The sequence below is a fragment of the Notechis scutatus genome, chromosome 10, assembly GCF_049901735.1.
Source record: "Notechis scutatus isolate UNSWTSFEM ecotype Mainland chromosome 10, rNotScu1.2, whole genome shotgun sequence".
Lineage (NCBI taxonomy): Eukaryota > Metazoa > Chordata > Lepidosauria > Squamata > Elapidae > Notechis > Notechis scutatus.
In genome coordinates, this window is record NC_142018.1 from 23,156,385 (window position 1) to 23,220,271 (window position 63,887).

General features: G+C 42.8%; 1 protein-coding gene across 1 annotated transcript; it reads left to right on the top strand.

The window, feature by feature from the left end:
- Positions 1-603: 603 nt before the first annotated feature.
- On the top strand, positions 604-46,208 carry LOC113423051 (gamma-aminobutyric acid receptor subunit beta-4). Its single transcript, XM_026684275.2, has 9 exons — positions 604-2,591; positions 5,629-5,717; positions 17,665-17,732; positions 26,129-26,349; positions 34,569-34,651; positions 36,592-36,729; positions 42,596-42,748; positions 44,447-44,703; positions 45,758-46,208. The coding sequence occupies exons 1-9, from the start codon at positions 2,494-2,496 to the stop codon at positions 46,133-46,135; spliced, it is 1,485 nt and encodes a 494-aa protein (XP_026540060.2). The 5' UTR covers positions 604-2,493; the 3' UTR covers positions 46,136-46,208.
- The last annotated feature ends 17,679 nt before the right edge of the window (positions 46,209-63,887 follow it).

The window sequence follows — 63,887 nt, forward strand, 5'->3', positions numbered from 1 at the left end:
TTTCATCTGAACAAAGAGGCTTTTCCTTGATAATTAAATAAGTTCAGGAACAGGGACTTCCAACATCACTGTGCCAGGCAGATAGGTTTCTTCTCTGTTTCCTGGCCTGTAGAAACATACAGTTGTACATACACATGTATGCCTATTTTGTGTGTGTGTGTGTGTGTGTGTACGTGCGCGTGCACACACACACACACACACACACACACAAAAGGATGACTGTTCAGAGGTAGTCTCCTTTCTGTATCTGGTCCACCATTTCCTGTGGATTCCTCCCCATTTATCTGAAGGGCACTTAGTATGGGAGGGTGCATGGAGAAGCCCAGCTGGTGGGCTTGCTGTAGAATGCCGTGCAGGACGGTAGCCTACATGAGCTTCAGTCCCTCCTCCTACTTATGGGTATAGGTTGAAAGGGAGTGTTGTGGCATCAGTTTGCCAGTCCTTGCCTCAGGGGGAGGAGGTCAGGACTGGTCTGTTTATTTTAGAATGGAAATAGGAAAAAATATTAGAAAACATGTTCAGACAAATTTCATTGTATTCGTGGAATGCAATGACAATAAAGGTATTCTATTCTATTCTAACTGAAATGAAAATGCATCCAATTTATACTTAATAGTGAAGACTGTTGGTTGGAGATGCCAAGTACCACTCAGATTGTCTGGTCCTCCTGGAATTCCTGTAGGGAGCAGGGCAATGCCCAACAAGACCTCAGGAAGGAGATCTGTTGAAGTAAAAATCTACCTCCCATGGAAGAAGGAACCCAGCCGCTGCTCTCCCTGGAAATGGGGACTCTTCTTGGCTCAGCATGCCCTGCCTTGCCCCTGGAGCCAAGCCAGTTGGGCCATCCGCAGGAAGTGAGTATCACAACCCTTCTCCTGTTCTCGTTGAAGGGCATGAGCCCCTTGCCCTCGCAGGTGGCTAGCTGGAGGGAGAGGAGTACTTACAAGGGCTTCTCCTCTTGACTGACCCTGACTCTAACTCAGCTCTTGATGCTATCAGAGTGGCATCTTGCAGGGTTGTTAGCAGGGTGTCCTCCTGGCTGACTAACCACATCTACTATCGTCACTGTGGTGATGGGGAAATACTGCCGAGGGTGTCTAATTGGCTTGTGAGTGGCCAATGGTCCGCATTTCTTGATTTGCTCGCTGAGATACAAGCACATCTTCCAGGAATCTACCAATGCCTGATTAGGATGGGTGGTTGCATGACCGCCTTTCCTCAAAAGTGGGGAGTAGGGATGGTGGGGAAGAAACAGAAACGAACCACACACTATGGCCCTAGGTCTATTTAAGCAGGAAATGCTAGTGCAGCCGCCGCCGCCGCCACTGGATAAGCCGACAGGGTTTAACCCGGGCTAGATCGAGGGAAAATAGGTAGCGGCCATTCGAGTGAGGAATGGTCCCTAAGACACGCAACCAAGTGCGGGCGGCATTCTCAAAGCTGCCAGCGGGACTAAGAAGGACCTCAGCCCGAGAAGAGCCGTGTCGGGCTCAGCGGTTGGAGAGCAAGCGAAGGAAGGAGTTGGGCTCCCTCTCTCTTTGTCCCTGGCTCCTTTTGCCCCTCCCCCCCTCCCCTCCTCGTGACGGAGTTGGTGCGGGTCGGGGAAAATCCGCGGAACCATCTTCTGTTCATCCGCATGCGGGGGCGGCGTTTCCTTCTCTCCCTAGAAACGCCCCCGCCTCCCCTTTTTGCTGGCTTCTTGCCGCCCCTCCCGTTACAGTTCATCCGTGCCAATCACCTTCCTCATCTCCTGCTCTGGGAGCGAGCCAGATGCGCAGGCAGCCCCTTTCTAAAAATAGGGAAGGAGGACCCTGGCAGGGGCGGGAGGGGGCTGCTGTGAGCCCAAACGGCGCGTGGCTCGCGGCTCGTCCCTCGCCGCTGCCCGGCTGCTCGCGTAGACCTCGCCTCCTCTTGGTCCGCCGCCCCGGTCCCGAAGGAGGCGAGCAGGCTGGAGCGAACCTCTGCACGGCCGGATGGCGGCGTAGCGGCAGGGCCGGGGGCAGCAGCGGCGCCCAGTAGGCAGCGCGGTCGCTCGTCTGAAGGCTCTTTTCCGCGGTCCCCCGCCCACTCTCCCTCCCTCCCTCCCGGTCGCCGCCGCCCGCGAGAACGGAGTCTACGTTTCACTGAGGCCGTTCGCGAGCGTTTCTCTCTGCTCGCTCCCGAGGGACCTCCGCCGCCGCCAAAGGAGAGCTCGCTCGCTCGCTCGCGCAACCGAGGATGCTGCTGTTGCCGCAATTGCCGCTGCTGGGGGCCAGAAGTGGAGTGTCGGGCCGGCGCTGAGGGACCCTCCCGTGCGCCCTTCCCCTCCCGGTTTCCCCTTTCCTTCCTCCCCAATGTTTAAATGCTTCATGTGATTAAAAAGCAGCCGCTACAGCACCCCGACATCGAGCACCCAGGATATCGGTCGCGGGCATCGGCCCTTCCTGCGCGCCGAGGAGGACGACGAGCGCGGCTCCCTTCCACCCCTTCCGCCCTCCCCCTTCCTTCCCTTCCATGGTCCTGGAGGTGGAAATGTGGAGATTTCAGGCACGCAGGCTGAGTGGATTCGTCTCTGCTTTGGCAGCTCTTTGTCTGGCCTGCTGCGCCCAAAGGTAAGAAGCGACGTCGGATCGGGGAGGCGAGGTTGGGCTGCAGAGGCCCCCTCCCGCATTGCTTTCTTGCGCCATCCTCGAGTCGCCTATAAGGGGACCCGCTCAGCCTCGCGGGGGGGAGAGCTGCTAACCGGCCGACGGAGCGGGCAAAAAAGGCTGACCTCGAAGGAGGCCTCTGGCGGGGAGGGGCCAGTGGGAAGAAATTGCTGCTGACCATTTTCCGCCGGAGCAAATCGCCGCTGAACCCCGAGGGAGCTGCTGGCGCCGTGGCGAGATGGGGATAGGGATCGGCGGTGAAGCGGCGGTAGCACACCGCTGTCCTACCAGGTTGGCTCTCGTCTGCACGCGATCAGACGCCGGACTCGAATCTCCGGTGTGTCGTTTGCCTCTACCTGCTAACCGGGAGAGCCAGAGAATCGACCTGGAGGCTGCATTTCTCTATCCAGGGTTCAAATTCCTTAAGAGACAGAGATCTCCAGCCGTCGGCCCTGCTGGTTCCCAGTGGGGAATTGGAATCCGACTATAAATTGTGTGTGTGTGTTGATTTAGATGGAGATCAATGCCCAAAGAAATGCCTCCTCCCATTTTGGAAGGGATATGAAGACTCTTCTGCAGAACTGGCCTGGAGCAGAAGCTACTGAAGCTTTGGCTGGTTAAGGGGAGTCCATCCCCTTCCCCCAAGCTTCTTCTGACCACAGACAATGTCTTAAGTTCAAGTTCTTCTGTTCTTCTGTTCTTCTCTCAAAGCTGGCTCTCTGGACAAAATACAAAACATCTAGACAGTCAAAAGCTGAAAATCTGAATTGGAAAATGGAGCTGTCCATGTGCCAAACCATAGGCAGTTGGGGAAGAACTGGTAGTCTAGTAAGTCTCCTATCTGAATAAGATCTCTGTGCAATTCAAAAGCTTGCATCTATCACAGCAGGCTCACTCTGGTGCATCTTCTGAGACATTCCTATGATACTCAGGTTAGGGTGAAGGGGGAAAAATCCTGGTAAAGAACAACCTTTAGCCCATCATCAGCCTCTTTCTGTGTCTTCAGAATGCTCAATGTTGCATGGAAGAGATGAAAGAAGCACCCCGTGTTAAGGGACAGATGATGTCAGAAAGAGCTGGAAGCTGATTCCATGTAGCATAACATCTTAGGAGAGCTTTGCAGGATTGGGCCTTTGGTTCCCATTGGAAGACCAAAGAGGACTTGAGCTGTGAAAACTGATCTGGAGAATTATCAAATCACATCACCCCTTTATTACTATCATGGTCTTCAGAATTAGGCAGTGCTTGTGCCTATTAAGGAAGTATTGTGCCATCAGGACTTGAGTATTCCACCTCCATGATTTCTCCAATCTCATTAAAAAAAACCTGGCCACCACTGCCTATGCCTTCCAGTAACAAATCCCATGAATGTTATGCTTGAAGATAAACATCCCTCTAGTCAAGTTCAAATCTTCTACCACATTCCTGTGTCATGAGATGATTTCTGTGAGGTCTGTTATTTTAGAGAAAACGCTTTCCTTCATTTGATTGACCCACATTAGATACAAGTTTAGATCCTTTACATACTGCACAGTATCAATCTCCTGATCATTGGGATCAGCCTTTTCTGTATTATTTCACTTCTTCAAGATACCTTTTAATATGGGAAGACCAGAAATTGTGCACAGCATTCTGAAAGTGACCATCCCATAAATATCTAGAAAGGATGCATCAGGGCACTGCCCAGCTCTATCAACATGCCTCCTGGCTGGGGAGCACAATTTGCCTCTGCTCAAGGGCCCGGGGCCTTTTTCTGAAGACAAATGCAAACCAATCTCCCCAAGTCTTCCTCTGGGCTGAGTCATTAAGAAGCCCAGGAGACTAGCAGCAGCCATGGTAGAAAAGAAAGGCTTCCTTGGCTTGGCTAAAGACACAGACACACACACACACACACACACACACACGTTCAGAGAGGCCACATGCTGCTTTTCTCTGCTGTTTGTGTCTGAATCACATATGCGGTGGTGGGCAGGAGGGCTGCTCTGAAGGCTACTCCTGCTTCCTACCCACCTTGGCTGGCTGAGAATCCTGTTGCAGTTTCTGTTTGCTTTCAATCTATGACAAAGGAAACGGTGCCTTTGCCTTGGGAAAGGGCGATAAGAATGGTGACTGCAGAGAGAACAAGGTCCATGGGGCTGGATATAGTGCAATGGTTACAGGAGTGAGGAGCAGCTGCTGGGTTGGGTTCTTGGCCTCAGGCCACAGGGTTTTGCTTCCTTTGTGTCTCAACCTGCTTCCTTCTCCCCACCCACCTTGCCCCTTTGGAGGGACAGAAAAGAGTATTGCCGGCCACGGTCTCTAAGAGGGAAATAAGAGATTTAGGAAAGGAGGCAGGCTCATCACGCCAAGACCACCAAGGCCAAGATGGAGTCTTGTCTGTCATTGGCTGCAGAAAAGCAGTTGCTCTTTAGAGCATTTTCAGGGACTCCGGAGTCTCCTGCCTGTCTGGCAGTGGATGGAGCAGGGAGAGTAGGAATGACAACCATATTCAGGAAGCCCCAGGAGAATTAAGGGGGAAGAGCAGCCTCGGTGTCTTCTTTGGGTAAAGGCCATAGCCTTGTGAACTGATTTCAAAAGTTGCACATCTCATAGAAGGTCAAGCCCAGGAAGGGTTCTGGGGCAGAAGCTGTGAGGCTGCTAAGGGCCTGCCAAAAGGAACCAGGATGCCATGAAGATGCAGATCCCCTCCTGGTATTCCCTGAAGACTTCAGGGGGTGGGGGAGAGGAAATGGCACATCAACTTCTGGGCAGAACCTTCTGGGCTCAGGAGAGGAGGCAGGCAGTGGGAGCAACCCGACATGAGAGGCTGGTGTGGGAGCCCACTTGCTGCAGTTGAGGTGGCTGATCTCCCCCCAGTCTTTCTCCAACCAGAGCAGCTGTTTCTCCTTTAGCTTTCCTTGGTCACTACAGTCCAGGATCTTGTGGGATGCTGGGTGTGGGTGTGGGTGTGGGTGTGCGGCACTGATAGTGACCAGATCACATTACCCTTTCTGTCTTCTAGCCCAGCCACTGGGAATATATCCGTGGTTAAAGATATTGTGGACAAATTGCTGAAAGGGTATGATGTCCGTCTCCGGCCTGACTTTGGAGGTATGTAGATCCTTCTGTTCCTTTGGCTTTGACTAGGGTCTTGGTTCAAAGCAGACAGAGGGCCCCCAAGGCAATTTGGGCTCCTTTTGTTGCTCTGTAGCTGTTGTGATGACCTTTGAAATTTCCTTCCCTTTCCTTCATCCTCACCTGTTTCTCAACTGGGCCAGGCAAACCGTGCCTGATCAGAGCCAGACTCCACCAGAATCTGTTCTCAGTATTGAGAAGAGGAATGAAGATTGGCCTTGGCTGGAGGTGTCCTTTCTGCAGGGGTTGCTGCTATAGACTTCCCAAAGCCTCCCGACTGCAAAGTCAGGATGTTGCTCCTTGTCCCAGGATCCTATAATGTCACAGTGGCAGATCAGTTACTCTGGCAAGGCCTCACCCATTTATGCCTTCCCGGGCTGAGGGATGCATACACACAAATATCTTGCTGTGAAATTCTTTGGGGTTCTTCCAATATGGAATGAAAAAAGCATGCCGAGGCAATCAGTTGTTTGCTTAGAAGTATGCAAATTGGTCATCCTAAAGAGGAGAGACCCAGTGGCATCCCAAATAATCTGCACTCAGGAAAACACTTCGGGGGCTGATCCTGCATTTTTGGTTGGCAGTATGTTAGGACTGGAACTTTTGTTACGTTGTTGTGTACTGGACTTTATCATGGTTCATGGTTGCTATTGACTTTTTTCTTTGGAAATGTTGGGTCACTTTTATATTCTTTTTGCGAATATCCTACAATATTAGTACTACTACAAATAGCAGCATTAAGAGTATTGAAAGTGTTTTATGCATATTTTATAGTTTAAACATTGCTTGAGTGACAATGAACTAAGTAGCTGGTAGAATGAGGGCAGCAGACTGTTGCTTGCAAAAAAACTCCATAGATCAAAAGATCCTGATTTACAGAGAATAACATGCTTGGAGTAAAACTAGGCTCTGGATGTGCTTGTGGTATCTTAGCATAAAATGTACCAAAACAGACGGTCACTCTCCTTAACATAATCAGAGAATGTTTTATGTAGTTAAGACTGGTAAGATCATCCATACATTCTCTTCTCTTCTAAAAAGGAACATAGAAAAATCTAGATTTTCAAAACCATAAAGAATAGTAGAAGTCAATATTTATGATTACAACTGGTGATGATCATATAGAAGATGATGACATAGAATGTATTGGAGGAATTACTGTAAAGAGCATGAATTAACAAATGAAAATTTTAAAATAGGATGAAGGGAATAAATGAAGGTGATCTGATTTTATGGAGTGGTATTGATAAATATAGGCAATTTTTCAGAGAGGTGTGAGATGGTGATAATGGGGATTTCATTTTCCATCTCCTGGGAATCTAATTCTACAAAGAATCAGATGCTCAATAAATTCTTGCTCTCCTGCTGATAAATTCATTTGCCAGAAGGTGAAAGAAAGAACAAAGGGTCTATTATCCTAGACCAAATCCTTACTAAAAGGGATGAGTTGGTTGAAGAAGTCATGGTGACTAGTACCTTGAAGGGAAATGATTGTGTTATCTGTGAATTCATGACATCCAGGGGAGAAGGAACTAAGAAGAATCAGATCTGCATGCTGGGCTTCAGAAGAACATATTTGTTGAACTCGGAGGAAAGGTAGGTTAGATCCTATGGCTTGAAATCTCGAAGGAGAAACATGTCTAGGGGCCATGGGAAATGAACATAGTTGCAAACAATTCCAATAAAAAGAAAAATGGAAGAAATCTGATGGCTGAGAAGGTATCTGCATCATGTCTGTTTTTAAAAAATTCTTGGCTAGGCAACTTCAAGATATAGCACGGTAATCTATAAGACTCTTGAGGAACAGGAAGAACTGCAACCAAGACAATGGTCAGATAAAATTGAGTCCAAGACAGAAATGTAATTTGAGAAAAACGTTCAGACTTGACCCTCCCTAGTTGTCTTGAAGATAAAGGGAGGGGGATTACATTCAGTCTTGTAGGATAAAAGCAGCATTTGTTTTCCTTATTTTAGACTAGTCTGGTTTACCTTGAAAGGCTGGGAGGTAGGACAATAACCCTTAACTTACAATACAGTGAGTATAAGAAAAGAAGAAGACATTGCTTGGAACCCAAATAAGAAAATTATGCTACAAAGTGCTCAAATTTGGGTGGGTGGAGTTTTGTTATTAGGAAGGATGAAAAAATATTTGATGGAATGGTAACATGAAAGAGGCCTTGGATAAGGAAAATGTATATAAGAAAACAATCAGTGGTGGGATTCAAAAATTTTCACTACTAGTTCTGTGGGCATGGCTGATGGGCGTGGCATGGCTTGGTGACATGGCAGGGGAAAGATACTGCAAAATCCCGCCCCACCCCACCAACCTGCTTTCCAGGTCTGTTCTCCTGTGCAGGGCAACCAAAGAAGACCCAACCGATCAGTTGGGACTCAATGGGAGGCAGAGAATAGATGGGGGTGAGGCCAGTCAGAGGTGGTATTGGCCGGTTCTCCAAACTACTCAAAATTTCTGCTACCTTTTCTCCAGAACTGGCCAGAACCTGCTGAATACCACCTCTGGAAACAGAATTTTATGGGTTCGGAATTGAAATGGATGCTTGCTATAAGTGATAGTATTTCTAGTGCTATAAATTAGAAGGAAGTCACATATCCTTGTCAAATATTGAAAAATGATAAGATGGTATAGGTGGTGTTGAAAACAAATGTGGCTTCCATATGGAATAGCTTGTGAATTGTTTAGCTTGTATGAGATGGCACCTGTGCCTTATGACTAGAGGAAGGCTGTGATTGCTTCCCTGTATAAAGGAGAAAGTATCAAGAAGGAATGAAATTTATTTGTGCCTAGGAAGATGGAAAAAGTACAAGAGAAACTATGAACAATGGTTGGGAAATGCCATGCAGGTTCATGGCAAGTAAGGGATATGATGACCCTCATTTTGCCCGTGAACAGGTCATTGAAAAAAATACAAATGCAAGCAACAAGTGTTATTGCATGTTTGGTTATTTAGAGAAAGTATATGATAAAAATAGGGCTGAACTGTTTTGGGTTCAATGGATTGAGAACTAGGGAAAAAAACCCAGGAACTTTGATGTTATATATGCTGACAGCAGCAATACTTTATGCACAAAAATGGAAGGATGCTTTGATTTCCACAATGGATGAATGGCTGCAAAAGTTGATGGAGTTAGCAGAGATGGCTGAACTGACTGCTCTGATTAAAGGAAGCAATACTTAGAAACTTTGTGCCTGAGGTGGAAAAAATGAAAATTGATTTTGGGTTTTCTGATGAGATAGGTTTGATTTTGGGTTTTGTTGGTTAGATAGGTTGCTACTACTACAATGACTAATGTATATTATGAAGTAAAAGCAAAAAGTTGAGATTGTATGTTATTACCTTATTCTAGTGTGCCAAAAAGAGTCGGAAGTCAATGCCTTTCTCTTCCTTTTTCCTTCTACCCTACACTTCCACTCCTCTAATTTCTGATTATTTATTTTTCTTTGTATTTCTATATTTTATATTTTGATAAAATAATAAGAAATGAAAAGCAAAAGCAAAAATAAGGGTGAATTATAGAACATTTTGCATGAATATGAAGTTAAAGTTAGGTTACTGAATGTGCTATAAACAATCCATGGTGGAAATAAGTGAGAATAAATATAAGGGCTGAAAAGTAATGCCTCCATCATTATAATTTACCACCAGATGCTAGTGACAGCTTCTTGGAAACTTGTGTGTGTGTGTGTGTTAGCATTTGTTCTTTCACTTCAGTTGGTGGGAAATTGCTGTGGGGAAAGATTGTGTTGCTGTTATTTGTGAAATGAAAGCCTGGAGTGAGTACTCATCAGTGTACCTGACATTTTTGGCTGTTGAAGGAGTCTCTTCAATTAAGATTCACAGCTGAATGCTGCTTGCTTATAGTGATGACGATGTGGATGTGGGCACTGTGTGTTGCTTGGCTAAAAGAATAAAAATTAAGAATTAAAGATAGTGGAGGAGCCAATTTTATGGTCAGAAATGAAGTGCTGTAGATGACCTACTGCAGCAACCTCTGAGTTCCACGTGAGAAAGTCAGGTGAATCAATTAGGAACAACCAACAGGTTATCAAAGGGAAATTGCTGTCAACATAATGTTTCACAGGAACGTGTAGGTCACATTATGGATCTTCTTCAATATCAGAAGGTTTGTTCCAGATTGGTTCCTTGAATGCTTTGGCAGGGATGAGAGCTTCAAGACTAAATTTGTCAGCAATTATTGTTGATACAGTAAGAATGAATGTTATGAACTGCTTCATAGCCTTGAGACAGCCAACAAAAGATAAGCTCATCATTATTACCGAGAAATGAAGCATCCAAAACACTTATGGAAAAAAGCATTCAAACCCCAGCTTTGATTACACTTTTTGAGGGCATACAGATGTGGTTATTTGCTTGGATTTCTTTGAATCTGGAGCTGTTATCAACTCAGAATGGTACAGTGCAACACTCAAAATGTTGCAGCAATGGTTAAGCAGAGTTTAATTTTATTGCTATATGTCCTCACATCTTATGAGCCATCCAAGAGGCAATTGTGAAGTTGGATCTATCTTTCCCATCTGACATAAAGGCCAGACGTTCCCATGAAAAGAAGGAATAGCTTCAAGGGCATCTATTTGGCTCAGAGGAAGAGATGGAAAGGACTCCCAGGGCCCGGTGGAGTGCTTTAGTGATGCCTTTAAGAAACTTGTCCATCCCCTGCACAGTGAATGGCTGTAATTGTGTGGACAAGTAAATAGAAGCAACAAAAGAGTTCATTTTAAGAATTATTTTCTGTTTCATTTATTATTATATACTTATTTAAATCAAAGTTATGGAGACGGAGGCATTACCTCTCCTTCAACCCTCGTAGAAAGCTTTGGGAATGATTCAATACTAGACTAAGTAAAGGGCATCAAGGACATTTGTTGTCCTGTAGATTGCTTAGCATGTTTGTGGATCAGTGTATAAAAAGTGCTTGTGGTCATTAGAAGTTCGTTGGAAATGTGGATTTATGAGCATTTTTCTATGCAGAAAATCTTGCTGGCTGACAACCCAAATAATTTGTAGGGAATATTACATATTGAGTGATGCAACAAGAAGTATTAATTGGAAATTTTTGCATAAAAGACCAGATAGTTATGTTTGATAGAGGAAAAAATAAGTGAATTATTACAAGTTATATATCAGCTGAGAGCTGAATCCAGTTGTGAATTGTTGCACCTTGGCATATTATTTATTACAGCTGAAAACACAGAGGGGGACTTTTAAGGTGTGCCAATGCTAGTAGGACTGCAGACTCTTGAGGGTATTTGGAAGGAGCATGGTAGAACAAGAGAAAAGGTCAAGAGAGAATCAGTTATGAATGAGCTGTGTCTTGAAGACAAAAATGAGCGACTAATGAAAAGAAGTACTGGAAGTTTAATCATATGGGGAGAATGAATGGGAATGGAGTGGCCAAACAAATACATGAAAAAAGGTGAATGGGAGGAAAGAAAGGGAAAAGGCCTTGAAAAGGTTAAAGAATATAAATCAGTGTTTGTAGCAGAAGATGGATGCATAAAGCAAGCAAGGATGTAAAGAAACACATTGTGAATGGTACTTGAACAAAATAGCTTGCTTTAATAAAGTTTGCTTTATTTATTTGATTTATTGCCACCACCATCCCAAATAAATACATAAATAACATCCATGGTAACAAATTTAAAATTCATAAGACCAAAATAGACCATTGTGTGATGTATATGCATGTGCATATTACAATTTTATATAGGAAGTCCTATTACAGAAGTTGGAGAGAGAGAGAGAGAGATTCCACAATATGGTGTAAATCAGGGACCCCTTCTGCTCAAGTGTTAGCCTTCCATGGTTAACTAGTATTATATTTCAAAAGCCAGCTGGAAATAAAACCTGCTAATTTGCTTCCCTCTGCACGTTTCCACTAGCCATATACCCTCTTGATACAGCTTCACCCTCTTGGCTTTCCATCTCTTCCAATCACCCCGCTCCACCATCTGTTCCTCACCCTCTCCTGCATGTTTCAGTGCTGTGTACGGCACAGCTCAGGGGTCCTCCTTGCTCATTTTCATCCAGGTCCTCCTCTAATATTCTGCATTCTATCATGGGTTTCTTCTCTTCTTACATCCAAGCTATACCAAGCAATCCTTGCCACCATCTTTTCTCATCCTGTTCATTTCTCCCCTCAGCAACCTTTTATGTTCTTTCTACTCTGCTATCACCTCACATGGAGCCATATGGAACGTTTGGGGGCAGGAGTGGGTGACAGCAATTGTTAGACCTGTGGATGGTAGGGATACTCTTCGAGCTGTCTGCTACAAACTTCATTTATCTGCCCAGACTTTCTGCTGCTGCTAAGGTGCATTTGAAACCACTGATCAGTGACTGTAGGAATGTGATGTTTTTCAAGTAGATCTTTAATTAAAATAACAGACGCTCTCTCAGCTATTAAGTCAGTGGATGACACAGGGCAGTTGCAAAATCAGCCACTTTTGCTGGCCAAGCAAATTTCCAGCCAGGTGTGATAATATGCAAGGGGAGAATGAAGACAGCTGTTCATTTGTGATTATCTTGAAGAAAACATCCTGTTCTCTATAGATGGATCCCTATTTTCAGGTGTGAAATATGAAGAAAGTATATAGGGTCCCCACCATGACCAGAAGACTTATGCAGACTATCAATTCCTTTGCTGAGCATCCAGGATCAAAGCCAGAGGCAGTTTACATATAAAAACTGATCTTTCTGTTTCTGTCTGACTAATTTTAGACAAAACAAATCCATGGAGTGTTTTCGGAACAGAGTGCCACAACTTTTCCTAATCTAAGCCATGCATTTGGCTTCTCAGTTGTATGCAGGGAGTCTCTCTGCCAAAAGGAAATAAGCCCAGATTGAAAACTCCATATGTCTGCATGGGCTTCCACCCATGTCTCAGCACTCACGGGATTTCCAGTCTGGCCACTCACAGAGGGTCAGATTAGGTAATCATATCTCTTCAGCCCTTATTCTTAACACTGGTACATCACAGGGTTGCGTGTTGAGTCCCTTATTCTATACTCTTTATGTGCATGACTGCATTCCCACTCACGCTAGTAATACTATTACTAAATTTGCAGATGATACAACAGTGGTGGGACTCATCTCCTGGGGGGATGAGTCTGCCTATCGAGATGAGGTGGACCGGTTGCTTTCATGGTGTGGAGACAATAACTTGGTCCTCAATACCAATAAGACCAAGGAGCTTATAGTGGACTATAGAAGGAACAGATCAGACATCCAGCCCTTGTTATCAGTGGAGGCCGAGTGGAGCAAGTGGCCAGTTTTAAGTTTCTGGGTGTTACCATAAAAGAGGACCTGACCTGGGGTGCTCACATTGCAGCCCTGGTCAAAAGGGCCCAGCAGAGATTATACTACCTGAGACTTCTCAGAAAACAACAACTGAATGAAAAACTACTGGTGACCTTCTACTGCTGCACCATAGAGAATATCTTAACTTACTGCACCTTTGTATGGTTTGCCAATTGCACAGTGGCAGATAGGACAGTGCTCCAGAGGGTTGTCATTGCCCAGAAGATCATTGGTTGCCCCCTCCCCTCTTTGGAAGAGCTTTATAGCTCCCTCTGCCTTAAGAAAGTTCAAAACATTCTCAAAGATCCATCTCATCCTGGGCACCTTTTTTTAAAAACTATTACCATCTGGCAGATGGTACAGAATAATAAAAACAAGGACAAATAGGCTGAAAAACAGCTTCTATCCCAGGGCAGTAACTCTATTGAATTCTACTGTATGGTGCAGTGTTGGTGTGGTGTTGGGGTTTTCAATTCAATGTGTGGAGTGTGAAGGATGTGTGTTTGTGTTTATTTTCATGGTCATGATGTGCACTGAAGATGGTGTTTGATTTCATTGTATGACAATAAAGTAAAGTAAGTAAACTCTGCAAACATTTCTATGTTCCTTGCTTCTAGCCCATCCTATGAGGTAGGCAAGATAAAGCAACAGGGCTGTTAAGTGTTTTGAAATGTGCTATATTGCAGTTATCTTCTTGTAACATTCTTGAAAGCCTGCTAAAACTTCAGTTTATACCCAATACAAAAGGTGGAATTGTTTTGAGTTTCTTTCAAGACTTACATGGATTTGTGATAGTCTGGACATAATCCTGACCCTTTTCTGAATCAAATTTTCATTCCATCACACATATTAACCAGAGTTCTCTGTTCAAATTATAAAGTTATTAAAATTTGTGAAATCATAAAACCATGTACAAAAAGCAATGAATAACACTGTGAATATATATACTGTATGCAGGCCATCCAAGAGCAGAACAGGACTTTCAAAGAAAACTGATTTCCCACCTGAAAACCATCACGGATCCATTGTTAGATCCCATGCAGTTTGCATACTGAGCAAATAGATTGACAGATGCTGCTGCTAATATGGCTCTGTACTACATCCTACAACATCTTGAATCTCCAAATACCTACGCAAGGGTCCTCTTTGTAGACTTCAGTTCAGCATTCAATACCATTATTCCAGACATTCTTCTAACTAAACTAAACCAGCTAGCGGTACCTGAACACACTTGTAAGCTTCCTAACAGACAGGAAGCAACAGGTGAAGCTAGACAGAATCACATCTGATACCTTTAGCACAGGGCCCCTCCAAGGCTGTGTGCTTTCTCCACTTCTCTTCTCCCTATATACCAATGACTGCATCTCAAACGATCCATCTGTTAAAATATTGAAGTTTGCAGATGACACAACAGTGATTGGTCTCATTTGAGACAACGACAAATCCGCATACAGATGGAAGGTTGTATAACTTGGCTCATGGTGTAACCGGAACGATCTGAAACTGTACACACTCAAAACCGTAGAAATGGTAGTAGACTTTAGGAGAAACCCTCCCATACTAACACCTCTTACAATAATACTAGACAACACAGTATCAACAGTAAAGACCTTCAAATTTCTAGGTTCTATCATATCACAAGACCTAAAATGGACACCTAACATCAAAAATGTCATCAAAAAAGCAGAACAAAGAATGTTCTTTCTGTGCCAACTCAGAAAGCTCAAACTGCCCAAGGAGCTGCTGATACAATTCTACAGAGGAATTATTGAGTCTGTCATCTGCACCTCTATAACTGTCTGATTTGGTTCTGCAACTCAACAGCACAGACACAGACTTCAGGGGATAATTAGGACTGCAGAAAAAACAATTACCAACCTGCCTTCAATTGAGGACCTGTATTCTGCACAAGTCAAAAAGATGAATGTATCTTTTTTTTTATGTACATGAGAGCATTTCCACCAAGACAAATTCCTTGTGTGTCCAATCACACTTGGCCAATAAAGAATTCTATTCTATTCTATTTGAAAGTAAAATTAATGCATTAGAAAGAGGCATATCTTTCCAGGCACTGACAAGATACAAACAGCAAATGGGCTTCCCTGCCCCCCATTCCTAAGAAGGGATTCTCTCCTCACCTGCAGGAGAGTCTCCAACAGGAATGAAAGAACCCGAGCAGATACCTAAAGAAAAAACTTCTGGTCCCAAGCTGTTCAGGGCTTGAAGAACTAGCTTCGGATGGGAATTAGGCCAAGGAAGGAATGGGCACCCAGAGCCGTTAGAAGAACCCTAAAGTGATACAGTTCCAATGGACAGCAGCCTCCAGCTCTATTTCAAACTAGCTGAAGGTGAAGTGTCCTCAGAGGGAGTCACACCCTGCAGCTTTCCAGCTGAGAGTTTATCTGGTGCTGGGCCATCTCTGCCAAGAAAGAGTGGCAGCTCTAGGGAGAAGATGATAAAAGTTTTCCTCAACATCAAGACCACCTGAGACAAGCATGGCAAGAGGAGCACAATTCTTCCTGGAAAAGGCTGAACACTATCCAGATGAATATTTGGGCATTCCACCAACTATTTCTGTCTTGTCTGACTTTGTTTCAATGGTCCCAGTCTCACCCAGTTATTCTCAGGCACCAGCTCAAGACATAAATGCTCATAACTCCCTTTTTATGATCCTGTAATCCCTTAATTCGGGGTAGAGTTGAGCTGGCTGGATGGAGAAGAAAAGCAGAATACACTATAAGATCTCCCACAGCCTGTTGAACCTCAGCCTGAAAAATGTCATGCCATTGAGAGAGAACTATTAATTCCTCAGCATCATCTTCTGGAAACAACCAGTAACACAAGAGGAAAATTAAACAATGGAGTTAGCCTTCCCTAACTCCAATGGACTGGAGGAACTCCACAATTAAAGTCATTGAAGGCGCTAAGTGTTAACAGAATAAAAGAGTAGCAGATTGGAAAGGACATTGGAGGTCTTCTAGTCCAACCCCCTGCCCAGGCAAGAAATCTGGCCTATTATCATTTCGGATAAACAGCTGTCCAATCTCTTCCTAAAAGCCTCCAGTGTCAGATCACTCCCCACTTCTGAAATGGTTCCAAAAGAATAAGCAAGGATTCCTGTAGAATCAACAAAGCCATGTATTCTGGGAGCTACTTTTCTTTAGTCCCTCCTCGGGATTCTGATTCCTCAGCTGCTGTAGTTCTTTAAATTCTTTCTCATCTTGAATAAAGAGGGGCACTGTGCTGTCCAGACAGTATATAGTTGATTGGGAATTGGGAGCTGTCCCCTTAAGGGAATGCCTCATGGGGAATGTTGTTAATGCCTCATGTGAAATGTAGTTCATGTCATGTGGTCACATCTGTAATCCTGATTGGTCACTGAATTGACCCTTGGTTGGGTTGGGGGAGTTTCCTTTATTCGTGCTTGGACCCCAGCATCGTGCTGGTGTCCTTCCCTTTGCTCCATCATTATGGGATGAAGATATCTTTTCACACTATGAAGACAACTATGCAAAGTTTGGACATTAGATGAATGTCAATGTAACTATGAGTTATAACTTTGAGGATGCCTGGTGTGATCCAATAAAGAAACTTTGTACGGAAGCCTTTGTACAGTTTATCTAACTGTCTTTATATTCAGCCAGCAATTTAAAGACAAAACAGGCACCTTTGATCAAGGTTCATCGTTCGTCACCTTTCTGGTGTTCCTAGGGTTTTGCCTTAATTTTCTTTCACCAGGCCTTTCAGATATCCCCAACTGCAGAGTGAGGTACTGAAGGGATAGAGCTCCTGAGAAGGCTGGAGGTCCCGCTAAGCAGTTGTTTGTGTAGAGGGGGACATTCACAGCAGTTCAGCAACTCATCTTTCAGTGTCCTTTTAAATAAAAGATCATGTGCTCTTTATTTTTTTCATGCATGAACTCTGATTACAGGAGACCAATTAATGGGGCAAAGGGCAGCATCCTTTTTTCTCCTGTGATTTAGGAAGAAAAGCAATTTTATGTTCTTCAGAGCAACCTTTGATAGAACCTTTTATTCTGGGCTTTTATATTTTTCATAGAATGTATGCATATGTGTCTTGGGGATGCTTGGGAAAACCAGTCAAAAGCTAAACAATTAGCCTCACTATTGCTTGTAATCATGGCTTGTCTTATACCTGGTGGGTTGAACTGATGTTTAGCCAACCGATGGTTCTCACAAAAGAAGCTTCCTTCTTCTGCATTCTGACATGAGGTTGACCAAGGCTTCAGTGGCATTTAGCAGAGGTTAGACACAAACACTTTCTTGTCACTTTCAAAACTTGCCCATAGCAAGCATTCACATAGCTCGGGGCTGAACTGCTGGATTCTTGATGCTAGGGCTAAGCTTAGGCTGGCAATGCTGCTGTTGACTGGCCTGGTGATGAAATATCTGCAATAAAGCAATCAAACTCAAAGAGAATCAAGAACTGAGCTACCCAATTCACTTTATCCATTTTATAAGAGCTTGAAGTTTTATTCTATATACAAAAAACAGGTACCATTGTCCATGACAGACCTAAATTGGTTTAATTTGCATGGGAACTAATCCTACCTCCTTGTGCTTCAGGTAACCCTGTTACTGTCGGAATGAGCATCCATATTTCGAGCATTGATCAGATTTCTGAAGTGAATATGGTGAGTATAAATGACAATAACAAAATCATTATTTTGTGGAATTCCATCTCATGCAACCAATTGAGCAAACCCAATTTGAATTGAAGAGAGAGTCATTAATGTTATTACTGGCTTCACTTGCAAACAGTGTTTGGCCAGAAGTGAGGTATACCAGAGCATGGGGAATGCACAAGTATGCATTCAAACATGGGTATAGTGTATGGATTTCCAAAGAACAGAATAGAATAGAAATAGAATGGAATGGAATAGAATGGAATAGAATAGAATAGAATAGAATAGAATAGAATAGAATAGAATAGAATAGAATAGAATAGAATAGAATAGAATAGAATAATAGAATAGAATGGCAGAGTTGAAAGGACCTTGGAGGTCTTCTAGTCCAACCCTGCTCAAGCAGGAAACCCTATACCGTTTCAGACAGATGTTCTTTAAAACTTACAGTGTTGGAGGATTTACAACTTTTGGAGGCAAGTTATTCTACGTATTCTACGTTCCTGATCAATTGTTCTAACTGTCAGGAAATTCCTCCTTAGTTCCAGGTTGCTTCTCTCCTTGATCAGTTTCCACCCGTTGCTTCTTGTCCTGCCCTAGGGTGCTTTGGAGAACAGCTTGACTCCCCCTTCTTTGGGGCAACCCCTGAGATATTGGAACACTGCTATCATGTGATATTGTATACAGAAAATATACTATTTAATGCCATGCTTATGCCCTGATAATTATTTTCAGCAAATTCTATTTTATCCTGATGGCAAATATCATACAGAAAAATACTTTTGAAATTTGACAGAAAAATCTATCTTCAGTTAATAAATGGTCTTCTATTGTATTGACAGCCAATGAAGTACTACCTTCATCCTACTGTTTTTTGCTCTTGTGAAATTCAGTGCACTGAATTCAGTGTGGAGACTTGTTAGAATCTACTATCCTCTGGGTGGGGCTAGAATAGATGCGAAAACTCCATCCCATAAACTTGTTGGAAAGCTTTGCATGCTTTGCCAAATGAAGCTCCTCTCTGCAGAGGGATCCACAACCAGAGGACTTGGTCCAACGAAGAGGCAGTCAGAAGTCCTATTCATTCTGCATTGAGATTTTCTGAAAAGTCTTAGATATCTATGGAACTAGAAGTAATAATTTTTATATACTGATATGAGAATGTGTTGATCATCTTTTCTTGACTTGGATGTCCTTTCAAAGCTAGATAAAACTCCGTATGTTTTTTCTGAGCTTCCTAGTTTATAGTAGAAGGGAATAAGGACTAGTCCTACTTTTACAGACTGTCCCTAGATTTCAGTCACAGGAAGATGTGGAAGTCCAACTTCTGACACGGCCTTAACATAGCAGTCATTATAGTATATTTAGAGACTGAGTCTGAAAATTATGCAGATTCAAAATGTTGAATCCCTTCCCCTTTCATCTGAATTTGTACCTAATTCCATCACAGGTGGGATGTTTTTAACAAAGATCAGCTTTTAAACCTTAATCTTAACTGATTTGTGAAAAATATTTACAAGTTCAGATCCAGCTAATAAGGCAGAAATGATTGGTTGATGGCAGAGTTTCTTTTTAATGATGTTAGATGCTAATGTGATTGACTTGTCTTTTATGGAGTACTACAGTGGACACTGAAAAACCACAAACTCCAAAAGGGAAATTCTGCAACTTCTTATTGATTGCAAAATGATTCATTCCATGACCAGATCTACTGAGAGCAAGCACAAATTCATTCTGGCCACTGAGGATGCAATGATAGGAGAAGAGCTGTGCTTTATTTTGAATGGAACAGTTCCTTCACTGGGGCAAAACAGGTTAAAATATTTCATTTGAATGGGAGAGCCTTGCTTCTGTGTTGTCTTTTTAAAAGTGAAGGACACCTTTTTAAAGATGAAGGCACTTTCACAAAATAATGAGGTGTTCAGTTGAGAGGGATGCTGGTCTGAAGTTGTTCCATAACTAGTTCTTGTTTCTCATGAAAGGTATGGTTGATCTAGATCTTCCTGAAGTGAGAAACCTGAAATGGAGTTTTGGATAATGGGAAGAATAACAAAGTTGGAAGGGACCTTGGAGGTCTTCTAGTCCAACCCTCTGCTTGAACAGGAAACCCTACACCATTCTGGACAAATGGCTGTTCATACTCTTCTTAAAAAAAACCATTCCATTGATTAATTGTTCTCACTCTCAGGAAATTTCTCCTTTGTTCTAGGTTGGATCTCTCCTTGATGAGTTTCCATCCATTGCTTCTTGTCCTGCCCCCAAGTGCTTTGAAGAATAGGTCCTCCCTCTATTCTTTGTGGCAGTGCTTCAAATATTGGAAACTGCTATCATGTCACCCCCTAGTCCTTCTCCTCATTCGCCTAGACATATATAGTTCCTGCAATTGTTCCTTGTATGGTTTAGCTTCCATGAATGTAGCTCTTCTCTGCACTCTTTCTAGAGTCCCAACTTCTTTTTGTATTGCTGTGATTAAAACTGGATGCAGCCTTCCAAGCCTGGTCTAACCAAAGCAGATAAAGTGGTACTAACATTCCATGTAATCTTCGTATTATCCCTCTGTTGATGCAGCCTAGGACTATGTTGGCTTTTTGGACACAAATGTGTGTTGTGATGCAAACACTCTCTTGACTTAGCTGTGTGTGATGTCTTGATGAAAATACAAAAGGATGGAGTTGTGATGTCACAATACAGCTGCCTCAGTGGAAATGTTGCGATATTAGCCTAAAATGAGCATATGCTAATTCTTGAAATCCTACTTCCAGATTTAGCAGGAAGCTAAATCACATATGCAGCTCTAATCTTTGCAGGGGGATCTTTCCATGTGGAAAGATCCTACAGAAGATTCAGCAGAGCTTCTCTCCTGCTCTCGGCATTCTGGGCTTGGCTTTAGCCTTAGACACCAGGTAGCCTCAAACTGTACCCTAAAAAGGAAGGCGGACAGTCATTGTAAGGCCAGGTTGGTAAAACACCTTGCGGCCTAGATGGCCAGCAGGATGCCCCTCCCCCAATAAAAGGGAGGGCCACAAACCTTCCTATCTAGACAGATGAGGTCCTAAGAAGGTGGTTCAAGGAAAGGAGCTCATAAGAATCTCTTCTTTAAGAATCTCTTTGCTTCTCTTCTATAATCTTTCCCACTGATGGTCTCTGTCATTTCCTATGGCGACAAAATCAATTGTCTAAATATACCTTGAGAAAGTGACTTCCTTGGATATGCTACATATCATGGGTGTCCAACTTTTGGCTAGCTAGAGCGAAGAGGAATTGTCTTGGTCTGTGTGTAAAATATACAATATACTTAATATATATTAACCCCATACAATCCCAGTACCCAGTAAAAAGCGATGTCAAATTGCTGCAGGATGTGGCTGCTGCTGAGTGATGGATGGGGGGCCACCAGGTGCAGCAGAGGCTTAATCTTGTACCGTGAGGCTAGGAGTTTTTGCAGCCTCCCTCACAGGGTGCCAGTTGGGCTGAGTTGCTATGGTGACAGGCTAGCTTGGATCGCTGCGTGTTTCTGATCATAGGATTAATTAATCTCACAGTGTTGCTTCAGCAGAGAAGTTCCCTTGAAGCAGAGGGTTAAAAAAGAAGCAAATTCAAATTAATTTTGCCAGAGAGTTTATTCAATGACATGGCTGAATTCCTGGCCCATAATATTTCTATACGGTAGTCCTACAGCCTTTTTACAATGGTTAATTTAGTGACCATTCAAAGTTACAGCAGCACCGCTGTTGTAAAGTGACATGACCATTTTTCACACTTACGACCGTTACATGATAAAAATTTGGTCACATGATAAAAATTTGAACACATAGCAACTGATTCATACTTATGATGGTCAGAGTGTCCCGGGGAGTCACGTGATCACCTTTTGTGATCTTTTGACAATCAAAGTCAATGGTGAAGCAGATTCTCCTACAACCATTTTACTAACTCAACAACTGCAGTTTCACTTAACAACTGTGGCAAAGAAGGTCATAAAATGGAGCAAAATTCACTTAACAACTATCTCATTTAGCAACAGAAACTTTGGGCTCAATTGTGGTTCTATTGTATTAGATTCCTCTCCTGCGTTTCATTCAGGAACAAAAGGCCAGGGAGCCGGCATGCCTTCCTCCAGCTTCCCCATAGCCTCCACTGCCGCTCGGTGAGAGTGATTGGCATCAAGGTACCCTGTGAGTTTTAGGGGCCAGAACTCTTTACCCCCTTGCCCACCGCATCACATCGGTTACCTGTCTCTCAGAATTAGCTGGGTAAGGAGGGAGGCCCCACACCCCACTTCTCTCATGCAGGCTTGAAGGTCCAGCCTACATCAAACCCCAAGGCTGCAACCCAGGACCTAGAAGAGGAGGGGGTGTCCTGGGAGCCTCAGTCCTGCACCATTCAGTTGAGTCCCCCCTTCCCCTCTCCAATCAAGAAGCTGGAAACTCATTTCTGAGACAGCACGCCTAGGCAGCAAACTGGGTGGCCATGTATGGGTCTCTTTGGGTTTCATGGTGTTTTTGACATACCTGGGCTGCAAAACTCCTGGCGCTCATTATACATGGCACAGAGGCCGGCTACTCAAGGTGCTGTCTGTGCCCTACAGTACTTACCTATGATGCTCTTTGGAAACCACCTGTTCTTTGGCATGAATGAGAGGATAGGGTAGCAGTAGACCATGACGTGTCCATTGGGTTGGTTAGAAGCCCCTGTTTATTTTTAAAGTTAGATTTATTTCCCACCTCTTCTCCAAGGGCAATTGATACAGTTATATTCTTGTATCCCCTAGAGCCCCTCTGTGAGGTAGGACAGGAAGGAGGACCTGTCCAAAGTCTCCCAGGGAGGTTCAATGGCCATGGGGAACTTGAATCTGGCTCTCCTTAGGGCTAGTCCAACACCCTCCCACTCTGCCACGCTTAGCAATGTGAAGGTCCTATTGAGACTTAGGAGCAGGGAATTGTTAAATCTCCTTACTGTCCCCCCTTAAGTATTCTTCTTACATGTGTGCATGTTTGGAAGTGCTGCTGCTGTAATAGCTTTCCCTGGGACATTGGTTGTGCTGCAGAGCATGTCTGGAAGCCAGAGAGGCCCTGGGTAAAATATAACTCAGAGGGGGGTGGGGGTGGGGAACACGTGTGTGCATGTGCACTTGGGAACTGTTCTGCTGTTGGGGCAGTCAGTTCAGAATGTTGGTCTCACTCCAAATGCATTTGTGATTTCCTTCTTTCTCTTCTTTTGTTCTTGCCTGCCAAGTGTGAGGAAGGGGAGGCTTGGTGAGGGGAGGGAGCCCTTAGGAACAGGACAAAGGGATGTAATAAGATTATGCAGCCCCTTCTTGTTAGGTGGCCCCAGGACAGGCTTAGGCACCTTCATCTTGGAGCACTGCTTCCTTCCATGCAGAAGGCTTGGCCGTCACCTGGAGCCTGTAGATGGGTTGGGTCAGGCAGGCATTCTCCTGGACCGTTCTCCAATTCTTTCCAGCAGCATTCGCAGCTCTGCATTCCCATCTCTATAACTTCTTTCTTACCATCGTTCCCACAGAATCATTTTTTTCCATATCTCTGATTGGCATAATTCCATAAATAATTAAGTTTTAATACTGCTGCATTTTGGAAATTATTCTCTTTACTATGTTCTAAGCAGGTCTTAAAGCAAAAGCTTTGCAAACTCAAAACAGCAGTGAAATAGTTAAACACAGAGGCCATCAGTCTCCTCTTCCTCCTCCTCCTCCTCCTCTGACTGAAATGCAGAATGAAGATCATATTTCTATCAAGGAAGGGAATTGAGCCTTTGGGCAGACCAGAATCTGGGCAAACCCCCACCCCACCGCACGGACTGAAGTGTGATCAGTGCAAAGGGAAGGCAGACACTGAGGGGGAGGCACAGTGAAAAAGAATGGCTGCATTCGCACAAGTTGCTTAATCAGGGCAATAAATAATCCCACAGCTGCTTTGCACAGACAATAGGTCACACTTACTGTTTTTTTTAAAAAATGGCAGGTTTGCCTGCTTATGTTCCACTAAGTTGGGGTCATCTCTTGGCAACCACATAGATTTCTTCTAGTATGATCAGTCCCCAATCTGGTCCTTCAGTTCTTCAAACATGCACCCATTGGCACTATAATCCATCCACCTGTTGCTGGCTGTCTTGATTATTTCTGCTTTTTCCAGAACCATGGACTTCTCAAAGGAGCAGATCTTTGCATAGGCCCAAAATATGTTGGTTTTGTATGGAAAAAATAACCAAGCAGTGCATTTGTGAGCAAATGAGCAAAACAATTAGAAACCAGCATGGGTTTTTCAAAAACAGGTCACGCCAGACAAATCTTAGTGCCTTATTTGACAAAGTGACTAGATTAGCAGATCAGGGAAATGCTGTAGACATAGTTTACCTAGATTTCAATATGGCACTGGAAAAAATAGCCTACTTCTTGGCAAAATAGAAGACTGTGGGAAAGGCAGCATCACTGCTAGATGGATTTGTAACTGACTGACCAGCTGCACTCAGTGGTAGTCTTCTATGGAACTACTTTTACCTAGAGAAAAGCATGCAGTGGAGCCCCTCAAAGTTCTGTCTTGGGCCCACTATTCAATTTCTTCATGAATGATATAGATGAAGCAGTGGTGAGATTCAATTTTTTTTACTACCGGTTCTGTGGGTGTGGCTTGGTGGGCGTGGCAGGAGAAGGATACTGTAAAATCTCCAATCAGAGGTGGTATTTGCCGGTTCTCCGAACTACTCAAAATTTCCGCTACCGGTTCTTCAGGACTGGTCAGAACCTCATCAAATTTGCAGATGACACCAAGCTAACACTGTAGAACAGGGATGTCAAACTCACGTTGTCACGGTGGTGTCACATGACATATGAGGACTTTTTTCCCCTTTGCTAAAGCAGGCATGGCCAGCCTGAGATACATCCGGCCTGCGGGCTGGGAATTTACAGTCCTGCTTTAGAAGAATATCTAACTCTTTGGAAGATAGACTCAAGATTCAGAAGGGCCTTGACTATTGGAACATTAGGCCCTATCCAACAAAATGTAATTCTGTGGTGAGAAAAGTAAGGTCTTATACAGAAGCAAGAAAAAAACAAATGCACAGGTATAGAATAGGTGATACCTGACTCAAAAGTAGCAACTGTGAAGGGGTTCTAGGTGTCCTAGTAGACAAACGCTTAAATGGCAGGTTTGCCTGCTTATTTTCCATTAAGATCCACTTAAATATCAGTCAGCAGTGTGCTATAGCCACCAAAAAAGCCAATGTAGTCCTAGGTTGCATCAATAGAGGGATAGTTTCACAATCTTGTGAAGTGACAGTACCACTTTATACTGCAACGGTGAGATCACATTTGGAATACTGCATTCAGTTCTGGTCCCCAAGATACAAAAACAACGATGAGGCCCTAGAAAGAGTACAGACAAGACCAACAAAGATGGTCAGGGAGGCCAAACCATATGATAAACAAGTGAGAGAACCAGGTATGTCTAGTCTAATGAAGAGAAGGACATGGGATGGTACGATAGCAGTCTTCTATTAGTTGAAAGGCTGTCGAGAGAAGAAAGGGTCAACCTATTCTTCAAAGCACCTGAGGGCAGGGCAAGAAGTAACGGGTGGTAGATCATCAAAGAGACAACCAACCTAGAATTAAGAAGAATTTTCATGATAGTAAAGAATCAGTGGGATAGTTTATCTCTAGAAATTGTGGGCACTCCATCCCTTGAAAACTAAGGTTTTCAAGAAGAGACCAGGCAACCATTATCCAAAATGGTTTAGGGTCTCATGCTTAAGCAAGGGGTTGGACTAGAATACCTCCATGTACCCTATTATTCTATGTTCCATGTCTTTCTCAGAGAATTCAGTTACCGTACGATACCCTGGTATTCTCTGTGCTGCTGCCTAGAAAAGACAGAATAGAATAAGAGTGTTGGAAGGGACCTTGTAGATCATCTAGTCCAACTCCATGCTCAAGCAGGAGATTCTGTACCATTTCTGATAGATAACTGTCAGTCTCTTCTTCAAAGCCTCCAGTGATGAAGCACCCACAACTTCTGACAGGCTCACTCTCAGAAAATTTCTCCTTATTTCTAGGTTCATCTCTCCTTGATCAGTTTCCATCCATTATTCCTTGCCTGGCCTTCTGGTGCGTTGACCCCTTCCTCCTCTCTGTGGCAGCCCCTCAAATATTGGAAGACTGCTGCTATTATGTCTCCCCTGGTCCTTCTCTTCACTAGACTACCCATGCCCAATTCCTGCAATCGTTCTTCATATGTTTTAATCTCCAGTTCCCTAATCATCCTGGTTGCTCTTCTCTACACTCTCTCTAGAATCTTTTTTATAGTCTGGTGAACAAAACTGGATGCAGTATTCTAGGTCTGATGGCCATTCTTCTGACATTTAGCCCATGGCTTCTCCACTTGTGTTCACAGGACTATACCATCACCATGTACTTCCAGCAAAGTTGGCAAGATAAACGTCTAGCATATAGTGATCTAGCTCTAAATCTCACCCTGGATAATCGGGTGGCTGACCAGCTGTGGCTCCCTGACACATATTTCCTAAATGACAAGAAGTCCTTCCTGCATGGGGTAACAGTCAAGAACCGGATGATCCGGCTTCACCCAGATGGGACTGTTCTTTATGGCTTGAGGTGAGTCCAAAACAGAGCATTCTGTCTGAATTCTACCCTTTGTTGTAGTGAAATGAGGAGAAAGCTGGCTTTTCCGTGATGTGTTTGTATTGAGATTGTATGTAACAATATGAATATATTTTCCCAGTAATTTAGAAAAATGATCTGGGTTTGAATTATTCGTATGGTTTCCAAGGTTACCTCCAGTAGCATTTCAAAAAGGCTTCTGATCTTAAGTCTAAATCTAGAAATAAAAAATTGCAGTTTTCTCGTAATCAGTGGCTTTGTAGCAATGCTGCAATAGTTTGTGACCAAAATGCATGTGTTTCACATTGACGTCTAAATGATTATTTCAGTTTGCACAGGACAATTGAAGTTCAGCTGCCTTGAATAAATTATGGCTTAAACCAAGCTAAGGGATTCCTTTCCATTTGCCATTTCTGGCTTGAAATAATGTGTGATCTCCACACAAGGGGGATAATTGAGTGCAGTTTGTGTGTGGCTTTTAACAATCCATAAGAAGTATTCAGTCCAGATTGAATTCCTTTATAGCACAGAATTGTTTAGAAGCTATGCTATGGTCACCAGAGAGGGGTAGAGTCCACCTGACCCATGCTAGAGGAAGATATTTGTTAGAGGAGGCTATATCACTAAGGATAAGAGTGGTGGAAAGTTACCAGTGAGTCTGGACTGTACTAAAATCTGAGGTCATGTGATCACGCAAAGCTGAAAGTAAAACAAAGGTAGCTATCTGACCCAGCCATGAAGGAAACAGGCAGTATAGTCCAGCGCTGAAAATGGCAAAAATACAAGGGTAATTAAGAAAAGGCAGAAGTAATCAACTCCTTCCATTTGGGCTTCATATTTTTTGAGGAGGGGATATGCATCCCAGCAGGCTGTTGGGAAGAAGACGTGAGGGCATATATGGCTATGCCAATATAGGATATGCAGGGAAAGTGTCAAAGAACAAGAGTGGATCACTAACTCTGTATGAATCAGCAACAAGTGACGTGGCTCCTAAAATGCTAACTTCTCTATCATTTGGGGCTAATACACAGCTGCGTATCTCCATTCTGGGTGAAGCGAGTGATGCAATGGGTGCCCTTTCGCAGTGCCTGGAGGCTGTGGGGGTCTGCATGGGGAACAACTGACTTCAGTTGAACTCTGGATAGAGTGGCTGTGGGTTGGGCCCTCTGTGTCCAGGCCAGGGGTTTACTATCTTTGGTCCTGGATGGGTCATGTGTGGCCATGGCCAGGAGGGCCTTTGCGCCTTGTGTACCACTTATGCCGCTTCCTGGGCGGGCGGGGGCGGCTTCTGCTCGGTACGTATGCACAAGTCATTTCCCAGCTGTGCTCTACATGGGGCTACACTCAGAAAGAACCTTGAACTGGTGCAGAATGCAGCCATGTGAGCTATACTGGGTGCCCAGAGTATAACTGGGTGCCCAAAGGTATAATACTTCTGCTCCGTGAACTGCACCGGGTGCCAGTTTGCTTCTGTGTCTCATTCAAGGTGTTGATTATTACCTACTAAGCCTTACATGGCATTGAGCCAGGTTGCTTGTGGAACCGGCTTCATGCCATCACATCAGTCTATCCCACTCATTCAGGCAGGGCAGGCAGTCTTCAGGCTCCATCAGTCAAAGAATTTCCACTTCTGCCACCACTGCTGCATGGTGGAACATCTTCTTACCCCCACCCCCACCCCAGAGATGAGGCAAGTCCCCAGCCTTTTGGTCTTCCACAGAGGGAGCAGAGCCCACACAACCATGGGTCTGGTTGGCCCTATGGGAAACAGCCCCCCTCCACACTCCTACCCTACTCATCTTGGTTTTCTCCATCTTTTGTAATCTTATAATGTTTTATATTTTTAAATCTTAAATTGTTCCGTTTTAATGCTTAATTTTATTAATTAAATTGTACACCACCCAGAATGCCTATCTGAGGCAGATGGTGGTTAAGAAATATAAACAAACAAACTATAGCTTCCCCTATCAGGCAAGATCATAGTTCTGCATTTGCCAGCTTCTACCTCAAGTACTCTGTGTCCAATTCTGGGCATCACACTTTTAAGAAAGAGGAAGAGAAACTGAAATGAACGGGATGATCAGGGAACCAGGAACTATATTCAAAGAAAAGAGAGTGGCCCTACACAAGGGGGTCCCCCAAGGCAGGTCTGGAAGGAGGTCATGCAGCAGGAGGTCAATGCTTAATCCCCATGGTCCCCAAATTCAGGGCAGGGAGAGTTTGCTTGCAACAGCAGTTTGGAGAGGGGGGGTCTTACCGTCTTTTTCTGACAATGTTCACACGGAAACTTTGCTTTAATGTCCAAAAGATGTGCATTTAAATAGGGAAACACATTTAATGGTGTTACCTTCTTTTGAATACAGTTATATTTGTTATCACTCCCACTTGTGAACTTTTTACAATATTGTGTACATTTCAAAACCATTTCTCCTTAATCCAGGACAGACACAAGAGTCTTCCTATTGTTTGCTGCTTGTCTGGCCTTGTCTGGCCCAGAGGATGAGGACCCCAACCTGCAATACAGAGGGTTGCGTGACCGCAGACTGAGCACACCTAATGCCTTGCTTCCAGTGAAAACCCTCTGAATCAGCAAGCGTGACCTCACCAACCCTAAAATGCTAGGAATTGGTGATTCTCAAAATGGTGGCTTCTCTGTCCCTCTCAGAGAGCCAAGAGCTCTCTTGAATTACAAGGAAGACCCTCAGGCTCTTTTCCTCTATATCTCCACATAGAGCACCAGTCAGTTCGTGACTCTTGTGAAGGGCTAACCCTTTCTAGAAGGGGTGCTTTAAGACCAGCTTCTGCCTCAGGGAGTTGCTTACTTACCGCTGGCAGCCAGTCCATTCCTGGGAGCTGCAGTTAGCCTTTGCTTAGCCCCTCCCGGGAGGAAATGCTCCCAGCTATGTGTTGAACAGACCCCACCCGCCCCCAGACTTTGGCAAGTGATCCCGATTTACCTGAGGGTATGCTTTTCCTAAGTTCCCCCATTCCTTTGTACCTTTTTATAGGGCATGAGACAGCAGCAGAGGCACCCTCAAGGCTTCCAACTATAGAGAGACAAAATTATCAGGTCATTGCTGGTTATCTCTCTGCCTCCATCTTCCTGATTTTCCCTTTGCATCTTCATGGTCTACATTCTCCTGCTGGTTGCAGTCACCTCGTTGTCTTCTTTCTCGCTCCATGTTCCTGGAAAAGCAAGCGTTCCCTTTAAATGGAGGACGTGTTGCTCGAGGAGTGCCTTAAGCTCAGCCTCTGAACTGCACCCATTCTGAGACATTTGCCAGGGGCTGCTGAGAATCCTGCTTTTGGGAAATTGAGCCTTGACAATCAAACTGGAGCTCCAGCCAGACATAGCACACAGACCTCACACAGGGCTTTACACAATTGCCCTTGGATGCTGATTTTGACTCCCAGGATGTGGGAGGGAGCTGGCTCCTCCAGTTGAGGCAATGTTCTGACCCAGGCTTTGTTCCAATTAAGAAAACACATTCTGTGTGTAAAAGCAAACCTTTTTAATGCAATGCTGGGAATTATTTGCATTCCCAGCCAAAACTCATTAAATACAATTGTCTGAGATAGGAGCACGCCTTTCAGGGTTGTAAAAGGCTGTCAAAAAACAGACATCCACTTAATTAGCAGATAAACCAACAGAAGTTCCAGCAAAGATAAACCAGAGTCCACAGGGCTTCGAAGAGGAATCAGAATCTTATGAACTTCTTTGCTTCCTGCAAAGAGTACATCACTGAGGGCAGGTTTTTATCCCTTATGGGAGGGGCAATCACCTCCCAGCCTTACTCCCAAGTCGCCCCTGCTGCTTCAGCTGCTTTCTCCTTCTAGCAGCCCTGCACACACGCGCACTGGGAACAGGCTCCCTGGGGTCCTCTGCTTCACTGCTACCAGACCCCAAAGGCTCCGAAGGCAGCACCCCAGTCTTAGATAGTTCTGGCCCCATCCCTGCATCAATTGCAGGACCCTCATCCAAGTCCTCGCCAGACTCCCTGATTGGTCCCCTTTCGTCTTCACTATCCAATACCTCTGCTGTCTGCACCGGCTGCCAGTGAACCACAACAGGCAAGGGGCATAGGATTCCAGCCATTGCAACTAGAAACACAATCATCTAAGGATGAAAGCAACTCTTCACCGGCCAGATCAACATGAATGATAGAGTGAGGCTTCATGCAGATTTTTCAGAGCTACAGAATAAATTTCCAGGTACTTTTGTTCTTGAAAAAAGTGGAAACATCTCTTAGAAGGTTGTGATCAGCAGAGCCAGTTAAGAGTTTCTTTTGCATTGATGATGTTCCTTAGTTGGGTAATGCAATGTCTGCAAGAAAACAACCATGTTTGGAGAGCACCAAAGACCCCCCACGGTTCAACCATCAAATATTCTCTTCTATTGGTTCCATTTCTTGTTATGAAATAGCTGTTTGTACTGACCTCTCTATGCAGTAATAAAAGATTACGAGTAGAATCCATAGGAGGCTCTTCCTTTAAAAAAAAAAAGCATGGTCAAAGCTCCCTTGGCTTCAGGACAATTTTAACTTGTACCAATTGAGTTCTGTAGAAAAGCTTGGAGAACATCACTGCTAAGTATGTACTGCAAACCTGGGCTACCTCTATTGCAAGACATCTACAAAAACTAATATGTGAAAAGCCTGGTGGTTTTCTGGGTGGTAGTTGATCAAAGAGCAAGGCAGTAAGACTAGGAACAAACTCACTCTGAAATGCCTCCCCAACCACAGTTTGCTGTCTCAGCCCCATCTGACTCCTGCTCAAAAACTAATATGTGGCACAGACAGAACCAGCCACAGTTACCAAGTTGAAATTTCCATGTCTTCTGTGCTGGTAGTAATAAAAATGGAAATATTCAGGATCAATGCACAAAGTGCTATTCTTCCAGACAAGCAATAGCTCTTCTGAAGAAGATACCTCTGTGTGCGGATTCATGCAACTGAGCCAAGACTTTAGTTCCAGAAGTCTTCTTGTGCTACTTATCAGAACTATAAGTGTTAGACAACCTATGAATGCAACAGAAGGGTTACTCTGAACTGCCATTCATCATTAGCCATCTTTATAAGCACCAGATTTGTTTTATCTGGATTTAGCTTGAACAAGTCTGATTCTACTTAGGTGACATCAGTTCAGGCTGGAGGCAGTTGCTCCACTGCTTTTTGGATAATGCCTATTTTAAAATGCCTATTAAAGCCATGGTGATGATAATAATACTGAAGGACCCACTGCATAGCTCCCAAGATCACATAACTTCATCACTGATCTGCTCAATGAACACATGCACTCTTGTGCACTCACCCACTAATTCATTGGAACTTTCTCTATGAAGTATATGCCGCCTGTTTTTAAACTCTGGGGCAGAGTTTAAAAACTATACCCACAAGAAGGAATTCTTCTGATCACTTTTCAAAGGAACATCATTCAGCCAGGTAAACAAGCCACCTCCATCTCATAGTCACTACAAGAATCAGGTTGGAAAGGGCAAAGGCAAGAAATAAAAGGGAGGGAGGACATTTTTTTCTAAAAGAAAATGAAACTGATGCATCAGTAATGGTTTCTTTAGCACCATTTCAAGGTACCATTTCTATCTCCGTTGTCGCAATGAAGCAGGTGGGGCCAAAGCTTCTTGGTTACCCCAGATAAATCATTCAGACTTCCCAGAGCAGTCAGTTCCCAGCATCGTGTCACAGCTCTTGGAGACAGGGAAGAATAACTAAGAAGTTGGTGCTGTCCAAACAACCTCCTCACTTGCTCACAGCACAGCCTGAGGGCAGTCCTGAGAAGTGACTTGCACCAGAGTAACCCCAACGCTCCATCCTCCATCAGGATAATGTGGGAGCTTCATCCCTGGAAACTTTCAAGAAGAGACTGGACTGCCATCTGTCAAAAATGCTGTAGGGTCTATCTTGCCCCAGGCAATATTTATCTTCCCAAAATACCTAGGATAAGCAGCTAAACACTACAAAGGCTTCCATGCAAAGTTTCTTTATTGGATTATATTAGGCATCCTCAAGGTATAACTCACAGTTATGCTGAGATTCATCTAATGTCCAATCTTTGCATTGTCATCTTCATAGTGTGAAAAGATAGTTATCTTCATCACATAACGAGACAGCAAGGGAAGACTCCAGCATGATGTTGGGTCCAGGCAAGAATGACCAAAACTCCCCCCAGCCCAACCAGCGGTCAATTCCAATGACCAATCAGGATTACAGATGTGACCATATGACATGAACTACATCTCCCATGAGGCATTAACTACCTTTCCCATGAAGCATTAACTACATTTCCCATGAGGTATTCCCTTAAGGGGACAGCTCCCATTCCCAAACTAAATATGCTGTCTAACCAGCACATTATATACTGTTTAACCAGCACAGGTCTGCTTCGGCAGGGGAGGTTGGACTAGATCAGGGATCGGCAACCTTTTGGACCTCAGGGACCACCAAACTCATAATTTTAGATCCCAGGGACCACTAACCGGTTCTGTGGGCATGGCCTAATTTGTGGGTGTGGCTTGGTGGTCATGTGACTGGCTGGGCATGGCTTGTATGTAAATATTATAAATATTTATATAAATATTGATTATTTTATAAAAAAGAGCAACTTTTACCCAAAATCAGGCAAAGCAGGCAGATTGAGTTGCTCACAGAATCACAGATTCATTCAGAGATCTATCTATCTGCCATTGGCTAGCTCAGTCTGTCACATAAAATTTGCTTGCAAGCAAACTCACAAAATTAACTCACAACACACCATGCATGTAAATATTGAATTTTTTTGTAAAAGAGCAACTTTTACCCAAAATCAGGCAAAGCAGGCAGATTGAGTTGCTCACAGAATCATTCAGTGATCTATCTAACTGCCATTGGCTAGCTCAGTTTCTCAAATTTGCTTGCAAGCAAACCTTCAGTCCTAAGGGAGGTTCGGCTGTGCTGAGCTGAAGATCTAAAGACTAGCTAGAAAGCAAGAAATCCAACCATTTCCTGCTTCCTAGCTAATCTAAATCTCCCGGCACAGCAGAACAGATGATGGTCGGAAAAAGGAAAAATAGCAATTTAGTAGGCAAGTTTACCAGGTAAGGAGTGAGTGGGTGTGGAGGGTTCCTGCGGGCCATGTGGGTGGTGCAGTCTTGTGTTTCTGCGCAGCCTGGATTAATTGCTTTGTGGGGGTGTTCTGGGGGTGAGATTTCTCTGTGGCCCACCAAAATTTTCTCATGGCCCACCGGTTGGCAACCGCTGGACTAGATGACCTACAAGGGCCCTTCCAACTCTGTTATTCTAATCTAATCATCCGATGACCTCAACTTCTACCTCCTGCATGGTCTTTCCCAGCTCTGCCAGCCAATCAGATTTCTGGGATTTCTCACTTTGTAGTCCTCATCTTGTATCAAAATTTTTGCTTTCCCATTGTTTAGGGTCCCTCTTCTCCTGAGGTTGTGCTCCTTCTTTTGATCAAATTCATAACACAACTACATCCCATCCTTTTGGCAGCTTTGCGGGGCACAAAGGCATCGCAAGGATGCCTCATTCTGACTCCACATTGCTCTCCAACGCTCTGGAAAGCTCTGGAATCACTTCTGTGGCCTAAAATTGGTGTTCTTGAACTGGCTATTGATATTTATGGATCTGCAGCTGCCTTTCTGTGGTAGTCAAATGCAATTGTATAACTTGTTTATGTGATTTGGGGGTGGATGATTTGAGGGATTTAAGACTGTGGTTGGATTGCAGTGCATTTACAAAAGCCATGTTTGGACAATCAAAATGCTTGATTAGATTTGGTTTCCATATTCCATTTGAAACTTAATTTTGTTTCAAGCCAACTGATCTTTTCTGAAGAGTTCAGATGTAGGCGTTTGCATTTAAAAAAATAACAACATATAACTAGATTTATTTCTAAGCTTTGACTGTATTGTAACAAACATGAGTGTCTCTTGTTCACTTACTGATTTTCTTCTTACCTTTTCTTTCTGACTCTCCTAGCTTGTTTTGGTAGAGTTGCTGGGCTGGCTGCAGTGAGTCACAAATTACTTTAAATTGTACAGTTGATGCTGTGTAGCACAGCCGGTCTCTTCCTCTTATCCCCCACCTCATGTACACTCCTATCCTACACTCTCTTTTTGGTTGTCATGGGAACAGCAACCCATCATGTTAACTTTCTCTTTCTCCCTTCCTTCTTTCCTCCCCCACCCCTCTACCCAGAATCACTACCACGGCTGCTTGCATGATGGACTTAAGGAGATACCCCCTCGACCAGCAAAATTGCACTTTGGAAATTGAGAGCTGTGAGTACCAGCTTGGACTGGAATGGGCTCCCTAGTGAGTTTGAAGAGGAACATGGGGTGAGGGTGGGTGGGTGGGAAGATTCTTCTTTGCCTGCCTGCCTGCCTGCCTTTGACACTTACTCTGCCATGGGAAATCTCCTCCTCCTTTGCTCGCAGAATGCTATTTTGTCTCCTTTCCTGCTGAGTAGGACTAAGTGGGGTTCTGATGTGGGCATCTGTCAATTTTCTACAATCACACCTTTTAAAAGGGGGTGGGATTTCCTCCCATGGATTCGAAGCCAATCACCTTTGAGTCTTGTGTGTGTGTGTGTGTGTGTGTGTGTGTGTGTGTTATTGCAAAACGGAGGTGCTGGATAGTCTTCAGGGTGCAGAAAGTGCACACTTGCCCGGTGGCACAGAACACCCCCACCCACCCATCTTAATGACCTCTTGCAATTGGGAGGGAGACTTTTGCTGCTTACAGGAGGGGGGGGATGTTGGCTAGCTGCCATCCGGGCAAAGGAGTCCGTTATGGCTTTTCCACTTCCGGCTGGATACACTCGGCCTCCTGGGACCCGCCTGAAGCTTCGGCGGAGCGGAGAGCGCGAGCCTCCCGCATATCCTGGGCAGAGGTGGTATTCAGCAGGTTCTGACCAGTTCTGGAGAACTGGTAGTGGAAATTTTGAATAGCTAGGAGAACCGGCAAATACCACCTCTGATTGGCCCTGCCCCCATCTATTCTCTGCCTCCCGAGTCCCAGCTGATTGGCTGGGTCTTCTTTTATTGCCATGCACAGGAGAACAGAGCTGGAAAGCAGGTTGGTGGGGTGGGGAGGGAATGGAGATTTTACAGTATCCTTCCCCTGCCACGCCCATCACAGCATGCCAACCAAGCCATGCCCACAAAACCGGTAGTAAAAAAAATTGAATTCCACCACTAATCCTGGGGCTCAGGATCATTGCCACCGAGGAACTCGCCCTTCGCCACACTCCTCTTCCTCGGCCGCGGCTGCCAGGGCCTTCTAGCCGTTTCCCCCTTTCCCCGCTGGGCTCAGGAGGCAATGCTGAGGGTGAGGGCTTCTCTCTTTCGTCCCCCTCGTCCCAGGAGAGCCACATTCTGACATTGTGCCCACGAGTGAGGCGGCAGCGGGAGGCGCAGAAATCTGATGGCGCACCTTAAAGTGAGGCTCGCTGTCCTTGGTGAAAATGCGCTTGATGGCCGCTCCCCCACCAGGCGAACTACTGTAGTATCGGGCACAGCCGGCCTTGGAAGCTGGGACCACCCTGACTCGTGCGCTTCAGTCCGCACTTTGATGCAGGCGAGGCCGCCCAAGAGGCGGGGTGAAAAGGGAGCCAAATTCTTCTTGGGATTCCAGAGAACCAGGGCAGCTCTAACTGGGATGAGTGACCCTCCCGGTTGCGGAGTAAAGTGTGCGTGCCGGGAAGGCAAAGGAGGCAGCCCCTTACACACCCGTGTGCGGGGACATCCTGTAGTTGGATGTCATTAATTAGAATTTCCAAACCTTTCTCATCCTTCCCACTCATTTGAGTGGGGAAACCCCTGATCCCCCCCCCCCACTTTCATTTAGGAAGTGGAAGGTGCAATTCCTAGGGCTGGAGCAAGTTTAGAGGGCTGAGTTTGTCCTCTGCATTTGTTTATTTTGTGTGTGTTTGTGTGGAGGTGACTTGGAAGACAGCTTCCCCAAACCATTAAGGCTAAGATTTCCCAGGAAAGTATGAGAGTTGCAACAGCTTCTTCATGAGGAGAGAAATATGCTTTCATTTTGCAGAGGAATTTATGTTTACATTTGTGACAGCTATTAAGTCCTAGTAGCACTCATATAAATCAGCAATATGATGCTAACTTGTGGCCTGTGCGTCTGTGGCTCCCACATCCTCTGACTATTCAGAAATATGCTGCAGGCTTTGCATTGACTTTCCCTGTGCTCCACTTTTCTCCAGATGGCTACACAGTTGATGACATCGTTTTCTTTTGGCAAGGAAACAATTCAGCTGTGACAGGGATGGAGGTCCTTGAGCTGCCCCAGTTCACCATCATTGAGCAAAGACTTGTCACCAGAGAAGCAAAGTTTACCACAGGTGAGTTCCTCCTTCCTTCCCTCTCATACAATTACTCAGGGCATCAAGGCCTTGGTGTAAACACCAAGAGAATAATTAAGCACATGATGCAAAAACTTAGCTCCCTAGAATAGACTTCATAGTTGAGGAACAGCAAAGGGAACAGACTCTGTTACAGTGGCATTGGGCTCACGCTTGGATGTCCTGAAGACCAACAGGGAGAACATTGTGTGATGTGTAGGAGCAGAACATGACTTGATGGCACACAGTCCATCGGTCTTGGGCAGACATTTTCCATCGAAGCAGAAGGGAGCAGGTAATAACGGTGCCTAACTCTTCTCCCCATTTCTGATTGCATATGTTTCTCTCTCTGTTGGTCCTGCTTCATAGCATAGGTTCTCCTCTTGGATTTTGTCTGCTGTATTCCCTGAAAGCAGATACTGACCAATCAGCCATAGATACTTATTCACTTTCTCCTCCTCCCACAAAGATGTATGAAACACAATTCAAGACTTCAAAAGTAGCATAACCAGCACAGAGCACTGTGCAATGATCTTTGGATCCGAGATTTAAGGAAAGCATAGAGAAAAAGAAGGTGGAAAAATGAAAAAAAGGGGGGGGAGAAAGCTCAGGTAGGCATGTTGAGGAAGGGAAAGTAGTCACTGAAAAGAAGAAACTGTGGAAAGGAAGTATGGAAAGGAACTGGTGAGTTTTGTATCCAATTTATGATGCATGCTTTTATTTGTTCAGTCTCTATGTCTACCTGAATAACAATTTATATATATGACCTAATAGGTAGTCTTTATTCTGCATAAGCATTTCAAATTTTGTTTTTTGTTTTTTCTTAGAAGTTCTTCTTTGCTTTTGTGGTCACTTTTTATTGTTCCAGCAATTTGTGGGTACATCAAACGTGGCATATTCTCCAAGTAGTTATTCCTGTTTATATATTTTATTTATTTATTTATTTTGTCAAGCAATTATAAGATAACAGGTATAAGTATAAACATAGCTATGAATAAATGAAATGGATACATATAAGAAAAATAAAAAGAAACAATAGGACAGGGATGGTAGGCACGTTGGTGTGCTTATGCACACCCCCTACAGACCTCTTAGGAAAGGGGTGAGGTCAATAGTAGACAGTCTAAGGTTAAAGTTTTTGGGGTTTGGGGAATAAACTACAGAGTCAGGTAGAGTATTTCAGACATTGACAACTCTGTTGCTGAAGTCGTATTTCCTGCAATCAAGTTTGGTGCGGTTTACCTTGAGTTTGTATCTATTGTGTGGTCTTGTATTGTTATGGTTGAAGCTGAAGTATTCATTGACAGGTAGGACATTGCAATGTATAATTTTATCTACTATGCTTAGATCGGACCGAAGGCGGCATAGTTCTAGGTTTTCTAGATCTAGAATTTCAAGTCTGGTCGCATAAGGTATTCTGCAACGAGTAGAGGAATGGAGAACTCTTTTGTGAAATATTTCTGGACTTTCTCAACTGTATTAATATCAGATACATAATGTGGGTTCCAGACTGATGAGCTGTATTCAAGGATTGGTCTAGCAAATGTTTTGTATGCTCTAGTTAGATGTGTGATATTACCAGAGAAAAAGCTACGTAGGATTAGGTTAACAACTCTTAATGCCTTTTTGGCTATGTAGTTACTGTGGGCTCTAGCACTTAGATCATTAGAGATGAGTATTCCAAGATCCTTGACAGAGTTTGGATCATCAACAAGGTCTTGACTATTCAGCTTGTATTTTATTTTCTGATTTTTTTTGCCAATATGTAAGACAGAGCATTTATTTGTTGAAGTTGCCATTTGTTTGACCATTCTGATACATAGTCAAGGTCTTTTTGAAGGGTAGCAGTATTGTCTGTGGTATTGAATAGCTTTACATCATCAGTGAAAAGAACGCAGTTGCTCTTAATATGATCACAGAGGTCATTTATGTAGAGTATGAAGAGAGTTGGTCCTAGAACACTGCCTTGGAGACACCACTGTTGACAGGTGCAGAATTTGATTGGATGCTCCCAATTTTGACCATTTTTTGTCTGTTTGACAGGAATGTTTCTATCCAGTTATGCAGGTGTCCAGAGATACTGTAAGATTTTAGTTTTAGGAGTAGTTTGTCGTGTACCACTGAATCAAAGGCTTTACAGAAGTCTGTGTAGATTGCATCTATTGCTTGCCCTGATCGAGTTGTGTAGTCCATATGTTTTTGCAGTGTAAGAGTTGCAGATTACAGGATATGATATGATTATTATGATGATTTTTGTGTGGACGTATGTTGAGACAAAAATCAATCATGTTATGGTCACTGTTGGAAAAGGGTTCTTTAATTTGTATTCTGTAAATTGAATTCAAACTATTGCAGAAGATGAGATTGAGGCAGTTGTTGAGTCTAGTATTGTTGGTTACTATTTGTTCCAGTCCCATATTTGTTACAGCATTGTAGAAGATTGCATGTATGGGTTCAGTTTTGCATTCATTTAGGGTCCAGTTAATATGAGGTAGATTGAGGTCACCAAGAAAGATAAAAGCATATGGGCAGGATGTTGCCCATGTTAGTAATGAATTTAACTTGTTTACATGTTCGATATCATAATCAGGGGGTCTGTAACATAGTAAGAATTGAAATGTGATATTTAAGGACAGTTCACAGACGATGGTCTCCGGAAGGGCAAGCTCCTGGGTAACTTGGATGTTTTTTAGATGTAGGGACTTTTTATAGAAGATAGCAACACCACCTCCTCTATGGATTTCACGATCTGATCGGTAAACACGATAGTCTCTTACTGTGGTAATGGAGTCAGGGAGAGATGTGTTGAGCCATGTTTCACAGACAAATATGATGTCGAATTTAGCCGTATTTAGTAAGAGGAGAAATTCAGGTATTTTATTTACAAGGTTTCTTGCATTGAGTAGCTTGTATTTAAGGCCAGTTGTAGTTGGAATAGAGGTAGGTAGGGGCATGCATGCCTAGTTTTGAGTGATGGTGGATTGGATGAGGTAGGGTTGGATGCGGAGTTGTGTGTTGTGTGACTTTCTTTTGAAGCAATCAGCACAGTAGTCAATGTACAGGTCCTTTTCTTCATTGTCTAGACGTTTTTTGAATTCTGTGCGGAGAATATAATCTGCTCATGGTATCTTAGATAGCATTTTTATGAAGTATTATTTGGGGCCATATTTCTATTCTGAACTATCCAAATTTGTAACTTTTTTCATTTATTTCTAGAAGTATTTGTAGCACTGTGAGGGTTCTTTTCTAAAAATTGGACATACTACAATATATATGATTTCTGTAGAAAATAGTTCATTATAACACACACCTTTCCTGTTCCTCTGGGTTAACTTTGCTGGGCTTTGCAAGTTAGTATTGCTGCATAAATAAGTATTTGGTGATTAGTCCTTACTAGAATAGAATAGAATAGAATAGAATAGAATAGAATAGAATAGAATAGAATTCTTTATTGGCCAAGTGTGATTGGACACACAAGGAATTTGTCTTGATGCAAATACTCTCAATATACATAAAAGAAAAGATACATTCGTCAAGAGTCAAGAATCATAAGGTACAACACTTAAAGATAGTCATAGGGTACAATAAGCAATCAAATCATACTAGGAAACAGTCAATATAAATCATAAGGATACAAGTGACAAAGTTACAGTCATACAGTCACAAGTGGGAGGGGATGGGTGATAAGGAGTAATGAGAAGATTAACAGTAATAGTAGTGCAGACTTTGTAAATAGTTTGACAGTATTGAGGGAATTATTTGTTTAGCAGAATGATCACTTTTGGGAAAAAACTTCTTGTGCCTAGTTGTTCTGGTGTGCAGTGCTCTATAGCATCATTTTGAGGGAAGGAGTTGAAACAGTTTATGTGCAGGATGTGAGGGATCTGTAAATATTTTCACTGCCCTCTTTTTTACTTGTGCAGTATACAGGTCCTTGATTAAAGGCAAGTTGGTAGTAATTGTTTTTTCTGCAGTCCTAATTATCCCCTGAAGTCTGTATCTGTGCTGTTGGGTTGCAGAACCAAATCAGACAGTTATAGAGGTGCAGATGATAGACTCAATCATTCCTCTGTAGAACTGTATCAGTAGCTCCTTGGGCAGTTTGAGCTTTCTGAGTTGGCACAGAAAGAACATTCTTTGTTGTGCTTTTTTGATGACATTTTTGATGTTAGGTGTCCATTTTAGGTCATGTGATATAGTAGAACCTAGAAATTTGAAGGTCTCTACTGTTGATACTGTGTTGTCTAGTATTGTAAGAGATGATAGTATGGGATGGTTTTTTCTAAAGTCTAACACCATTTTTACGGTTTTGAGCTAGTGAATAATAAACAATGCTAACATGGCAAAGAGAGACACACTTTGGGGAGGGAGGGAAAAGAAGAGGCTCTGTGAAATATGAAGGTTATGAAAAATTGCTTCTGCTAAGTTCACTATGAAACTATGTGATCGAGCTTAGTTTTGGGGGAGGAAAATAAAGGGGGGGGGGGAATTGTGCCTCTGCCTACCAGCGTCCATCGGTGTCCTGTCAGTATGTGAGAGAGTTGAAGGCTGTTTGGAAACTGAAACATGGAAACTGAAACAGTATTTGCTTTGTGAGCAAGAAGGAGACAGTAAGGAGCCTGGGTGTGACTTAGCTCAACTGTTCTGTACTAAAGCTGCTTGGTACTGTGAAACTAAAACTGAAACTGAAACTCCTCTCCTCTGCTAGTGTTTTGCATTTGGAATAGATTTATTTTCAGGTGGGGAGGGGGAGGAACATATGTGCCAAATTTCAATTCTGTAGGCTTTACGGTTATGGAGATTTTGTGATGGTGCATGAGTGCAGAGGTGGTATTCAACAGGTTCTGATCAGTTCTGGAGAACCGGTAGTGGAAATTTTGAATAGTTTGGAGAACCGGCAAATACCACCTCTGATTGGCCCTGCCCCCATCTATTCTCTGCTTCCCGAGTCCCAGCTGGAAAGCAGGTTGGTGGGGTGGGGAGGGAATGGAGATTTTACAGTATCCTTCCCCTGCCACGCCCACCAAGCCACACCATGCCCACCAAGCCATGCCCACAGAACCAGTAGTAAAAAAAAATGAATTCCACCACTGCATGAGTGGTATTTTTATATATATAGATTACTACAGTTCCTATGCTGCCCAATTACAGTACTGTAATATTGCAATAAATGTCATTCAGAACCTATACCATCAATTAAAATCCATACTGTAGATTAATGAAGTGCATAGACAAAAAAAATAAACAACTAAGATTTATTGTTTCATTGCAAGGACTATATTTGAAAACAGTTAAGTTACAATAAATACAAATGCAACTCCTTTTGTCTCAAAACATGGTGGCAGATAAAAAGAGTTTTAATTGTCAGTTGTTCTTCTGATGCTTAGTGGCCCCATTTTCTGAAGAGGGATTCCACTGGTCTCTGCAGGAGCTCTGAGACTACTTTGGATCATATCTCTCTCTCTCTCTCTCTCCCCCCCCCCCCCCCCCCTCCCTCCCCCCCCCTCTCTCTCACACACACACTTTGGCAGAGCATTGCAGGATTTTATAATTTACATGGCTGTGAAACAGATGGTTACTGCTATTTACACAACTGGGACCCTCATTGCTAGAAAGGGCTGGAAGGACATAGGAAGAATAATCTTTGCTCATTCAAGCAGAACAGAAAATAGACAGTTGGATTACAACTTTCACTTTATATTGCGGCTGCTTATCTGTCATCTAGATTTACTTACCATCTATTGGAAAGTGTATAATGATTACTTTGATGTTGAGTTCTGTGCTGTGAAAAACTAGAAATTTCCACTGAGATGATTCCAAGATCTCCTTCTCATTATGTTGTTTTTTCCTCTTGTCCATTTGATAGGTTCCTATCTTCGCTTATCGCTCAGCTTTCGAATAAAACGGAACATTGGTTATTTCATCCTTCAGACATACATGCCTTCCATTCTCATCACAATTCTTTCCTGGGTCTCTTTCTGGATCAATTATGATGCCTCTGCAGCCCGGGTTGCCCTAGGTAGGTCTACAAATTGACATCGACTTGAGACTGAGTTGGCTACAACAGCAGAAGAATGTTTATCATGAATGTTTCAAAAAATTGGGAAAGTTTTCTAAAGTTATTATTAAGGCATTATTGACATGCCGGTACTTACATTGCCGGTACTTACATTGTGGCAAAGAAATGTCTGTTTTGTTTTTCACAGATTGTTTCTTGGGGATGTAAGTACTGGCATGTCAATAATGCTCTTTTCTCAGAAGTTCTGCAACATCTATTTATTTTGTCTATGTAAATTGAGAGGCTAACCCAAATAAGAAGATGTTGTTCAACTTTGAAGCCGGGGCCTTGGCTATCATTAATAAACCATCTACCTCTACAGGAATCGGGCATTTGATTAAGTAATGATAAACAATATTTCTCCCTCACAACTAATTATAGGAAACAATATGACCCTACCAATTTTGTTAATTATATCTAGTATACCCGCTGAATTCCCTTCTAAGTATGAATACCAATCTTCAGAGTTATTTTGTTATCTGCACAATCACTCAGTTTTGTAATAAGTAAAACCTGGGGCAAGTCTGATTTGGGTAAGGATAAGGGCTGGGGTTATAGTTGGTCAAAATATTACTGGGACAAGAATTAAAAGAATCTGGATAAGATAAATGGTTTTTCTAAAAAAAAAAAGTGAAATATCAGTTACATTAATATTCTTGATTGCCTTTTAAAAGAATGAATCCTGGAAATTAAACTTGTAAAGATTTGAACTTCAACAATTCAGATTATTATTCATATTTTGGTTCATCACACGGTCAGCCAGATGTTCACACTAGATTTGGCATTCTTGTCTACCTGTTGAGCTGGGATAGGCAGATGTGGATGTTTGATGGTCCTAAAGGTCTCGTCTCTGGATGGAAGCTCTTCTGAGCAAAGCCACTTTTTGTAATTGACCGATGGTGATTTTTGTCAATGCCCGTGGTGTTTCAAGTGGTGCTCCATTTGATTAATAGCATCATTGCTATTGTGTACTGTCTTGGTTTTTCTTTTGCCATTTCTATTTGCAAGTATTTGTATTTTATTATTCTTATTTTGATTATTATTTTGCCCAGTTCCCAGAAATTCTGGGAAGTTTAAAAATGTTTTAAGACATTAAAAACACAAAAAGCAACAAAAGCAAGGATAAAGATAGCAGGATGACAAACCAGGTGGGAACAAACTAAAACAACCTAATTTAAAAGGAGACTTCAGTTCATTCCCATAAAAATGCCAAACCCAGTCTAAACACCTGGCTAATTGTTCCACCAACCACAATAATATGCCACTCAACTCCCAGCATCTCTGCATCAATGTATACTCAAACCCACAAGACTTGTCTTGCAGATCTTGTACAGTATTGTCAAGTGGATGACAGAGCAACCTGGGATGTTGTTACAGTGACTATTTAATCCAGAATCTGGGCATAAAAAGGGCAGGCCACATGGCCCCTGAGGAGAGGCACTCCACCCAGGAATCAGCTTTCTTTTGCAGAATTAGTGCAGGCTTTTCACACAATCATCCCTCCCTGGTGCCCTGTGGGTGTTTTTTTTTTAAATTATTATTATCTCCAAAAATATTTTCAAAAAGTGCTGTGCAGCTGTCCTTTCTCCACTGAAAATCTTTTCCTGACAACAATACATTTGAAAGGACTAAATGTGTGCCTGAACTCTCCCTCCACAGGGGTCACCACAGTCCTCACCATGACAACCATCAACACGCACCTCCGGGAAACCCTGCCCAAAATCCCCTATGTCAAAGCCATCGACGTCTATCTCATGGGCTGCTTTGTTTTCGTGTTCCTGGCGCTCCTGGAATATGCCTTCGTCAACTACATTTTCTTCGGCCGAGGCTCCAGGCAGCAGAAGAAACAGAGCGAGCGTCTCAACAAGATGACTAACGAGAAGCACCGATATGAGGAGAAGCGGGCGAGAGAGCAGGTTGGTTGCTCTCCTCATGGCAGATAGAGAGCAAGGAGGAGGATCTTGAAGGTTACGTTTTCCTTTGACAAACATTTATGCAATTTATTATTAATTCCAATCTTCAAGTAATTGTTATCTTTATAGAGATAAAACATACATATACACATTTCTTAAATATGCCTTGTAGCATTCCCACAGTTTAGTTTCATCCCAAAGCTTTTATCACTTTTATTCTTCATTCTGTTCCTCTTTGGGGTTTTCTTTATTACCGTCTATTTTTCTCTTGATAAAAGTTATACCTTCCTCATTTTTTGTGACAATCTTTTTCTTAGATGCAGGTTTTCAAATCCAGAGTCTCTTTCGCTTGGTCCTTCCACTACATGTCTTCCTTCTTCGTACTTCTTCCTGCCACCTACTTCCGTGGCCTCTATAATTCTGTGGCTATAATTCTTCTCACTCTTTTCCCAGCAGCTCTCATATCCTTTTTCCTTATCTCTATTTTTCATTTGCTCTACTGGAAGAGGGATCTGTTTTCTAATATTTGTTCATACATAATGTTTGCTTTCTCTGCCTGCAAACGCTTTATAGGTAGTTCTTAGATTACGACCATACATTCACTGACTGTTCAGAGATGCCAGCGCTGAACAAATAGTACTCACATCCAGTCCTTGAAGTGCCAGCCACTAAACCTTCCTCGTGGCCACGTGGTTTTTGACGCTCCCTGTTGGCTTCATATGAGCAAAGTCAGTGGGGAAGGCAGCAGGAAGGCAGAAGTCACGATCATGTGAGGTCTTCTCTTAACCACCGACAGAGTCCTTAGATTACAACAGTAACCAGGACTGCTGGAATTGCCATTGCTAAGTAACATGGTCAGATGGCATCATTTAGCAATAGAAAATCTGGACTCAATTGTCCTTGTAACCTGAGGACTACCTGTACTTTCACACTTGATTCTTTCCGTGCAAATTTGTGAAAAAGCTGGTCAAATAAATGTATCATTTATGACATCAACACCTGTGTTCAGATATCATCCATTGTACAGATGGAATGTTAATCTTTGGCTCTTTTTCAGGTGGACCCTTATGGCAACATTCTTCTCAGCTCCTTGGAAATGAACAATGAATTATTAGCTTCTGATATGATGACCTCAGGAGGAGAATCACGAAACTCTGTCATGTCCTTTGAAGGATCAGGAATCCAGTTCCGCAAGCAGCTGGGACCCCGAGATGGTTTTGGGCATCACCCACCGCTAGAACGCCACGTCCCACTGACCCACCATGCAGCAGCCCGTAATCGTGCCAACTGCCGACTCCGCCGACGATCGTCCAAGCTGAAGCTCAAAATTCCTGACCTAGCAGATGTCAGCACCATTGACAAATGGTCAAGGATCATTTTCCCCATCACTTTTGGATTCTTCAACCTGGTTTATTGGTTGTACTATGTAAATTGATGCCTGCAGACCAGAGAAAGAACACGGGAAGACACTCAGACTATGACAACAATACAGGAGTGTGGTGATCTTTGGGGTTTGGTTACTCTCTTGATTATGACCAATTTTTCACTCCATCCCCACCTTTGATTTACATTTCTGCAAATTGTTATTCCTCTTTTCAGCACATGATGCACACACAGAGTTTGTGTGGTGGGCTATGTGGGTTTGTTGAAGGGGGAGAGCATGGTTTTCAGGGATTTTCCTACCTTCCCTCCCTCCCTCCCCCTCTCTCTTATGCTTGAAATACTTCACCCCCACAGATGGGTAGGGGGGAGATAATCTCTATCTCTTTTAATTCATTATTGCTGCTAGTTTAGTTATTAGGGTAGTCTGGCAAAAGTTAGCTTTACAATGTGTTGGCGAATGCCTGGCCATCAGTTCCCTTGACTCACAGATTTTGCAGTTCCTTACCTGTGAGGTTATTCCAAGAGTTTTTGTTTCTTCATGGATTCTTTTGAAAGACGGAGCTACATTCTCCCACAGCATGAGTTTCCTTTGTTTTGTCTCACCTTCTATCTTATAGGTGCATAAGGGTTTGTTTAAAGCAATAGAACCCTTATTTTGCTACCTGTTTGGGCAGAAACTGGAAATTACCAATGGGGGAGGGGAGACATCTGCTGTGAGTGTGTTGAGGACAAAGGCATGTTTGCAAGCTGCATTTACAACTTTCAGAAGTTTGGGAGTGTTTCCTTTCCTGGGGTGAATGTATGTTCTGGGGTGAGGGAGGGGTTTCTACCTTCCATTGGTGGAATAGAATGGTGAGCTGTAGACGTAAAAGAAGGCAGCGGTGGTGGTTGTTCTGTATCCCTTCTTCAGGTTGACTTTGGCCGGATTGAGTGGACCCCTTTTGGGCTGCCACAGCTTTCCCTGCCACTGCCCTTATTTCTTGATGCCTGAGGTGGACTTGAAAGCATCTCAGGTGGCAGTAAAGCTTAGATGGATCCTTTCTACAGTTCTTTTTATAATCTCTTTTGATTGGATATAGTATGACCAAGCAGTAAAGTCCATGAAGTTATAATTATTTGCAAATTCCAATGAGCAAAATTGTGGCCCATGATCTGTTGTTTATTTAGTTTTATTTTATTTTATTACTTTATTTTGTCTTCTATTTTATTTACAGAATAACAGGGTTGGAAGGTAGTTTCAAGGTCTTACTGTCCAACTCCTGCTCAGGCAGGAAACCCTATAGCATTTCAGAGAAATGGCTGTCCAATCTCTTATTATAAACTTCCAGTGATGGAGCACCACAACTTCTGGAAGCAAGTTGTACCACTGATTAATTGTTCTCACCGTCACGAAATTTCTCCTTAGTTCTGCTGTAGGTTGCTTCTCTCCTTGATTAGTTTCCATCCATGGCTTCTTGTCCTGCCCTCTGGTGCTTTGGGGAATACGTTGAGCCCCTCTTCTTTGGGGCAGCCCCTCAGATACTGGACGACTGCTATCATGTCACCCCTAGTCCTTTTCATTGAACTAGTCATACCTAATTCCAGTAATCGTTCTTTATATGTTTTAGCCTCCAGTCCCCTAATCATCTTTGTTGCTCTTCTCTGACAACATTTATACAAAATGTATAATGTACAAAACTATATGGTGTAATTGTATAATGTAAAATTTGTTTAATTTGTAGGCTGCCCCACTTTCAAATAACTCTGACTGGCAGAAAATTAAAAACCAGTTTATTAAAAGAAACAATAGAAGAGTAAAATCCAAAAACATCAAGAAAAATAAAGCTAAGTATAACAATCTTTTCAGAGATTCCCCATTTTATGAAAAGAGACAACACAAAATTATTATTTGACTAAACAACAATTCTAAGCAAACTTCACGAAATTTAGAAAAACAACTAGTCTTCCCACTTTCTTCTAAGATCTTATAAACTAATCCATGCATTTCTGTTGATGCTTTATATTTCTGAAAATCTGATATACCTTGTACATTATCTTTCGAGTATTCACACCTAGCCAAAAGAAAACCTTTTTAGCCTCTCTCTTACACAAAGGCTTTTGATATACTATTTTCAAATTCTTACTGCTAGCTGTTCAAGTATAATAACTAATTTCTTTCTTTAATTCTAGTATTTTTTTACATTCTCTGGAACATCTTTCCTTTTTGGGACATGCTCCTTTTGACTTTCATTTCATTTTTCCAAATAATTGTAACATTCTATCATTTAATGTAGCATGTTTAAATTCTTCCACTTTGTGAAAGATCTCTGGATAGGCATACCGGCTATTTCCAGACTTAAACATTTCTTGTGATCGCTACATCAATAACCAACTTTGGATTCCTACATATGAACTGTATAACAGTTCCTTAAAAATCGCTTGCAAAGATTTGTGATCAGTCTCTACTGAAAGTTGTTTTCTGGAAATAGAGACAATTCTTGTATATCCAAAAATGATAGGTAAGATTTCTTTTTCCATCTGAGAATAATTTAGTTGTGCTTTACACATGGCTTTGGAGAGATGCCAGAGGAAAACTTCCTCGTAGCAATACTGCATCTAAATCAGCTAGCCTCTGCTGACGGCACAGTTTCTCACCTTTAATAATGCCTTTAATAAGGTGCCTTTGTTAACAACTCTCTTAATTTATTAAATTTGTCTTCATCAATTGGCATCTACTGTAATTCCATTTCTGGAAGATGTTTTGCTAAATAATTGCCCATACTTAAATATTGCTCGATACATTAATAATAGTATCGATCTTCATTTTGTCAGGTTTCACAGCACTGGAATTAACATATGCCCCAAATACTTTACCTCATTTAATCTAAGCATACATTTTCATTTATTTAATTTTTTTCTCCACCTTTTTGAAAGCTTGTTAATTCTTGTGTTCTTATTTATCCTTAATCTACGCCAGAACATCATTAAATGTCACAAAGGACAAGACTGCTTCTAAATCATCTAGAATCTGCTGCATTTTATAGACTTCTGGAGAAAAAAGAAACACCAAATAAACTTTTAATTTGTACTTATCAAAAGATGTACTAAAAATTCATATCTCCAAATTCCTGTAATCTAACTGCATTTTTTTTTAAAAAAACTGCATTTTGAAAACGATAAAACAATTGCGTTCTCGCTCATTCTTCTTTTACAGTTAATAATAATAGTGTTTTCTTAAAATAGTTTTATTAACATTCTTGGAACCAAAGCATATCTTTGTTTCCATCCTAGTTTCTCCATAATTAGTACTCAGTTTACTCATTCAGTCATCCCCTTTTATTACAACTCCTGTGTTCCATTCTGTTCAGTTTTTTTCAATTTTTATGATGACCGGACTATTGCACAGGAAGTACTTACTAATTCAATTTGAATCATTTCATTTCATTTATATTCATTTGAATAATGTTCTGTTAGGTATCTAATTAAAAATCAATTTTTAAATGCATATGCTATATGCTACACATGAATTTAAAATTCTACTTCTTGCAAAAACTCTCAATACAAGATTTAAACGAATTACTGTGCTTAACCTAAAGTAGTCCTTGTTTTAAAATCCACAACTATCAAACCACATCCACAAATATCAAACTCCTAGACATATACCTGCAATTTATTTCACATTTTTTCCTGTAACTATTCAATAAGACCCAGCATATACTTATGCCCCCTGTAAATCTTAAAATTTCAGTTTTGTACAATCTCTAATTAAATGAACATTTATTCTCTCTGTTTTAAATATTCTAGTCAAAAGTTCTTCATGTAGAGCACATAACACGTTTGCCATTAATTCAATACAGTTTTGCAAAATGATTCAGCTTTGCTCTCCTTCGTTCTGCTTCAAGTGCGAGGCAGGTTGTTTTAGGAGGATAAAGTCTAAGTAGGTATTTCCACTCTCTGCCCTTTGGCATCCCAAGTGATTGCTAAAATGTAGCTTTTGTTGAGTTTAACATTTTACTCCTCAGAATTTCCATTTCCTTTTAAGTAAGTTACAGCCGACTCCTCAGCTCTACAGACAGCAACAGCATCTTCCAACATTATTAATCATCTTTCTGTAACTGTTTTGGGTTTCATTCCCCAAAATGTACTGCAAGTTTTAACTTCATTACAGAGGGAGTAATATCTCATTTTTGTTTCTTTGTAGGCCTTTCATAATGTAATATTCTCGGTCAATACACAGTAATGTTCACATTTCTCAAACAACTTTTGCAGCTTTTGTTTATCAGACGGCTGGTCAGTCTGCCTCATCTCCAGCAACAAGCAGAAACAGCCTGCCTGTAATTTCTCAATCTTTGCATTAAGTCCACTACCCACCCAATGCAGCTCAAGTCTTTGCACCCATTTTCTCCAGCTTTCAGTACATGTCCTAACCTATCTGGGACTGCAGCTGATATGTACTAGAAATTCCAATTTTTCTTGTTTTTCTTTTGATATCGTGCTACATTTGTTCTACTATTCAATAAGAAATATTTCTCAAACAGAAATAGCCAAAATCCATATCAAATATTCATGTAAGTTTTACTGCTACCAGTTTACATTAGGTATAAAAAGCCACTTGTCAGCATCCAGAGGTAACTCTTTTGATCTACTCATCTACCCCAATTATGATTTTCCTTCTAAGTGGTACAACTTGTAACCACTCCAATTCTCATGGTGCCCACACTGATGCCAAATATCTAGATGGAGTCCTGGAGGGTCTCTGAAGTTGGAGGTCAGCTGCAGTTAGAACAACCAGACGTTAACATCGCTCCACTTTTCTCTGGGTGTGGAAATCTCTATGGGAAACCAAATAATTCTGCTTGGAGATCTCCATGAAGTAATTATGAATAGTGATGATCCCACAAGAATGTGTGTGCCAACAGAATATTAACTGATGAAGGAATTATTCATTTTCTTATTTTCTCAGTCTTGCAAATACACACATTTTCCTTCACCTGTGCAATTAAAATTGCTCCAAGTCCAGTTCTTGACATAGATAATCTAGAAAAGTTTAATTAATCTAGAAAAGTCCTGGGCATCCCGTTCTATCTTGATTCTTGTTGTGCTTGTTTTCTAGGTCACTCTTGATCAGCTTTTCAAAACATTTTTGTTCAATCTTCTTTGATGCATGCACACAGTTGAGATTTAATCTGTTTCTCTGATACTGGAGAAGTAACACAGAAGAGAATAGGAGTAGAAAAGATCTTGATGAAATGCTTGATGAGTCTGCTGATCATCCTGGACTAGTCAAAACTCAGGATGAAGTATTTCCATCACAATTCCTTTTGGGCAGAAAGGAGAAGAAAGAAAAAGAAATAATAAATAATGTCAGAACTCTCAGGACAGCACAAACTATAGGCATGCTTTGTTTTCTTCTGCTGGCACAAAATAGGGCCACCACCACTCAGGGACTTTGTGAATTGTGGGTGCCGTCCAATCAATCACTCCATATTTCAATACCCCACTCCTTCCTCAGGGAGAAAAAAAAAGACGTATATGAATTAAACAATAGACAAGAGCAAAGTGGACTGAAGTCAGCATGATGTTTCGGAGGCCAAGCTTCATCTACCAATTTGCCTAATCAAATTGCTGAGCCACGGTTGGGGAAGATCTCAGCTCAGCAAATGCGATACAAGGACTTGCAGCAAGCTAATCATTGTACAGGAATGGCTAACATGCATTGAGAGTCCTGATAGAATAATTCATAGTTTTTGAGATCAGCGCTCATTTACAAAATGAATGGGGAAGGAAAACTAATAATTAACAGCGTTCAATCATAAACGGCATGTCAGAGAGTCAAGGCTGCAGAGTAATGCAACTTAGCAGCCGTGGGGTAATACCTTCCACGTCAGATGGGTCAGTTGCACCATCCAGACCAACTGAGCCTTTCGATCAGGTTCATGTGACTGGCTCCAGAGAGCGCCGTCAGCATAGGAAGAGTGGGTTGGTTGGGAACGGGTACCTGAAGAGTCTCCATTATTGCTTTGCATGAAAAGTTCCCTGATTTGAATACTGCCTCTCAGTGCAGGCCAAACTGACCTACCTGGTTAGCCTTACGATTCAATGCAAGGGTGATTTCTGTGTTCTTGTGTGCCTCTCCTTGAGACAGTAAAGGGAGGAAAAGGTTTGTCAGAGAGGCCTCCAGCTTTTTGTATGTATGTGTGTGTATGTGTATGTGTATGATTTTTGTTTTACAATTTTGTTGTTCCATTCTCTAGGCAAGCAAATCAGATGGAACAAGCAAGATGACAGGAGAAGTGTAATTTTTTCAGAAAGACCCTTAATTCGGAAACACAAACAAGGAAGGTTGCCCCTGCCATTGGCATTCTTGTGTTTGGTTGCATTAAGCAACAGGAAGTGGGGAAAGATGGAGTTTAGCCACATGCCACAAGCTTGATTTGGCACCAGTTTCTTTTCTTGTGTCCTCCCCATATGAAAAAAAGGGTGGGGGAGAGGGATGTTGGGTCTGGAAAATAAAGAAAACACTGCATTTATTTTTGCCCTTTGGAAATAATAAGCAGTAGAAATCCAAGGATTTCTCTGCTCAGGAAAAACACTATTTTCTGTTTCTCATATTTCAGAAAAAAGAATTAGGGCTCTGATCCCAATGCACAGCAATGAGCAATATCGGTATGTCAGAATCCTCCATTAGAATTAGGCCAAAACTATTACAAAAATAAATTTCAGAGGGGATTGGAAAATAAAGTTCCCTGCTCCAGTTTTTCAGCACTGCTGTGTTTCTGCCTAGTGTTTCCTTTCAGCTAACACAGTAGCTCTGATCAACGGGTATATCAGGGTATGAAACGTACAGTACAGCTGAAGAAAAATTGTATACTAAGTCAGCCCTTATTGTCTTCAACCTGAGAAAAGCAATCCTACATGCTGTCCAGTTGTTCTCTCCCTGCCAACCTTGTGCAACATGTGGATTGTTACGTTGTGGATGTAAGACTTATCTTAGGAGGAAGAGAATTCTTTCCATGGCTGTACAACTAGCACCATTATTCACTGTGCTCTCTTTTTCCTTACTAAAGTTTCATGCTGTCTGTCATCGATGAACATTTTAACAATAGTTCTCCCCTCCCCTCTGAGGAACACATTTATTTCACCCGACAGTCTGTATAAATCTCATTTTTATACAGAAAAATAAGGTGACAATGTTAAATACAGAGGTAACATGGGTAGAAATGATAAGGTGAACAAGTTGTGTAGTTGTAAGAGTATGAATTTAATAATAATGATAATAACATCTGCCTATCCCAAATCCTTAGAAATGACTCAATAGGTGAATTGAAGTGCTAAATCCAGTCTAAGCATTTGGCTGATGGTAAATGAATCATAATAATAATAACATAGATGAGATAGCAGCCCATAAATCTAATAAATAAATATGATGACATTATAGGTTCTTGGGGGGGGGGGAGGAAATGGATACATATGAAGACCAACATCAGCTAAACAAAGCAGCTGTGTTTTCATAAATTGTGTATGCTGTATAATAATACTAATTCCTGCCATTAATGATGGATAAGGGCTGGAAAAAACAGTATGATAGGACTAAAAGAAGGAACCGATTAGTTAACAACATTCATAAGATGCCACGAACAAGCATTTAGGAAGGCAGGGCACAAGGTTCACGTCCCAGCATCAGGAAAATTTCTAAATGAAATGCTATTTGTTAAATTCAGTAGATAACTGTTTGAAATACTAAGTAATTTAGGTCTGAAATGCTAATACGCTACAGAATTTTTTTTACTGTGGTCACATGTATACAATCACCACCTCTCAGGAGTGGAAGAGCTCCCCGGTGGTGCTTGATCAGGCCACAGGGCTCAACAGGGGAGAGGAGCTCAACAGTGAACAGTGAACCAGATGGTTCGCTTGCAGTGATAAATGTTGAAACACGGCATTAAATAAGTAGATTCAGTTCCTATGTAGCCACGGTGCAAGGAAGTGTTCATCTTCCGCATCATGGCCGGCAGTGGCTTATGCTGCTTCCGTGCCTACTTTTGAGGACAGAAAAAGGCGCTGCTTGGCCAGGCTGGGGATGATGGTGGGAAATTTCAGGAAGGAAGCCATACAGACAGAGTCCTTGGCAAGATTCCTACCAAAGCCATTGAGAAAGACATCAAAGGTGGTATCTAATCCCCAAATTTGCCTACATGATTATTACTGTTATCTTTCTTTCTAAATAATTCTATTTCTGTCCTGGGGCAAGCGACGTATTACACATGAATAGACTTCCTAAATGCCACATAATTTATAATGACAGAATATGCGTTTGTGCCAAGTGGGAATTCTAAGTTGTGCCAGGTAGAAGTGAAAGGAAGTAACTGCCGGGGGACTAGGCAGCGGTTACACAGTGTTTCAATGAACAGCTGGAAATTTATACTGTAACGAACTTCTACCAAAACTGGAAAATGGTGTCAAGGAGAAAGAAGACCCAGCATTCCGTCAGTACTTCCTACCTTCCCAATTTGGATGGAAAAAGAAAACTCAGTGGGTTTAGCAGGGTTTGACTTCACTCTTCTTAGTTCCACTTTCTCTCAGGCTTTGTAAGGTTGCGTTCCAAACTTTAGGAAAATGCGGCTTTCCAAACAAAGCCTCTTTAAAAGAAGCGAGTACAAGACCGACCGAGGTCAGTCATAAGGCATCTGAATCCGGACAGGAGACTGAAAAACGTACAGCTCGTCTAACTCATAAGCTTGTGGTCTGTGAAGCCTTTTATACTCTTATTAGAACTTGTTATCTCTGTGCTGCCAATGGTTAAGCTCTGGATCCGGCATGGGAACCCCACTGTTCTAGTTGAGAGCGTTGAGAATCCACTGTGGCCACAAAAGCTCTGGAGGCAGTGACTAAAGAAAAAAGAAGACAGGGTCTGATCAAAATTTGAATATTACCTGAGTCAATTCAACTGAAAGTAGTAATTAATATATAAACACCAAGTAATTTCCCTATCATGTTAAAACTAAGCGGAACTGCAGTTCACTGGCAAGTTTTGAAATTGCTCTGGAGGTCTATAGCCTACACTGTAGTGTAGAGGACTACTTGCTCAGAACACTTTCAGGGCTGTAATTACGTTAGGTGCTTTGGGTGTTGGTATTAGTTTATGTTTAGGCAACAGGAATTTCTGCTTAATAATTTAATATCAAAACAAGTTTTAGACATGTACTACGGCCATTTATCCAAAAGTGGCCTAGTTTTGCATGGCAAACAACACTGCAGTTGACCAGGAGGCATAATTTAGCCCTGTGGTGCCAACAGCCATCTCTATAGACTTTAGTCGCATCGGAACGTTCACCAGAAGCCACGAGATATGCCTCTTCTGTCTTCTAAGAGACCATCTGACCGACTTTAAATAAAACCAGGAAAAGGTAGAAGATTCTATTATTATGACCCGGGAGCAGATGTTGCAGTAGAAACTGTTCTGTCCAACCTATTTAATCTTTCTAAACAGGTTACTTTGCATCCTACACAAAGAAGAGAAAAGCAGCTTTTTAATTATATTTGATTTGCATTTTGTGCATGAAATGTTGTTTTATATTTTTTATTTTCCCTCACGAAAGCAAATTCTGCTTTACAAGTGTACAAAGCAGGAAAGGAAATAATCTTTCTACAAAGTGACTTAGCTGTAGATTTTTGTATAAAAGCAAGAAAACAAACAAAACAAAAAAGAAAGAAAATAAAATAACTTAAAGAGCCATCTTTGTCTACTCTAAGGTGTGAAAATGCGATTGGTGAGCAAATACTTCCTTTTCACAAGCAGCCACTGCTTGTGAGCGGAGAGTTATCCAGAGCTCCTACTCTGCAGAAGACAGAAAGCGATCGGAAGTGCAGATTCACCAATTGCTTCATTAATAATGTGCTTTCAAAAACTGTCTCTTTTATTACATAGGTTGACTTTCCCTTTTGATTCTGTTACTTTAAAAGTGACAGTTTTTGAAAGATGTCAAGGAACTAACGTTTAAAAAAGAAACTTGAACATAGTTTACAGTTTTGTATAAAATACGGTCAATATTAACTGTGTTTTTTAACAATCATAAGAGTGCCAAACAATGTAAAGTGTGTACATTCATGTTTTTCCTTTTTTGTTTTGAAAAGTCCCAAAACCCACAGAAACATGCATGCACACATAGACACACATACATCCCTAACTCTACTCCTTTTTAAAGAAAAATCAAACGGCAATGTATATGGTCTAAAATGTATTTTAAAATTGTTAAATAATCATTGGTCAGGAAATTTTTTTGGTGTTTTTTTTTAACCCAGAAAAAAAAATAACACTTTCAAAATACAGCTTGATAGAAGATATGTTTATTTCTTTCCCTAGTTTGAACGTAGAAGTGTTTTGCTTCATTTTCGATTTGGGGAACACAACATCCCTGAATAAAGGAAGAGAAGGGGATGTCTCTTGGCAGTAATGGTGGGTGGGGAACCAGGGCCAGAATATAAGTTTTGGTCCTTGAAGTATTGGACGGGCACGGATTTAGTAGAGAAACTTGCTCTGAATCATATGAGAATGGGACTGGGGCGGGAGGAGGACCCACACAAGGGCCACCAAGCCGATTTGCAGCCTCTGCTGCTTTAAAAGTAGCTGCCATGCATCGCTTGAGCACCAGTCGACAGTCACAAGTGCTAAGATCCAAAACACACGTATCGATGCACACAAGAGAGAACCTGCACAGAGGCTCCTGCAGGTGTCCCAATGCGACCGTGATCACCAACTAAGCAATAGGCTGCACGTTCTGAACGCTTAGAGGTGTCCGGCAGTCGTGATCATTTCGGCTCATAGCTGAGCCAGAACTGAACTTGAGGGTTAGCCACAGGGCTGGAATTGGGTGGGATTCTACCGGTTCTATCCAGTCCTATAGAACCCCTTGTTAAGTTTCTAAGCAGTTCATAGAACCGGTAGTTAGAAGCAATCTCCTTTTGTTTTTTTCCACCTGTATTACATTCTTGCCAGAACGCCTAGACTTCCTGTCTCTGGAGCTTGTGAGGCTTGGCTTTCTTAAAGGGGAAGGGTTGTTTTAAGATTTTTACACTGCTGTTGGGAGGAAATACTTCCCTGGATAATCAGCACTTTGAAGAAATAATTGAATAATGAAGCAAAGCTTTTAGTGACAGGGAACCAAGATGAGTGACATTCAGCAATGCTGCTTGGCTAGCTAGAAAGATTGACATTCAAACTTTACATACCGTTTCTGAGTTTTGGTCTAAAACTGTTTTTTGGTGAAGGTTAATTCTGTGCTTGGTGACGTTTAATCCCGTGTTTATTGATGGGATAATTTTCCCTATTCAGCTTCAACAAGCAACAGCTACTGTTGTGATTTAATTATTTGTATTGTGTTTGAATTTTTTTTCTGCCTCATGGTTTCTTTTTCTATCTGGGGAGCGGGTCTTCCTTCACTGCTTTTTAGTACTATCTGGCACTATCCTTTTGGGGTATACTTCCCACAGGCAGTATGCAAGCTTGGCACTGGTTTTTTTTTACTGCCTTTCTGGGGGGCATGTGACTTTTCCTTAAATCTGGATGATTTCTTTAGGATATCTTGTGAGGTGAGCGAGACCAGCCGGTATCTTTAAATGGTGCAAATGGATCTAAGGATTGCTTTTCCTGGGTGTGCGCTTTCTGGAGAGCTTAAATGACCTATCTGCTAAAAGGTTTCACTTTATGAGCAAGAGATGGTTGCTTGATACTTATCACTGCATTTTAACTATTTTCATTCCTCAAGGTGCTCCGGCACCCTGCCTGATTTGTAACTCCAGCTTGCAGGTATTTTTAATCTAAAGATTGGTATTTAGGGCAGCTTTTTGCAAGCAAAGCTTTTTGTATATTTTTACAGGTAATCCTTGACTTACAACAGTTCATTTAGTGACCATTCAAAGTTACAATGGCACTGAAGAAAGTGACTTATGACCATTTTTCACACTTACGACCATTGCAGCATCCCCACTGTCATGAGAGGCCAGGCAAGGAGAAACGCCCCTTGATGTGAGTGATGTCGAGTTGGCCATGCCCACCCAGTCACATGACCACCAAGCCACACCCACCAACTAAGCTATGCCCACAGAACCGGTTGTTAAAAATATTGAATCTCATCCCTAGCTGGAATTAAATATTTTCTTCTTGAGAAACAGAGCAGAAGTGGCTGCCTTGCCACGATGCGACCCAGGATGTCTCCCCCAGCCTTTTCCAGAGCCCTGGTGTGAAAGAAGAAGAAAGGAAACCATATACAGCAGCTTTCTTGGATCAGGCATGGAGCAAGTGACTTTTCGGGTTTTCAATAACTTTCCCTAGGACATAGGATCAGAATCCCAGGGACACCTTAGCGGAAGAAAGAGCGTTTCTGTCTCAGGTGCTCAGGCAAGAACACTTTCAAGGGAATTTGTCCTTTCAGGGATCAACACCAGGAGGTGATCTAGCGGGCAACTGCCAAGACTAGAGCTCCCAGAACCTGCCCATTCAGTATCTTTGTTCCTGCCCTGGCATTCTCTTTGGAGGAGCCAGGCAAATGAGGCATCAGTGGGCAGCGGGAGAGTGGGGGGCAGCAGCAGGCAGTCATCCCAGGAACAAGGGATCTCCTAGGGCATCTTGCTCAAGAAATACTGCACAGATCAATATTTTTTTTAGGCTGAGGCAAATATTTAATTATTATCAGCTGCCTTGAACCTAGGTCCGGGGACAACATCTAGCCTGCCTAGGCCAATTATGAAAGCTAACTTAAAATTTCCTTTTTTGCTGTCTTGAGTGAGTTCCTTCATTCTCGCTCCATGGCCTTAGTTTCCTCAAACGTCTAGGAAATCGATACAAACTTAGAAATATTTCCCCAAAGTTTACACCAGGACAACCTTTGAGCTCCATGGGAGCCAGAAGTGCTGTAGACGACCAACTGTCAAGAAAACGTAGTTTCACTGACAATTCAAAATCTTTATGAAAAGGGTCCCCTAGGCATAAAGAGGTATTCTTTATCCTTCGTTTTAGGCGTTCTTTGTTTGCTTCTTCCAAATGATTTACGTTATGTGTGTTATGAGACAAAAAGTACAACATAATGCCATGCCAAGCCATATCACACCACACCGCAGCATAGTATAGTATCTTGAAAGAGAAAGTTGTGGAATGAATCGTAGCGTCTCAAATGCATCATTGTCCCAGCTTGATAAAATGCGTCTCAAATGCATCATTGTCCCAGCCATTCCAGGGTTGTTGTTGTTTTGTTTGTTTATTCAGTTCACAAGAAACAAAAAGCATGAAACCCAGGGACCGCTGCAGTTGTACTTGGCTTGGGGTACAGGCAGAATGGCTTTCCTTCAGCAAAAGCAGCAACAGAGAGCAGTTTGTATCAGGCAAAATATCCAAGGTGGTTTTGGTCCAGATTCTGCAGCTTTCTAGGCCATTCAATCGGGCTTGTAGGGAGTGCAGCAGAAATGCACGTTATATGAGGACTGGACAGAAGCAGCTCTGGAAAGACACTGTTCTAAAGAAAAACATGCCAGGGTAACGATCACAGTCAATATTTGCTTCTTATTTTGCCACCTTATTTAAGAATGAAAATTTTTCTTGTTTTCACCATTTAGGCATTTATTTGCTCTTCCCCTAGCATCCAATCTGAGATGGGGTGCTGGCTTTTGCAGGAAAGTGACAAGTCAGATCCACATGCAAGGATGTCAGCAAATGTGCTGCCTAAGGAGAAACAAGGAAGCTTCAGTTTGTATAGCAATTGTAGAAACTCTGGAGCATAAAGTGAAAACCATTCCGCCATTTCTTCCAGGAACAGCTAACCCATTCCACAAGAGCCACGAATAGCTTTAAAAATATAAATAATACGAAGTCATGGGGTTTGGATAGTTTCTAAAAGGCAAAGAGGGCAGAGAGATTATCAGGCACCCACCAACCAGTTAGAGAAAGTCTGCCATTCTTTATACTAAGACATTTTAGACAGGTGGTATTCAGCAGGTTCTGACCAGTTCTGGAGAACCGGTAACAAAATCCCACCAGTGATTTTAGCCAGTTGCCAAGCATCCGAATTTTGATCACATGACAAAGAGGATGCTGCAAGCCATATGTATGAAAATTGGTCCTAAAGTCACTTTTTTCAGTGCAGTTGTAACTTTGAACGGTCAGTAAGCGAATGGTTGTAAGTCGAGGAATACCCGTGTCGAGAAAGAGTAGCAGTTCAGCTTCCACTGGAGGCGGCTTTGTCATAGTAGGAAGAATGCCGAAACTGAGATGTTTTTCTTCTAACAAATTGTTTTTGAAAATCCGATTAGCCCGCATGTTTTTGTCGGGACTCCTGGGAGCCAGTCTCCCACCCGCACCCCCCCACCCCTTATCAGGAAGGACGCATCTCAGAGGCGCCCTGCACTAGGACTGGCCAGCGGCAGCAAGTAGCCGAGGGGAAGAGAAAGAGGAAAGAACAGTTTTGCGTAACAAGGCAGCGTCCCCCAACCCAAGTGCTGAAAAAAAGAAAAGGAAACAAATGCTTTTAGGCTCAAGTACATTTTATTGCTTAGGAAAAAATAAAACGGGGCGGGTAACGTGCTGACAATCGCTCGCCTCCCACTTTTGCCCAGGATCGTGGAGACCGAGAAGCGAAGCTCCAAAGCGCAGAGCGGCAGCAAAAGCACCGCCACTCTATGCTCCTCTGACAGGGCAGAACCGCTTCCGTTGGTCTTCTCGGCACGGCCTCCGGCTTCTTCCTCTCCGGTCATCTAAGAGGGACCTTCCCGGCACGGCGGACTTCCCGTCCATTCACCGTGATCCTCCCTCAGCGCCTTCGTAAAGGACCTTTCTGCCGTGACCGATTTCTGGTCCATCAATCTTAATCATCCCTCCAACATCCTTGCACAGTGACCTTATCTACATGGCGGACTTCCTGTTCGTTCACCGCGGCCGCCCCCAGCACCATTGGCAAACGACCTTTCCATATCGTGGCTGATTTCCCGTCCATCCTTACTTATTCCCCTACTTCGTACGACCACGATAAAGTAATATCTTGAAACAGGATGTCTTTTCTCATGCCTGCGTTGCAGCAAACGTGCCTTCCGTCGCCCTATTAATAAGGGGTTAATAATAAAGATACAGGACAATAACCTTAAAGTCCTATTAAAAGGTTTATTTCCTTTTGCGGTCATAATACCTGCTTTTCCCACAGGGCGGCACAGTTTTGCGTCCCATAGCATTAACGTCGAGGCCACCATAGACCTTTTTGATATCAACGCTATCGCCGAAAGACAGAAAACCGTGGGATAAAAGCAGGTATTTCAGCCACTCAAACACAACAACCGCTTTTCGATGGCATTTTTTCTGCGACTGTTCCGCAGCCCCCGTAGAACGGAAAACGGTGCCATCCTGTGGTCGAAAAAGGAAATTAGCCACAAAAAGAAACAAACCCTTTTAATGGGTTGTGAGGGTGAGGGTGAGGGTTAGTGGAGCAGAATCCTCCAGGTATTTAAGAACACGGTATGAACTCTCTTTTGCGGAGCTTTAATTTGACAGCTTCTTATTTCGTTTTAATAATTTTAATGGCATTCACGTTGCTATAAATGTAATAATTTTGAGGTGCCTCGATGGTAGAAGAAACCAAAGCCACGGACCAAGTGTAAAATTAGAAATAACTATATGGATTACACCATAAACTTAGCATACTAAATTAAACTGGCAATAAATATATAGCTGTAACCTAAACTTTGAAAAATCCCCTAAACAACAATCGCCGCCCTCCATTTTCCTCTAACTGAAGAGTAGCCTTAACAGAGCCAACACCTGTACTTTTGGGTTTTAAAGCATCAAGGCGCTTAGTTTGAGAAAAATAATAGCAAGTGAAAAGTAGAGAAACATCATGCCATTGAAATGAGTTCCAGTTAAGAGTCTGGAGAAGTTGAAGCTTAGTCCAAGAGAGGGAACCATCCCCATTATTCTTCAGTCCTCCAAAGAGCTGCTCTCCAGGGTCCTGACGCAGAGTCCAGTAGCCCTGCATAGAAGGCCCCGTTCCTACGGGCCGTAGGCTTCGGTTCCTGGCCAGAGGGAGAGAATGGGAAAGGACACACAGGGCCTTCTAAGCAGCAGCAGCAGAATCGAAAACAGAAAGGGAGGAGAAGGGACAGGCGGATGGGCAGCTTTGCAGACGAAACACAGGGCGGGTTCCAATATTTTGGGTCCCATTGAGTTGGCACTGTTTTCCCAAACACATAGGGGCAACTTCAGGAACTTCTTTGTCTTTTCTCTTGCCCCCTTATGGAGAAAAAGTCTGCCCGTATAACCCTCGTTTCCCCCTCTTTCTAGAACCGGGCCGTTGGACGGATGCAAGTGGAGGCCTGCAACGAAGATGTCCCACCAGCCTGCCTTTTGGGAAAGAGAAACAGTTGGGCGTGTCGCGGCTAAGATGACCATCCTATCCTTTCTGCAGGGGTAGAGGGAGAGCTTGGAGTTTAAAGGTAAAGAAGCAGATGGTTTGTATAATATTTCTTGGGGTTGGGGTTAGGGGGTTGGGTTTGGGGGTTGGGGGTTGGGATGGGGTTGGGGGTTAGGGGTTGGGTTTGGGGTTAGGGGTTAGGGTTGGGTTTAGGGTTAGGGTTTAGGGTTTAAGGTTTAGGGTTTAAGGGTTAGGGTTAGGGTTTAGGGTTAGGGTTGGGGTTAGGGTCCTTTCGCGGCAACTTTTGCGGCACGGTGAACTTGTCCGTCAGTTCGGCCGTCCCCCGTCTCCCCATGCCTGAGAAGAACGACCTTTCTACGACGGCCGACTTCCAGTCCATTCTTTTTAGTCTCCCCCCCCACACACACACACACACTTCCTCGCGCAGCGACTTTTTTGCCACGCTGGGATTTTAAGTTTATTATTCAATATTGCCTGGTCCTCCTCTGCCCCTATTAATGTTAATAAGGATGCATTTTATCATGGCAATATAGAATAATAAACTTAAAATCCCAGCGTGGCGAAAAAGTCGCTGCGCGCGGAAGTGGGTGGGGAGGGGAGAAGACTAAAAAGAACGGACTGGGAGTCGGCCGTCATAGAAAGGTTGTTCTTCTCAGGCATGGGAGGGGGGGCGCGGGACGGGCGCGGTAAATGGACACCGCAAAAGTCGCCGCGAAAGGAAGTTGTGAGGTCATTTTTCAAAGGCGATAGGGGACGACCGCGGACGAGGGACAGGAAGCTCGCCTTGCCGAGAAGGTCGCTGCGAAAGGAAGTTGCGAAGCACGACTCGGCCATGATGGGAAGGTCATTTTTTTTCCAAAGGCGGTAGGGGACGGCCGCGGACGAGGGACAGGAAGCTCGCCTTGCCGAGAAGGTCGCTGCGAAAGGAAGTTGGGAGGATGACTAAGAAGGACGGACGGGAAGTCGGCCATGATGGGATGGTCATTTTCAAAGGAACTTGATCGCCTCAAGAGCAACATAGAGGGGCAGGGCTTTTTTCCTGAGGCGAGGAAAAAAGGACGTCCCCTCAACGTCCTTTTGCGGCACGGTGAACTTGTCCGTCAGCGCGGCCGTTCCCCCCCTGCCCCATGCCTGAGAAGAAGGACGTTTCTATGACGACCGACTTCCCGCCCATTCTTTTTAGTCTTCCCGCCCAAGTTCCTCGGGCGGCGACTTTTTCGCCAAGCTGGGTTTCAAAGTTTATTATTCCGAATTATTATTAATTGAAACGCCTCATTATTAACATTATTAATATACGGTATTACGAAAACTCGAACGCTCTCGTTAAGGGACAGGAAAGCAGGTATCGCAGTCATCTTTTTTTTAAAAACTTTTTTGAGGGCATTTTGGAAAAGGGTTTTTTTTCTCGGCCGCTTTTCT

What these genes read in the sequence shown, in the direction of transcription:
- LOC113423051 (XM_026684275.2), top strand. Translation starts at nt 2,494, where the DNA reads ATGGTCCTGGAGGTGGAAATGTGGAGATTTCAGGCACGCAGGCTGAGT. An exon ending in AGATTTCTGAAGTGAATATG is followed by an intron (nt 17,733 to 26,128) that starts GTGAGTATAAAT and finishes TTGTGTTCACAG; the next exon opens with GACTATACCATCACCATGTA. An exon ending in TGCAGCCCGGGTTGCCCTAG is followed by an intron (nt 42,749 to 44,446) that starts GTAGGTCTACAA and finishes CTCCCTCCACAG; the next exon opens with GGGTCACCACAGTCCTCACC.